At 39.4% G+C, this 57,396-nt stretch overlaps 2 protein-coding genes across 2 annotated transcripts in view; both read right to left on the bottom strand.

Annotated features, from left to right (window-relative positions):
- SAMD9 (sterile alpha motif domain containing 9) overlaps positions 1–4,499 on the bottom strand; it is a 15,054-nt gene extending 10,555 nt beyond the window's left edge. The window contains 1 exon segment of the mRNA XM_017870301.1: positions 4,363–4,499. The gene's annotated coding sequence lies outside the window, so the exon portion shown is untranslated.
- Positions 4,500–17,944: 13,445 nt separating this feature from the next.
- SAMD9L (sterile alpha motif domain containing 9 like) lies at positions 17,945–35,740 on the bottom strand. Its single transcript, XM_017870302.1, is given in 6 exon segments — positions 17,945–20,781; positions 20,784–20,816; positions 20,819–23,035; positions 32,063–32,168; positions 34,284–34,488; positions 35,524–35,740. Coding segments are annotated over 3 exon segments (4,752 nt in total). The 5' UTR covers positions 23,016–23,035; positions 32,063–32,168; positions 34,284–34,488; positions 35,524–35,740; the 3' UTR covers positions 17,945–18,259.
- Positions 35,741–57,396: the final 21,656 nt, after the last annotated feature.

Below are 57,396 nucleotides of genomic sequence, written 5' to 3'. Positions count from 1 at the left end.
AAATTTACAAGAAAAAATCAAACAACCCCATCAAAAAGTGGGCAAAGGATATGAACAGACACTTCTCAAAAGAGGACATTTATGCAGCCAACAGACACATGAAAAAATGCTCATCATCACTGGCCATCAGAGAAATGCAAATCTAAACCACAATGAGATACCATCTCACACCAGTTAGAATGGCGATCATTAAAAAGTCAGGAAACAACAGGTGCTGGAGAGGATGTGGAGAAATAGCAACACTTTTACATGGTTGGTGGGACTGTAAACTAGTTCAACCATTGTGGAAGACAGTGTGGCGATTCCTCAAAGATCTAGACCTAAAAATACCATTTGTCTGAGCTATCCCTTTACTGGGTATATATCCAAAGGATTATAAATCATTTTGCTATAAAGACACATGCACACGTATGTTTATTGCGGCACTATTCCCAATAGCAAAGACTTGGAACCAACCCAAATGTCCATCAATGATAGACTGGATTAAGTAAATGTGGCACATATATACCATGGAATACTATGCAGCCATAAAAAAGGATTAGTTCATGTCCTTTGTAGGGACATGGATGAAGCTGGAAACTCATTCTGAGCAAACTATTGCAAAGACAGAAAACCAAACACCACGTGTTCACACTCACAGGTGGGAAGTGAACAGTGAGAATACTAGGACACAGGATGGTGAACATCACACACTGGGGCCTGTTGTGAGGTGGGGGGAGGGGGGAGGGATAGCATTAGGAGATATACCTAATGTAAATGATGAGTTAATGGGTGCAGCACACCAACATGGCACATGTGTACATACGTAACAAACATGCATGTTGTGCATATGTACCCTAGAACTTAAAGTATAATTTTAAAAAAGGAAGAATGACTGAAAAGTATGAACTAAATGCCAATTTAATAAATTCAAAGAAGAACAATAGAATAAACCTGAAATAAGAAGAAAGAAAAAAACAAAGATAAAAGTAGAAATTTATAAAATGGAAAACAAAATGACAAGAGAAACTCAATGATGTCCAAGAGATAAAAAGTAATAAAATTGACACATCCATGGAATGATTAACTGAAAAATAAAATAAGCAATATTAATTAAATTAGCAATTTAATTAATTAAATAATTCAATTAATAATTCAATTAATAAAATAAGCAATATTAGATACTTTAAAAATGAAAGGGTTTGGATGTTATTCCAACCAACTTTAACTGAATAAATTGAAAACTGAGATTAATTAGCAAATTCTTAAAAAATATAGCTTACCAAACTGACTCTAGAAGAAACCGAAGGAGTCTCAGTTTCAGGATGTAGGAGATCACAAAAGGCCACCTACTCACCCACTGCAACAATGAGAACAAAATCCGAAAAATTGCAAAACTCATATTTTTAAGTAATCACAAAGTCATCAATAGACCAGATGACAAGGACAGGATGAACTAAAATTCCAGAGAGGAAAAGATTCCTGTCTAGGTAAGCTTTGGGGGCATTTGTTGATTTGGGGTTGGGTTTAAGGATTAGACTTGGCCTACTGGGAGGAGGAGAAACCAGTGGGGATTTTGGTAGTCACAGAGGCGGGTGTAATGAAGTGCAATTAGAAGTGTTCCAAAATCTTTACTATAATGGGTATGCAAAGTAAAATTACAACAAGATAATATTACATGCCTACCAGAATGGCTAAAATTAAAGACTGGTAATGCCAAATGTTGGTGAAGATGTGGAGTCAATGGAGCTCTCATACATTGCCTGTTGGAATGTACATTGTTTCAGCCACTTTAAGAAGCTATCAGTTTTTGTGAAGTTAAATATATACCTACCCTTTGGATCTGCAATTCTCATGAAAACGATCAAAGTACTGATACAGGCAACAACATGAAAGAATGTGAGCATCACACTGTGTGAAATAAGCCAGTTACAACAGAAAACATATTGTAGAATTCTACTTATATAGTTTAAGAATAGGCAAAAGTAATCTGTCATAGAAGTCAGAATGATGTTGGGGGTAGATCTTTTCTAGGAAGGAACACAAGGAAAACTTCTGGGGTGATGGAAATATTTTATAACTTGATATGGGTAGTGGTTGCACAGGTAAGTACATATAAAAGTTTCATAGAGGCTTACCCTGAAGTTTGTTCATTGTATATAAGTTATACCGTATTTAAAAAGCCAATAATGCCTCCAAAATACATTAGAAAATAAATAAACGGATGAATAAAATAAAAGAGACACTTGCATAAAAAAGATGATAGTGTGTTACGAACCAAGGATAATTGTAAATTCAATGGTATGTGAGGTCCTAAAGTTTTGCTAGGTGTTTATTATTGCAGCCTCAGATTATGAACTTTTGACTTCTGCATCCCACTCAGGGTTGATTCATACTGGTTTTAGAGTTGTCTAAAAGCTGACTACACCCTCATCTAGTGACCGTTCTATCTAAGTTACTTTCTTGTATCCATTTGCTGAGTCACATCTACTCCACCCTGTGAAAGTATGCTCCTTTTTGTTACACCCACACTATTTAACATAAAGCAGGGGTCCCTGATTATTCTGCTGCTAGTGTGCCCTGGCTCCTGAGGCCTCATACCCATGACTCTCATCCCCCATCTTGCCCCATCCCACCAGTACCCTTTTCCTGGGGTCTCCCTGACTTCCTTCATCAACTTGAAACTTTCACAGTTTTACAGACACAGTCACAGTCCTTACTCTCTGGGTGATATGTCATAAACTAGATTATGAGAACGAGTGGTGAATTAGATGGATTATTTGATTTATGCAAGAACTGCATACCATTATATGTAAAAACATAAAGTCAGGTTCTCATATAAGAATGTGGGAGATGGAGAACTGGGCCTGAGCATTTGGTTGGGAAAGTAAGCAAATAATAAAGAAGTGACTTTTGACTGTTTTCTCTACTAGAGAGATTATGAATATTTCAAATGTCATTGAACAGGTTACACTTTCACGCTTCTTCCCCTAAAGCTTTTGTCAGATTATTGATAGCTGTGCCTTTCAATAGTTATTTTTTAAAAATTGTTGATGATGTCACTCTTGGAGAAAATAATATGCCACCATTCATAGGTATTTATGCTACTGTTCATAGATATTTTACAAATTTATGATTTCTTTATATCCTCTCTTATTCCAAAATGTTTTTTAGGTGAAATATTTAGAAGGTAATACAGGATCACACGTATATTAAAACCATTAGGTAAAGAAATCATGGGGAAGGCTAAATAATGGTAGGGGGAAAAAAAGGTGAAATCATGGAGTAAAATTAGTGCCTAAAATTACTGGTTTTTATACCGTATACTTTCAAAACTGACCTGAAAATTTGGTTCTGAGAATCTTAGCAGGAAACACTATTTGTTACCAATTGAACCCACATACATTTTTTTAACTCTGGTTGGTGTTAAACTGTAGGGTTTGTTAACTTTTCTAAAGGGAGCTGAAGGTCAGGCCTTCATTCAGAAATGTGATCCCCCAACCCTCTTGCATTATCTTAGTGTTTCCTTCGGGGAGAAATTAGACATAAGCCTAGTATTTTTGCCAGGCACATAAAGCTGCCATAATTCCAAAGACTTCCCATAGTAGTCTATCTGTCTGTCTGTCTTCCTCTGTATGTCATCCAACAACAGTATTTGAGAAATTCTCAGAGAGCTTTGTTTTCTGGAAGCTACTTATTTCTTAGAGTAGATGGTAGAAGGTATATTTGATTAAAGTAAAGTACTTTTAGGTTTTCATTACCTGTTTTTTATCTATTTTCCTTTTCTTTCTTTCTTTTCTTTTTTTTTTTCTTGAGACACGGTCTCACTGTTGCCTATGCTGGAGTGCAGTGGTGCAATTATAGCTCACTGTAACCTTAAATTCTCGGGCTCAAGCAATCCTTCTGCCTCAGCCTCCAAAGCAGCTAGGACTACAGCTGCGTGCCACCACATCCAGCTATTTTTTTTTTTTTTTGGTAGGAATCTTGCTAGGTAGGGTTTTGCTATGTTGCCCAAGCTAATTTTGAATTCCTGGCCTTAAACTATTCTCATGTCCTTGCCTTCCAAAGTGCTCAAATTACAGGCTACCACACCTGGCCTGTTTGTTCTTTCTGAAGATGCTGTTATGCCTTGGGAGATTTCATCAATAAAAGTGTCTGTAGTTTTCAACTGCATCTTTTATGAAATGTTATGACTAATTTTTCAACTAATACAAAGCAGGCTCCTGTCAGAGCAACAAATAGTCTAGAATTTCTAGGCTTAGAATACTATTTTTTGTTTCGAGGTATATTTAAATCTTCTAATTGAAAAGTATATTTCTTTCTATTCAATAAAATGCTGCTATAGATAGTAAGAACAATATTAATAATAGATATTATACTTACTCAGATAGTCTTGCAAATTTCTTTTACATATATGTGGGGAAAACCATCTCTTTTGGTGCTGAAAATATCTGATGTGTTTGTTTTCTTCCTCCTATGATGCTAGAGAAAAGTATTTTCCTCATTCTGGTTTTAATGGAAGTCTATGTGTTCTCTGCTTCTATCTCATAGCAAGCTCTAATTGGCTCAGAAACAACAGGGCGTGCTTAACAACTGGGAGGTTGGGGGAAGGAAGAATGTAGGTTCGGTTTCAGTTTCATTTCTCAGATCTGAAATTATGGCATGGCCTTTTCTATCTGAAATGCTTTTTTATAAGCTGTGGCTCTATACCACCTTCTGGTCTGCTTGGTTAAAATCTGAAGGCTTAACAATTTTTCCTCACTTGAGAGTTTTAAGGGCTGCAAAAAGCCTCATTGTCTTGTTACAGACAAACTGTGGGATATTCTGGCTTAACTGATCCTTTGGGAATATGAGTTTACGTTGCAGTCCCAGCCTTGTGGAGCACCGGGTTGGAGATACTCTAGGTCAGTATTTCACTGGCCTTTAAGGGTGGAGTTACGGTCCATTTTTGTTTTCCTAAAGTGTAAAGAATGTCTTTCAGGGATGGGACTTCTTTGAGCACCCCAATAAATGCTAAATGCCTCTGGCTTAGTTCTGCAGAGCAGACCAGGGCTGCAGCAGACCTGATGGTCACATTGTAGAGATTTATCTTTTCTAAGGTCAGTGTCAGGGCCAGGTAGAAAACTGCCTGGGTGAGAGCAACAAAAATAGCTGATATTTTAAAAACTAACAGCAAGTACTAATATTTATTGTATATGCTCAATTAGCTTTTGGTTTCCACATCCCATAATTGATTCACACTGGTTTTAGATGAAAATATTTAAAAACATTTATTTTAAAATATTTATTGGGCACTTACCATGTACCAGGCATTGTTCTAAGTGTTTCATATTAACTTAATTACTCTTCACAACAATCTCCTGAGGTAGAGATTATTTTTATCTCAATTTTAAAGGTGAAGAAACTGAGGCATAGAGATATTAAATAATATCTAAATAATATCTAAAGTTTGCACAACTAATACATGGCAGAGATTTGAACCCAGGTTTCAGGCCAGTGTGCTTAAATCCTGAGATTTAGGAAGAAAGAAAGTGGCTTTGAAGGACAGCCTAGCTATAGTCATTACACTCATAACCCTTGGGAGCCCTCCTCGTAAGGGGACCCTAGGCCTGAGCTCTGAAACCTGGGTTCCACTTTGCATGGGGACCAGTGTGATGGTTAATTTAATGTGTCAACTTGACTGGGCCACAAAGTGCCTAGATATTTGGTCAAACATTATTCTCCTGTTTCTGTGAGGGTGAGGAGGCAGGACTAGCTTGCAGCTCCCACTGAGACAGACAGGACAGCATGTGGAGACTCACATTGTGAGGTTTTGCTTCAAGAATTACTGCAGCAACATACCAGGAAAGCCAAAGCCAAGAGAATCCACAGACCCTGTGAAGAAACTGTATCGCCACCGCAGATTCCCTGAGATGCAAAAGAAAAGAAAAAAAAAAAAAAAAAAAAGCCATGAGTCTGCTTGCTTTCTCAGTGGGGAGGCTGATAGTCAGGGGCAAGTTCTCAGCCCTGGTCACTGGCTGCCTGGAAATAGACTCTGTGTTGTTGGCAGGGGCACAGTGGGAGTGAGACTGGCCTTTAGAACTGCAGGTTGTATGGAAGCGGGGTGATGCCTGTGACTGCTGGCTTTTCCCCACTTCCCTGGTGTCCTGTGTCACTCAGTGGAGACAACCATAATCCTCCTGAGAACGTAACTCCATTGGCCTGGGAACCACACCCCCGCCCTCACAGCAACTGCAGCAAGCCCCACCCAATAAGAGTCTGAGCTCAAACACACCTGTCTCTGCCCCAACCTGGTGGTCTTTCTTTACCTGCTCTGGTTGCCAAAGACAAAGAACATAATCTCTTGGGAGCTCTATGGCTCTGCCCACTGCCTCAGAAACATGAATATATAACTAGATGACCCTAGGTCAAGTTTGCTTCCTTCCTATAGTACCACAGCTAATGCACTCTTGAAAATGCCACCTTCTGGCTGGAGGCCAACCAACACATAACCAGTGCACTTAACAAAAATACAACCAAGGACCCTTACAGAGTCCACTTCACTCCCCTGCTACCTCCACTGGAGCAGGTGTTGGTATCCACAGCCGAAAGACCTGAAGATGTATTATATCACAGGACTCTTTGCTGACACTTCCCAGTACCAGTTTGGAGTCCAGTAGCTCTGCTGGATGACTAGGCCCAGAAGAGAAAAAAATCATCACTGCAGTTTGGCTCTCAGGAAGCCCCATCCCTAGAGGAAGTGGGAGAACACCACATCAAGAGAGCACCCTGTGGGACAAAAGAATCTGAATAGTAGCCCTTGAGTCCCAGATCTTCCCTCTGACACAGTCACCCAAATGAGAAGGAACCAGAAAAACAATTCTGGTAATATGACAAAACAAGGTTCTTCAGTACCCCCAAAATACCATACCAGCTCACCAACAATAGATCCAGACCAAGACAAAATCTCTGAATTGCCAGGAAAATAATTCAGAAGGTTGATTATTAAGCTAATCAAAAAGGCACTAGAGAAAGGTGAATTCCAACTTAAAGAAACAACAAACATGATACAGGATGTGAAAGGAAAATTCCTCAGTGAAATAGATAGCATACATAAAAAACAATCACAGCTTCTGAAAATGAAGGACACAATTAGAGAAATAAAATATGCACTGGAAGTGGTTGGCAAGATGGCTAAATAGGAACAGCTCCAATCTGCATCTCCCAGTGGGATCAATGCAAAAGGCAGGTGATTTCTGCATTTCCAACTGAGGTACCCAGCTCATCTCACTGGGACTGGTTAGATAGTGGGTGCAGCCCACAGAGGGTGAGCTGAAGCAGGGTGGGGCATCTCCTCACCTAGGAAGTGCAAGAGGTTGGGGAACTCCCTCCTGTAGCCAAGAGAAGTTGTGAGGGACTGTGCCACAAGGAATGGTGCGTTCTGGCCCAGATACTACGCTTTTCCCATGGTCTTCACAAGCTGCAGACCAAGAGATTCCTTTGGAGGCCTATACCACACAAGCCCAGGGTTTCAAGCACAAAACTGGGTGGCCATTTGGGCAGACACTGAGCTAGCTGCAGGAGTTTTTTTTTTTATACCCCAGTGGTACCTAGAACACCAGCAAGACAGAACTGTTCACTCCCATGAAAAGGAGGCTGAAGCCAGGGAGCCAAGTGGTCTAACTCAGTGGATCCTACCCCCACATGCCAGGTCTGTCCTGCAGACCCTGGCTGAGCAATGGATGAAAGAGGTACTCAGACACAGGTATGCAGTGTAAGCAGCTAGGGGTCTGCCTGGCTGTAGTGGCCAAAGTGCAGCAGCCCTGAGAAGCTGGAGCTGCTTGCTTTTATTCAATGCAGGCACAATGCTGAAAACCTGGAGCAAACAACCTGTAGGTGATTAACACTTATTGTTCCCCTTTCAGAAAACGTCATACGCATGGATAATAAAAGGTCAGTTCCTGGTCAAAATAAGTAACAAGCCTATTTAAGATAAATTCCCCTACACTCACTTGTACCTACTCCTTGCCCTCTGCTTCAGAATTATAGAACAGCTGCCTTCAGCTATTCTGCCCTGGAGCTTTGCAGAGCCTTCTGACCTTTCAGAAGTCCTGCTCCTTTCCCTGTCATTTCTCCCACCACTCTGACGGATCTCCTACACCCATGGAGTCCAGCAAGCTAAGATCCACTGGCTTGAAATTCTTGCTCCAAGAACAGTAGTCTGAAGTCGATCTGTGATGCTACAGCATGATGGGGAGAGGGGTGTCCACCATTACTGAGGCTTGAGTAGGCTGTTTTCCCCTCATGTTGTAAACAAAGCCTCCAAGAAGTTCAAATTGGATGGAGCCCACCACAGCTCGACAAAGCCACTGTAGCCACACTGCCTCTCTAGATTTCTCCTTTCTGGGCAGGACATCTCTGAAAGAAAGATAGCAGCCCCAGTCAGGGTCTTATAGATAAAACTCCCATCTGCCTGGGACAGAGCACCTGGGGGAAAGGGTGGCTGGGGGCACAGCTTCAGCAGACTTAAGTGTTCCTGCCTGCTGTCTCTGAAGTGAGCAGCGGATCTCCCAGAATAGCACTAGAGCTCTGTTAAGGGACAGACTGCAGACTGCCTCCTCAAGTGGGTCCCTGACCCCTGTGCTTCCTGACTGGGAGACACCTCCCAGCAGTGGCTGACAGATACCTCATACAGAAGAGCTCCAGCTGGCATCTGGCAGGTGCCCCTCTGGGGCAAAGCTTCCAGAGGAAGGAACAGCCAGCAGTCTTTGCTGTTCTGTAGCCTCCACTGGTGATATCCAGGCAAACATAGTCTGGAGTGGACCTTCAGCAAACTCCAGCAGACCTACAGCAGAGGGGCCTGACTGTCAGGAGGAAAACTAACAGACAGATAGGAATAGCATCAACATCAACAAAAAGGACTTCCACACAAAAACCCTATCCAAAGGTCACGAACGTCAAAGATCAAAGGTAGATAAATCCATGAAGATGGGGAGAAACCAGCACAAAATGCTGAAAATTACAAAACCAGAATGCCTCTTCTCTGCCAAAGGATCACAAGTCCTTAACAGCAAGGGAAGAAAATGGGAGGGAGAATGAGTTTGATGAATTGACAGAAGTAGGTTTCAGAAGGTGGGTAATAACAAACTCCTCTGAGCTAAAGGGGCATGTTCTAATCCAATGCAAGGAAGCTAAGAACCTTGCAAAAAGGTTAGAGGAATTGCTAACTAGAATAATCAGAGTAGAGAAGAACACAAGTGACCTGATGGAGCTGAAAAAGACACCATGAGAACTTTGTGAAGCACACACAAGTATTAATAGCTGAATCAACCAAGTGGAAGAAAGGATATCAGAGATTGAAGATCAACTTAATGAAATAAAGCATGAAGACAAGATTAGAGAAAAAAGAATTAAATGGAAGGAACAAAGCCTCCAAGAAATAAGGGATTATGTGAAAGCACCAAACCTACATTTTATTGGTGTACCTAAAAGTAACAGGGAGAATGGAACCAAGTTGGAAAACACTCTTCAGGCTATTATCCGAACTTCCCCAAACTAGCAAGACAAGCCAACATTCAAATTCAGGAAATACAGAGAACATCACAAAGATACTCCTTGAGAAGAGCAACCCCAAGACACATCAAATTCACCAGGTTGAAATGAAGGAAAAAATGTTGAGGGCAGCCAGAGAGAAAGGTCAGGTTACCCACAAAGGGAAGCCAATCAGACTAAAAGCAGAACTCTCTGCAGGATCCCTACAAGCCAGAAAAGAGTAGGGGCCAATATTTAACATTCTTAAAGAAAAGAATTTTCAACCCAGAATTTCATATCCAGCCAAACTAAGCTTCATAAGCAAAGGAGAAATACAATCCTTTACATACAAGCAAATGCTGAAAGATTTTATCAACACCAGGCCTGCCTTACAAGAGCTCCTGAAGGAAGCACTAAATACGGAAAGGAAAAACCGGTACCAGTCACTGCAAAAACATACCAAATTGTAAAGACCATCGACAGTAAGAAGAAACTGTATCAACTAAAAGGCAAAATAACCATCTAGCATCATAATGACAGTATCAAATTCACACATAATGATATTAGCCTTAAATGTAAATGGACTAAAAGCCCCAATTAGAAGACACAGATGGGCAAATTGGATAAAGAGTCAAGACATATAGGTGTGCTGCATTGAGGAGACCCATCTCACATGCAAAGACACACATAGGCCCAAAATAAAGGATTGGAGGAATATTTACCAAGCAAATGGAAAGAAAAAAAAAGCGGAGGTTGCAATCCCAGTCTCTGATAAAACAGACTTTAAACCAACAAAGATCAAAAAAGACAAAGAAGGGCAATACATAATGGTAAAGGGATCAATTCAACAAGAAGAGCTAACTATCCTAACTATATATGCACCCAGTGCAGGAATACCCAGATTCATAAAGCAAGTTCTTAGAGACCTACAAATAGACTAAGACTCCCACACAATAATAATGGGAGACTTTAACACCACTCTCAGTATTAGACAGATCAATGAGACAGAAAATTAACAAGGATATTCAGGGCTTGAACTCAGCTCTGGGCCAAGCAGACCTAATAGACATCTACAGAACTCTCCAACCCAAATCAACAGCCATTCTTCTCAGCACCACATCACACTTATTTTAAAATTGACCACATAATTGGGAGTAAAACACTCCTCAGCAAATGCAAAAGAACAGAGATCATAACAAACACTCTCTCAGACCAGAGTGCAATTAAATTAGAACTCAAGATTAAGAAACTGACTCAAAACCACACAACTACATGGAAATTAAACAACCTGCTTCTGAATGACTACTGGGTAAATAACAAAATAGAGGCCAAAATAAATAACTTCTCTGAAACCAATGAGAACAAAGACACAACACACCAGAAACTCTGAGACACAGCTAAAGCAGTGTTCAAAAGGAAATTTATAGCACTAAATGTCCACAGGGGAAAGTGGGAAAATCTAAAATTGACACCCAACATCACAATTAAAGAACTAGAGTAGCAAGAGCAACAAATTCAAGAGCTAGCAGAAGACAAGAAATAATTAAGATGAGAGCAGAACTGAAGGAGATAGAGACATAAAACCCTTTAAAGAATCAATGAATCCAGGAGCTGGTTTTTTGAAAAGTTTAACAAAATAGACCACTAGCCAGACTAAAGAGAATAAAAGAGAGAATAATCAAATAGACACAATAAAAAAGAGATAAACGGGATACCACCACTGATCCCACAGAAATGCAAACTACCATCAGAGAATACTATAAACACCTCTACGCAAATAAACTAGAAAATCTAGAAGAAATGGATAAATTCCTGGACACATACACCTTCCCAAGACTAAACCAGGAAGAAGTTGAATCCCTGAATAGACTGATAACAATTTCTGAAATTGAGGCAGTAATTAATAGCCTACAAACCAAAAAAAAAAAGCCCNTGTTCAAAAGGAAATTTATAGCACTAAATGTCCACAGGGGAAAGTGGGAAAATCTAAAATTGACACCCAACATCACAATTAAAGAACTAGAGTAGCAAGAGCAACAAATTCAAGAGCTAGCAGAAGACAAGAAATAATTAAGATGAGAGCAGAACTGAAGGAGATAGAGACATAAAAACCCTTTAAAGAATCAATGAATCCAGGAGCTGGTTTTTTGAAAAGTTTAACAAAATAGACCACTAGCCAGACTAAAGAGAATAAAAGAGAGAATAATCAAATAGACACAATAAAAAAGAGATAAACGGGATACCACCACTGATCCCACAGAAATGCAAACTACCATCAGAGAATACTATAAACACCTCTACGCAAATAAACTAGAAAATCTAGAAGAAATGGATAAATTCCTGGACACATACACCTTCCCAAGACTAAACCAGGAAGAAGTTGAATCCCTGAATAGACTGATAACAATTTCTGAAATTGAGGCAGTAATTAATAGCCTACAAACCAAAAAAAAAAAGCCCAGGACCAGACAGATTTATAGCCAAATTCTACCAGAGGTACAAAGAAGAGCAGGTACCATTCCTTCTGAAACTATTCCAATCAATAGAAAAAGAGGGACTCCTCTCTAACTCATTTTATGAGGTCAGCATCATCCTGATACCAAAACCTGGCAGAGACACAACAAAAAAAGAAAACTTCAGGCCAATATCCCTGATGAACATTGATGGGAAAATCCTCAATAAAATGCAAACCAAATCCAGCAGCACATCAAAAAGCTTATCCACCATGATCGAGTTAGCTTCATCCCTGGGATGCAAGGCTAGTTCAATATATGCAAATAAATAAGTGTAATCCATCACATAAACAGAAGCCATGACAAAAACCTGTATCTCAATAGATACAGAAAAGGCCTTTGATAAAATTCAACACCCCTTCATGCTAAAAACTTCCAATAAGCTAGGTATTGATGGAATGTATCTCAAAATAATAAGAGCTATTTGTGACAAATGCTGGAAGCATTTGCTTTGAAAACTGGCATAAGACAAGGATGCCCTCTCTCACCACTCCTATTTAACATAGTATTGGAAGTTCTGGCCAGGGCAATCAGGCAAGAGAAAGAAATAAAGCGTATTCAGTTAGGAAAAGAGGAAGTCGAATTGTCTCTGTTTGCAGATGACATGATTGTATATTTAGACAACCCCATCATTTCAGCCCCAAATTTCCTTAAACTGGTAAGCAACTTCAGCAAAGTCTCAGTATACAAAGTCAATGTGCAAAAATCACAAGCATTCCTATACACCAATAACAGACAGAGAGCCAAATCATGAGTGAACTCCCATTCACAATTGCTACAAAAAGAATAAAATACCTGGAATACAACTTATAAGGGATGTGAAAGACCTCTTCAAGGAGAACTACAAACCACTGTTCAAGGAAATAAGAGAGGACACAAACAAATAGAAAAATATTCCATGCTCATGGATAGGATGGATAGGAAGAATCAGTATTGTGAAAATGGCCATACTGCTCAAAGTAATGTATAGATTCAATGATATCCCCATCAAGCTACCGTTGACTTTCTTCACAGAATTACTAAAAACTACATTAAATTTCATATGGAACCAAAAAAGGGCCCATATAGCCAAGAGAATCCTAAGCAAAAAGGACAAACCTGGAGGCATCACACTACCTGACTTCAAACTATACTACAGTATAGGCTATAGTAACCAAAACAGCATGGTACTGGTACCAGAACAGATATATAGACCAACGGAACAGAACAGAGGACTCAGAAATAACACCACACATCTACAACCATCTGATCTTTGACAAACCTGACACAATCAAAAACAAGCAATGAGGAAAGGATTCCCTATGTAATAAATGGTGTTGGGAAAACTTGCTAGCCATATGCAGAAAACTGAAACTGGATCCTTTCCTTACACCTTATACAAAAATTAATTGAAGATGGATTAAAGACTTAAACATAAGACCTAAAATCATAAAATCCCTAGAAGACAACCTAGGGAATACCATTCAGGACATAGGCATGGGCAAAGATTTCATGTCTTAAACACCAAAAGCAATGGCAACAAAAGCCAAAATTGACAAATGGGATCTAATTAAACTAAAGAGTTTCTGCAAAGAAAAAGAAACTGTCATCAGAGTGAACAGGCAACCTACAGAATGGGAGAAAAGTTTTGCAATCTATCCATCTGACAAAGGGCTAATATCCAGAATCTACAAGGAACTTAAACAAATTTACAAGAAAAACAAAACAAAACAAAACAAAACAGCCCAGTCAAAAAGTGGGTGAAGTATATGAACAGACATTTCTCAAAAGAAGACATTTATGTGGCCAATAAACATGAATAAAAGCTCATCATCAGTGGTCATCAAAGAAATGCAGATCAAAACCACAATGACATACCATCTCACACCAGTTAGAATGGCAGTCATTAAAAAGACAGGAAACAACAGATGCTGGAGAGGATGTGGATAAATAGGAACACTTTTACACTATTGGTGGAGTGTAAATTAGTTCGACCATTGTGGAAGACAATGTGGTGATTCCTCAAGGATCTAGAACCAGAAATACAATTTGACCCTGCAATCCCATTACTGGGTATATACCCAAAGGATTATAAATCATTCTACCATAAAGACACATGCACACGTACGTTTATTGCAGCATTGTTCACAATTGCAAAGACTTGGAATCAACCCAAATGCCCATCAATGATAGACTGGATTAAAAACTGTGGCACATATACACCATGGAATACTTTGGAGTCATAAAAAGGATGAGTTCATGTCCTTTGCAGGGACATGGATGAAGCTGGAAACCATCATTCTCAGCAAACTAACACAGGAACAGAAAACCAAATACCGCATATTCTCACTCATAAGTAGGAGCTGAACAATGAGAACTTATGGACACAGGGAAGGGAACACCACACATCAGGGCCTGTTGAGGTGTGGAGGGCTAGGGGAGGGATAGCATAGGAGAAATACCTAATGTAGATGACAGGTTGATGAGTGCAGCAAACCACCAGAGCATGTGTATACCTATACAACAAACCTGCACATTCTATACATGTATCCAGAACTTAAAGTATTATAAAGAAAAAAATAAAAAATTTTAAAAATGTTGCTGATCCTTTGTTTTGTTTTTCAGAGGCAAGGAAACTTTTCTTTTGAGCTATTGACAGCTTTTTACAAATAAGTATACTCCCATGAACAAAATTTGGAGCCTATTTGTTTCTCTCTAACTTATTTCTCCAGAATTTGGAAACTATTTGTGAGTATTCTTAATTTATGGAAATACAGTTATTTATGTAAGTGCAGTAAGAATTTGTTTTCGTTTGTAACAGGACACAATTGGAGAAACTGGTTATTTTACCAAGGGTTTGACTGGAATGACGTGCTTTCCTTTAAAGAATCAAACTTGCCCTATAGAACCAGTAAAAGATTTTTGGGAAAACTGGGCTTATACCTTGTCTACACAGTCCCTGTACAGGGTTCCTGAACTGTGGTAAATAAAGAATGTCACTTTATGACAGGCCCAGGGCCCCAAGTTATCTTGGGACTGCAAGGGGAGAAGAATTCACCCAACTCATAGGTATTTGATGGTACAAAACATGGCTGGGTAGCTTGAGGCAGGAGAATCATTTGAATCTAGAAGGCAGAGGTTGCAGTGAGCCAAGACTGCACCATTTGACTCTAGCCTGGGTGACAGAGTGAGACTCTGTCTCAAAAAATACCCAAAAAACAAAAAACAAAGGCTGGTTTGAGATGGCTTCTATGGAATATAGTTCCATCAAAGCCAATTTAAAAAGCCTATGTGAAAAATAATTATTCTTGCTGCACTTTATACAAATAATCTGGCTAAGTACAATAAAGCAAATCAGTTCTACCATGATGTGTCTTTAGTAAAAACGGGAAACTAGAGAGAGAAAATTATGTTTCAAAACTATTGTTGGATTCTAGTCTTGCCTAATATTTTTCAATTTTTATTATTTTCTACAATTTGGACTGCATTCTAATGTTTCTTGGCTAAAAGTCTTCAAAATAATGTTTTCATTTTTTCCCCTTCTTTTTCTCTCTATTTTTCCTCATTTGGAGTCACTGAAAACTAAGCTGTGCTTTTGTAAAGCCCTGTGAACTGATGCTAGATAACTTAAACTTCAGAAGAAAATAACAGCAACCTATTTACTATTGAAAGTAAGTCACTTTCAAACCTGCCTACTGATGTATGGGCTTCAGAGTAATGTGGACTATATCGATTTACCGGGATTGTTCTTTTATTTCTTGCTGTTTTCTCTCTCCCCTGTTTTCTCTGCATAGGATGTGAGACTTCTCAACTTGCTAAAAATGAGCTTTCCTAATAACTTGGGACCTAACTGTCTAGGAATAAACCATATTAGCCATGAGAGGCCAGATGAAACCTGAGACCAGAGACTGGTTTTCTTCTAAAATGCTTTCTCCAAAGATTTTAAAAAAGAAAAGGGGGGAAATGTGAAAGGAAAGTAAATCTTGAAAATCTTGGGGCCCCCAAAATCACTAACCTAAAGGGAAAAGTCAAGCTGGGAACTGCTTAGGGCAAACCTGCTTTCCATTCTATTCAAAGTCATCCCTCTGCTCACTGAGGAAAATGCATATCTCATTGCCTTCTTTGGAAAGGTTAATCAGAAACTGAAAAGAATGCAATAGTTTGTCTCTCACCTACCTGTGACCTGGAAGCCCCCTCCTTTCTTGAGTTGTCCCTCCTTTCTGGATGGAATCAATGTACATCTTATATATATTGATTGATATCTCATGTCTCCCTAAAATATATAAAACCAAGCTATGCACCTTGGGAAAATGTTATCAGGACCTTCTGAGGCTGTGTAACAGGTGCACATCCTCCACCTTGGCAAAATAAACTTTCTAAATTAACTGAAACCTGTCTGAGATTTTTGAGGTTCATAAACTTCTCTGCAGAGTAATGTAAGACCTTCTCCTCATTGAGGGTAGGGTGACATTCTGCATATTACATAATATTTCTTTTCAGGAAGAATGAATTTTTTTCTGGGGGTGTCAAAGGGTTTGCATCCTACTTTCTGAGTCAAGCATTCATGTTTAGAGATTGCTTCATTCAGGAGAATGAGAAAAGATCACTCTATAGCATGGATGCTGAAATGGGGGCTAAGGAGAAAGAAGCTCTCTAAGATACCTCATCGTGGGGCCAGAATTATTAACTGTAAAGATGGTTATGGTTAGCAGGAATATTTAGTAATTTTTTCTCCTTTCATTATAACTTTTTTCTCTACATCAACCCTTTAGTTATGTCTTACTAAATGTTATAGTACAGTAGGGAAGTTTAAAAGAAATAAGGGTCAGGCCTATGTTCACAGGCCGATGAACACCTTGGGGAGTATAGCCACTTGGGAGATCCTGTTACTGTATGGACTGGTGGACTGCAGAAGAAGGAGGAAACTGTTTGGAGCAGGACCAGCAGCAGACAGAGCTTTCAGAAAGAGGGACATGTTCTGGACTGTGTGAGCATTGCCCAGATTCATAGAAATATAGGCCAGAAGAACTCTGTTGGAGCATAGACTTCTTGATGATAAGAAGAATTGGGTTTGGAGTCCAGAATATCTAAGTTACATTACAAAGAGATACAAATATGTGGATAAGTAAACATATTTGTTATTTCAATATTCAATTTAATCTATATTAGTCTATGTTTCACTTTATAGGCAATTCATAGGTCTTAAATTCCAAGCTATCGAATGCTGCTTGAGACTTTTCTGGCTGTTGTGCATCTGAGAATGAGTGTCTGGAATGGCATTCCTTAACACTGAAAACTTGAGAACACATATTACCATGAGGAAGCCCTCTAATCAGTCAGGAATGATGGTAGTCTTGGAAGACTTCCTGGTGGACATGACTCTTGAACTCAGTTGTGAATGACAAATCAGAATAGCAGGAGAGAGAATGTTAGATGGAAATAAGGCAATCTCAACAGAGATAACAGCATGTGTATAGCACAGGTTGAGAAGCAAAGGGAACAAAGAGGGTAATGAATGGAAAAAAGAAGCCAGGGGAGATAGGATCTAAGGAACAGGTGGAGATAAGGCTGTATTCACAGGAGACAAAAATGGCTTAAAGGAAGAGATTCACCTGTAAATGGGAAGAAGAGAATGGAGAGAGTTCAAGTTTATGATTACTTTATTTTTTGAACTCTTCTCTCTCCTGAAGCCATGAGCTAGGAGAAGGGCAAGGGGTACAAGGAGTGTGTGTGTGTGTGTGTGTGTGTGTGTGTGTGTGGTGTGTTGGAGAAAGTGTTATATGGAGGATGGGGAACAACATATTTACCTTCCACATGAGTTTTTATTGATACCAAGATGAGCTAAGTGGAACTCTGGTGTCCATCTGTGGGTTTGAGTCCAATAAGCTTTTTCTTTTACATTCATCTTATTTAAATCTTTGCTGTCACAGTGAAGAAATAATTCAGATAACGTATAAAGGCAATTGAATTTAACACAGATTTTATTGCCCTATAACCAGTTATGATGTGACCAGTGGATACCAATGAAACTTCTTCATTATTTGAGTCTGAAAATGCATATTTAAAACATTAAATGATTGACTCTACTGTGTGCCAAGCTCTGCGTGTAGGCATATTTCATATCTTAAAAAGGCTTACAATTCTTTCAGGGAGGCAAAAGCAAAATCTATGATTAGAGGTTAGCCAATAATGTCATGAAAATGCCATGAGAATAGAGAGAGGGAATAAAATCATAAAGATATAAATAAACATATTTGAACTACAGTTGATGTATTTTCTTAAGCTACTTCTATATCATATGCCAGAGGGCCTTCAATGGAAAATCCTAGGTAGAAAGACACTCTTTCTATGTTCCTACCACTTCTGAGTGGACCTGAATAAACAGATATTACTGGTATTTTAATTTTTTCCTCTGTTCCGTATTCTATAGAGATCAGCTTGCCTTCAGCCTGACCACTTAGACGACACAGGAGGTGTTTGACTTCCTTTTTTTTCCACACATCCCCACTGTGCCAGAGGGAATTTGTATTTTGTACTTTATCAAAGTACTGCTCTATTTCGGCCTTGTGAACAATACTGTTGAGACCCTTCCTTTGGCCCAGATAGAAAAGTGTGCTTGCCTGCTTGGACCTGCACATGCGCTTGTACTGTCCCCTGAAGGATCTATTTAAGGATGAAACATACTTTTCTATTAGTTTGGAATCTTGATCTAGCTCTTGATTTTCTGGCCAGAACAGGAGGCAGGCCAAGAAATAAGGGCCTGGATATTGATGACTTGGTCCTACAAATCGCAAGACCTCTCGGAGTTGCTTTTTTAGTGTGGTAAGTGGTTGAATGAATTTGGAGCTGGGCTTTAGACAATTGAGAATAATGTTGGCCAAAATGGAATTTTGTTTCTCATTTGTCATGTGCCTATTTGGGTTTTGCTTCAGTAGGAAGGCATATTCATTCACTATAATTTCCATGGTAGTTGCAGCATCTTTGAAGTTTGGATTAAGATATTCCAAGAGTCCAGCAAACCTATCTGCTCTCAGAGCTTCTAGCTTTTTCCTGCAATTCTCCTCCTGGAGTAATTGACTCTCTTTACTTTGTGGTAGACATGGATCCAAATGACAGAAAAGTTCTGTGTATTTCCTGAAACAACGACTGACTTTCTTGCTTAATGTGATTTCCACGATTTCTTTTTGGGTATACCTCATTTTCAGAAGAACCATATAATCAATAAAAAAGTCAAAGCACCTTTTCAGATCTGATTGTAAATTTTGTAGGTGGGATGTGAACTTGCTAAGAGCCAAATAATATTCGTTTCTGGGATCAGGAGGAATGGTCCATTTTCCTGATAAAAATTCCACCATAGTTTTTTTGGATAATTCATTTTCTTTGTGGAAAAAGGGGGTGAGCTGAAGAATCTGGATAGTGTAAAGACCAACTTCTATTTCACCCAAGAAACAAGCTGTATTGTACATGTCATATCGTCTCTGGGACTTCTGTGGTGACCATTCCTCGGTTTCATAGTTTTTACTATCAGTTTGCCTTTGGGATTCTTTGAAAGCTCTTGAGGCTTTTTCGGCAGCTTCTAGGAGATGTGTTAGGTCATTAACAGTAATGCTCCTACAGTTTTTGTTCCCATCCAACCACCATTTGATTTCACTTTTGTAGACTTGACCAAGGGTATCTGAAATATAGGAATTTTTAGGTGCTTTCATTTTGGCCTGAAGTGCCCAGTCCAGAGCCGTGTTAAAGTCCTTCTCTTTAATGTAGAAATGTCTTGCTAAGGCTTGACAAATGAATGCATTTTGTGGGAATCGTCTGCTTCCTACACTCAAGACCTTTTCAATGTCTTTATTCTGTAAAGCTTCCATTAATGGGGAAAACAAAGTGTCTGTTTCATCTCCATACTCCTTGCGCTGTCTTGTAAGCAGAAGAGTTTGAACGTCATGTTGAAATTTGTCTCTTCCTATTCCAGAATCATAGAATAAATTCTCTTCTAATATATTCAATGCAATTTGACATTTATCCAAGTGATAGCTTCTTTCCAGTTCTTTTAGACAGTACAGGGCAATCAGGGGGTGAATGACACGCACACCTGTGTATCTCCCATATTCTGCAACTTCTGTTTTTATTAGAAGTGTAGAATAAGTTCCCATCTTGTCTTCTAAACTTTCAGGTTCCCAGGGTGTATTAGTGTATATGATTCCCAAAAATATTTCACACTGTGAAACTGAAATTGTAGAATCAGTGACATAAGAGTTGAGTAAAGCCAAGAAGGAAATGAGTTGTGCTTCCTTGCTGTCAACATCCTGTCCTTTTAGGATATTCCTGACTACATTTTCTATATATGTTTCATCAAAATTGCTTTTCATGATCATGAAGGAATAAAAGTTTTCACAGTTCTTGTGCTGCTTTTCAATTTCCTTCAGTTTGGCCCCAAAAGCTCTTTGTTCCTTGGAAGAAAGTTGGTAATTTAGTGCAATACTGTCTGCCAATTTTGCACTTTCATCTGGATTCCGGGATCTCATGCAGTTTAAGATGATTACCAATGTTTTTTCATATCGCAAATCCTTCTCTGCTAAAACGGAATGGATGGCATTTTGTAGAAAGCAGACATTTTCTTGTTCTTCAAAATCATCCACAAGGAGGAGCACAGGAATGTAATCCTCATGGCTCTTTGCCTTATAGGTGACCAGATTGATCACTTGCTCTCCAATTTCTGCAAAACCAGTTGTTTTGTTTTTTAACACAGCACATCTGAAGTTTTTCTTTAAGTCCCAGAGAACATGCATAGCCAGTGTGGTACCCCACAGCCTGGATGATGATAAAGATTGATGATTTTGCAAATATTGGTTTAGGAGACTCTGCCCAGCACTGTATTAAATCTTTAAGCTTTTCATAACTGTCCCTTTTAACAAAATCTGAAGAATGGTTTTCAGAAGAAAAATAGAAGTTCCACCAGGATACTTTGCCACCTCGATAAAAGTGTTCTTCTTTTGATTTCTTAAACTCCAGGAATTTAGATTCATCTTTCTCGATGTCTGTTTCTCCACACTCATTTTCACAGAGGATTTCTAGTGCAGTCAAGACATCCTCTTTCTTTTTCTCTAGGATAACTGAAGAAGATCCACGGGCGGGCAAAAACCTTCTTGATGACTGAGTCACCGATTTTAGTTTAAGGATAGTGCTGTTTACCAGTTCTATATTTAATGTGGAAATACTGTGGTTTGTTAATTCATCTTCCATCTTCATTCTTGTTTGTAGTAGATCTTTCCATCGTTGGTAAATATTTGAATTTACAGAGATACACAACATATTTTCCATTCCTTTGAGAGCTTGATAGAAAGCCCAGAAAGTTTCAATGAGTGGATCTCCTGGGCTTTCCACTGAAGAGAGTAATAGAAACACTACCAAAAATTTTCCTCTTGTCATTATATTTTCATCTGTGAGAAATAAAATTAGTTTCCTGACTTCTGAAGCTCTTTCTCTCTGCCATAAATGTGGTTCTAGAGGTTTATATGTCTCACTTTTCAGGTCTGATCTGCCATTGCAGAAAATCCAGCTGGGCTGTTGGTAAAGATTAAGAGCAGAAATCTTCTCCCTCATGTTAGTTGTCTTGTCTTCATACTGATTTGGAAAGTGTAGGTTTGCCACTCGGCTTTCTTTGTAAGCTTTGACCACTCCATTGATCACAGATTCAGGATCAAACTCCAACACAGCAAACCATTTAATTTCCTTTAAAAAATCGAAGTGCTTTATTTGGTTCTGATGGCATTTATTTGTTACAAGAATGTACCAGTCATAGTATGAATTATCCAGTGAGTCTCGGTTTCCTATGAGAAGTTTAACCAGCTTTAGTCCTTCACTCTCCTTCTTCATTGCCTTCATTCCATACTCTTCTTCAGCCTCTTTTCTGGATGCCACCAGTGACTTTAAATTTTGTAAAAATGCTTTGAAATCTACATCCCGTTGCTTGGAATTGGCCAGGATATCCCTAGAGCTAGCCCCTTCTCTTACAAACAGTGAAGGATTTTGGTTTTGTTTCCATACTTTATCTTTACAAATTTGCATGTGAATGTAGAAATACTTATCTTTACATATAGAGTGTTTTGAAATAATATCGACTTCAATGACAAATCTGTCAGATGGCATATTGTTCTGCAGAAGGACTTCCACAAACCTTGGCTCCCGTATACACTTCTTGGCTTCATTGATCTCACTTTCTTCAAAATACTTTTTGATCATTAGATTGAAGTGGTCAATGAAGGCATCCTTACTGGTGATTTTCACACCAACAATTTCTCCATGGGGTTTGTCCTTGACTCCAAAATGGATGGTGCCATTGGTGCGTGAATTCATACAAGCTGATGCAAATCGGAAGACTTCATTGCTGAATTTCATCTTAATGTCCACTTCTGTGGCTGTTTCTGTGTTTGTGAGAGCTTTGAACTCATGTATTGGATCAATGAGATTGAGTGCTCCTGTTTCAGGTTGTAGAGTATAATGTTCTATATAGCGATGGCTGTCATGGAACTTATCAAAAGGATATGGCATACAAGTCAATTGTTCAGGTTTTAGCTCACCATTTTTCTTGTCTTTAGCATTTGCTATTTCTTCTAACACATTTTCTTTCACAAGAATTGATTCCCGTTCTTTGATATCTCTGACCTCTCTGGGATCATAATCAACATTGGATGACATTGAATTTTCTTCTTCCTTTTTGGTCTGTTTTGGATTTTTTTGGTGTTCTCTTTTGGATGGTTTTGAATGATCTAATTGTCCAGGATCATGATCGTCACTTTCAGGGGACTTACTATTCAATTTGTTATATGAACGTTTTATCAAAAGTGCTGGACCCCGTGGTAGCCCCATTTCTATAAGGTCCTTCTCAGTTAATTCCTGCAGGACTAATCCTGTCACTTCTTCTCTGAGCAGAATTTGTCCATATTGCTCATTAATCTTAAGGTCGTCAGTTACCCATTTTTTCACATGCTCTTTGGTCCAGTCTTTAATAATTTCAGGTATAGATACTTGTTTACTCATATCAAAGTTTCAACTTCTTCCTGAGAAAAAGCAATATAATACTATTTTAGAATTATACCGTATTATTAAGATCATATAGTCAATTATATATACATTATCATACAGAAGATACATATGTATATGTATAATATTGCTCAAGGCTGACTCTTAAAACTGCTTGATACTTACTTTAGCTGTTTTACCACCCTAATTCATACCCTTGTTTCTTAGGTGACTCTAATTGTAATTATGAAATAAGCTGTAGCTGCTAACTAGGTGACATGCCGTTTAGCCTTATGATAATTCTCCCTTTTAGCTTAACTTGGTGAAAGCTGGGTTTTCGTAACTTAAAACCAGAATCTTAAGTAACATAGAAATTGGTTCCCATAGCATATAGGAATATTGCAAATATACTTTAAAATAATGAAACTGGATAGGTAGAGGTGGGTTGAGGAACAGAAATCCACAGCTGGCTATCTTTGTTACATAGTAATGGAGGAGTTGGTTAAATAATCATCTGTTTTCTTTTGGAACTCAAGCTGTTAGGCCACAAGGTTAGGGTTTGGAGGAACTTGGTAGCAAAATCTCAGGATAATTGATTTGATTGGCTAATTCTTGTGCTCTCAGGAGGTACCAGAAGAGACTAGCTGTAATTCAAGCTGGGCTTCCTGAAACTAAATAGGGAACATAGTATGAGTTTTTAATTTTGTTAGAGCCATTTTCTCCCAAAATATTGATATGGGGTTAATGAAGATCCTACAATTATGTACTTTGATGAATGGCAAGAGCTGCCTATTTTGGACTCCTAGAACAGGGGTTCTCAACCTCAGTTAAACATTAGAATCACTTGGCATTCCACATCTCAGACTGCATTAGTTGGTGGAGGGAGTGAGGGTGGTGTTTTCAGGCATTAGTACTTTTAAAAATTTGCCTTGGTGCATCTATTGTGCAGATAAGACCAAGAGCAGTGGTTCTCAAGGTATGGTCTCCTGACCAGCAGCATCAGCATCACTTAGAAGCTGGCTAGAAATGTAAATTCTCAGGCCCCTACTTAGACCTACTGAATCAGAATTTAAAAGGTAAATCAATTAATTAGTTTAAGTAAACAGAAAACCCAGAAAATGGGAATATTTTAAGGATAGACAAAACAACATTAAAGATCAAATGAAACAAAAATACTACACTGAACTATAAAAAGAGAAAATAAAACATTTTAAACCAGGGATCCCCAAATCTGGTGACCTGGACCAGTACGTCTCTAACCTGTTAGAAACTGGGCTGCACAGCAAGAGGTGACTGGCTGGCGGGTGAGCTGGCAAAGCTTCATCTGTATTTACAGCCTCTCCCCATAGCTTGCATTACTGCCTGAGCTCCACATCCCATCAGATCAGTGGTGGCATTAGTTTCTTATAGGAGTGAAAACCCTGTTGTGAACTGTGCATGTGAGGGATCCAGGCTGCACACTCATTATGAGAATCTGGTGCCTGATGATCGGTCACTCTGTCCCATCATCCCAGATGGGGCCATCTAGTTGCAGGAAAACACACTTAGGGCTCCCACTGAGTCTACATTATGGTGAGTTGTATAATAATTTCATTATATGTTACAGTGTAATAATAATAGAAATAAAATGCACACAAAATGTAATGCCCTTGAATCAACTCAAAACCATCCCTCACTACCCCATGGAAAAATTGTCTCCTGGCCGGGCGCATAATCCCAGCACTTTGGGAGGCCGAGACGGGCGGATCACGAGGTCAGGAGATCGAGACCATCCTGGCTAACACGGTGAAACCCCGTCTCTACTAAAAAATACAAAAAACTAGCCGGGGAGGTGGCGGGCGCCTGTAGTCCCAGCTACTTGGGAGGCTGAGGCAGGAGAATGGCGTGAACCCAGGAGGCGGAGCTTGCAGTGAGCTGAGGTCTGGCCACTGCACTCCAGCCTGGGTGACAGAGCGAGACTCCGTCTTAAAAAAAAAAAAAAAAAAAAAAAAAAAAAATTGTCTCCCATGAAGTCAGTTCCTGGTTCCGAAAAGGCTGGGGACTGCTGTTTTAAATGATTTGTAATTTTTAGATTCCTTAGGTCTTAGTGCCTTGAATTCTCTTACTTACTCTGGCTTCAGTCTGTGGATCACAACTAGTCCTGGGGCAATTAGCAGAACCATGAGCAACTGGCACAATGAATGCTATAAACATATTTTAGATAATCAATTCAGTTCATCTGCAGTGTAGACAGAAGTCACTTGTGGGTCTTATGAGGTCCCACAAAAATTAGCCCATATATTGTAACTAGAGATAAGTGTTATTTATCTTAAATAGTGTATTCTGTTCATTCATTCAACACATATTTAATGAGCACCTATTATGTACCAGGCATCATGCTCAGGAAAAACAGTGATAATCAAAACAGATGTGAAGCTCTTTCATGATATTTATTGTCCATTGGAGAAGATAAAAAAATGAAATAAGTCACACACACACACGCACACACACTCAAAAAAGTTTATACTGACAGTGTGGTAGTGCTTTTTGTCAGACACAAGAAGGAGTCTAGGCCTGGGATATGTGAGGAGGAAGAGGGTGGGAACACTGGGCAGGTGAAGTTAAGGGAACTGCTGGAGTCATGTGGGAGGCAAGTGAGGGAGAAAGCCTGGAGGACAGAGTTAGGAAATAAGAAATAGTCTACCTGGTGGACCTACCAAAGGCTCCTTTAGTGGGTCTAAGGGGTATGACATAGTGTTTCAGCAGTGGGCAGTTCGTACTCCTGCACCCAGAGCCAGGGCACTGGGCCTGCCATAGAGTACTCCTGGGCAAATGGAGCCTCGGAGCCTGGTAAGCTCATCCCTGATCTTCCCATCTGCCCTGCAGTGGCCCTAAGTGTCATCTCAGGTAAGACTGACAGAGGGGCCCTGCCTCACCTGTTTACAAGCATTATATAAAACCAATAGTATAAGCAGTTATTAATAAATATCCTTAATGAAAACTTTTTTGAAGTCATTACATATGAGATAACTACCATAGTATTTTAAACCTTAGTCTTAAGATATTTCATACTTTGAAAGTTTGCTGAATACTTATTTTTTATACATTTTATACATTTTTAGACATTTTAATACATTTTGTATTAAAATGTAGGAAGCTGAAAGGAAGAGGACACTTGTGTCCTCAGATACCATTTCTGTCATAATTATTGGTGGCTCAATAGACATGTCATTGATTCTTCCAGTACAATGGCCTCTCACCCGATTGGCTTTTATCTTGACATCAACCCACCTCTATTCCCATGGTCATATCCTTGACCTTACCATTACTATTACGGATTGAATTATATCATGCCAAAATTCGTGCACTGAAGTCCTAACCTTCAGCACCTTAGAATGTGACTTTATTTGGAGACAGGATTGCTGTATATGTAATTAATTGACATGAAGTTATTATAGTGGACCCTAATCCAATATGACTGAGGTTTTTGTAAAAAGGGGAAACTTGGGCACAGAGGCTTGCTTACACACAGGGAGAACAGTATATGAAGACGAAGGCAGAGGTCAGTGTGATGTTTCTACAAGCCAAGAATCACCAAAGATTGCCAGCATGCTACTGTGAGAGGCATGGAAGAAATTCTCCCTGGTAGCCCTCAGAAGGAACCCACCCTGCCAATACCTTGATCTTGGACTTCTAGTCGCAAGGATTCTGAGATAATACATTTCTGTTGTTGAAGTGACTCTGTGCTACTTTGTTATGGCAGCTCTAGCCAACAAATACAGTTACTGAGAACTACAAGCCCTCCGTCCTCTCTGTTTCAAACACTTCCCTGTCCCCACCATCTCTTGCCCCTCAGGCCCACTGCCTTTAGTGCTCAAACACTAGTAAGTATTTCTTTAACACCAACACCTTTGATCTATGGATTCTACTACCATCTCACTTTTCCTCACTCCATTCATGTTTCACTTTTCCTCTTTTACTGGCTTAATTTTTTTTGATTATTCATCATCATGCACTTATTTTTTCGGTTTCTCCTCTCTGGTGACACTCTCACGGTTAAACTAGCATGTATTACATCTAACGGCAACTCCAGTTGCCAACAGCTTGTCAGAGGCATGGCTGGAGATAGGCCTCCACACCTGACTGGAACATCGGCTGGTCAATGGCCCTCCACAGCCCTGAGCGCGGTAACATGGTTTGGACAATTAGCCCAACACTTGACTCTTGAGCATGCTGAACAGTGGCCCTTCACACTCTGACTGGAGCATGCTGGACAATGGCCCTCCACACCCTGACTGGAACATGACTGGACAATGGTCCTCCACACCCTGACTGGAACATGGTTGGACAATGGGCCTCCACACTGACTGGAGCATGCTGAACAGTGGCCCTTCACACTCTGACTTGAGCATGCTGGACAGTGGTCCTTCACACCCTGACTGGAGCACGCTGGAAAATGGCCCTCCACACCCTGACTGGAACATGGCCGTACAATGGCCCTCCATACCATGACTGGTCTCACCTTAATGCTCTCAACTACCATGCTTTATTTCTTTCTCTGCTTTAGTCAACCTCTCCATTTGCAGTAGTCACTCTCTTATTCTCCTAAATGATCATTTCATCGTTTCTCCTCTCTCATCAAACCTACAACACCTCCTCACCATGGTCACCTTGCTTCCTGTTTAAACTGGCAGAATTGAAGGAATCCAAAGAGAGCTTCTCCAAACTCCTGAAACCACATCTACCCATCAGCCTGCTTCTTCACTTTTCTTCTGTTACTACATCATATGTTAGTTTCTGTTCTCTGCATGTTCTGCCCATATGCCTAGTGAGGTCAAGCTCTCCACTTGCAGTAGCCCTTGCATCCCTCTCACCTATTCAGGAAGTTGCTCCAGAAAGTATCCCCTCTCTATTTGGCTTCTTCAGCCTTTCCTCATCTACTAGATCTCCTTCAGCAATCAAGCACGTTTATGTTTTTCGTGTTAAGCAAGACTCTTTGGAACTACTCTTACCCACATTTCTGCTTTTCTTCACAGTAGAGCTGTCTACACTTTCCGTTTCCTGTTTCTCTTCTCCCACTCACTTTAGAAGTCACTCCAATCAGGTTTTGCCCTCACTCCTCCACTGAAATTGCACTTGGCATTGCTACAGACAGTTCTTGGCAGAGCAATAGCACTTGAAACAAGTGATTGCTCTCTTTTCCTTGGATTACTCTCCTTGCAGGCTTTTGGGACACCACCTTTCCTGATTTTTCCTCCTCCTTTTCTGGCTAGTCCTTCTCAGTTTCCTCTGCGGTTCTTCCTTAACTCTCCACCTCTAAATGTTGAAGTGCCTCTCAGACCTAGCCTCTTTTCTATCTAGAGTTCTATCTAGAGTTTCTCCTTATGAATCTCATCTATCTTGCATTTAAATGCAATCTGTATGCCTGTGACTTCCAAATTAACATGATCGGCCCTGGCTTCTGCCATGATGTCCATATATCTGCCTTCTCTATGTTCACCTAGATATCTGACAGTCCTTCTAAAACTAACATGGCCAAAATGGGTCTCCTGATATCTGCCCCTCCCACTCCAAACTTGCTCCTCTCACAGTCTTATAAGTTAATGGAACTTGTCAATTGTTCAAGGCAAAAACCATGGCAGCATTTTTGACTGCTTTTTTTTTTTTTCACTCATTGTATTAGCAAATACTTTCAACCACACCTTCACAGTATATCCAGAATTCCACCCTTTCCCACTATCCCTACTGCTACCACTCTGTTCTAGGCCATCATCTCTTTCCTGGATTGTTTTTGTTACCTGGTCTGACTCTGGCTTTGCCCCACCCCCATGCCATTCACTCTATTTTCAACACAACAGCCAACCTGATCCTGTTCAAACATGCAAGTGTGATCATGTCACTGACTCTTAGTCAGTGTCTTCTGCTCAAAACTTTTATCTGACTTCTCATCTCACATGGAGGAAAAGCCAAAGTCCTTAAATAAAGTCTGACATGATATGTCCACCCCACTGTCTTTTTGACCTCATTACTTCCGCTCACTTCCCTCCAGCTGCCCAGTTGTCTTGCTGTTCCTCAAACATGCCAGCCTTGCAGCTGCACGAGGCCTTTACACTACCTGTTCCCTCTGCTTGGAATGCTCTTCCTCCAGATGCCAACATGGCTCACACCCTCACCTTTTTAGCTCTTTACTCAAATTCAATAAGGACTTTCTTGCTCATCTTTCTTAAAATTTCAGTCCTTACTCCAGCACTTTCCATTGCTCTTCCCTGCTTCAAGTTTTCACTTTAGATTTATGTACTATACATTTTACTTAATTATATTTCTCATTCTGTGTCAGCAACTGGAATGTAACTTCCATGAGAAGAGGCATTTTTGCCTGTCATTCATGCATGAATCACTAGGGCCTGACATAAAATAAGTACTCAATAAATATTTGTTGAATGAGGAAATTAATGTTTTTAGATTAGTGAAACAATTGAATTGTATTTGGGAAATATCTTCATGTTGTCATCGATGAGACCAAAACCAACTCCAGCATCTGGGTTAGCCAGTCATAATTAGTAAGAAAAGAGTTTACTTTTCAAAAAGAAAAGTCAGTAAACATTTTATTCTTCACCTAACGGGCAAATTACAGAGACTTGATGTCCTATTGTAAGCTCCAGTTTCCTGACACTTCTCCTCAGGTTTTGGTGTCTCACTTATAGTCCCTGAGTGAGCATTTTTCTCACATAGGGTTTTCCCCAGAGGAGATCTCTTTCTACCCTAGGTCCTCAGTGAGCCAGAACCCCAAGGCTTCAGGGTCACCCTCCACTGTTTTAACTGCTGTTGCTGCTCTGGGCAACAAACCCTCCTCTGGAGATGCTCTTACCGTGCACCATAGACTGGCTCTGTTTAGGTGTGAGGCAGCATCTTCTCCTAGCCAGTGTCCTCTCTCAGTAATTCAAGCTACCCATCCTTTCTTTGGGTCACCCCAAATACTGTAAGGAAGAACTTTAGACTTTTCTCTTCTGTGACTACAGCAATTCTGATAGACCCCAGCACTCTACAAGAAGCAGCATTTTAAGAATTTCCTGCTTAGCAACCATTACATGCCCAGAGACACTGTGTGTGCCGGGTGGTGGCGTGGGAGATAGCAGAGGGCTTGTCTTTGTGTCTTTGTGTTACCTGACAGCATGACAGTTTCCCTTCACTTTCTTCTTTATAGATTGACTTCTGTCAGGAACTACCAGGGAGATGGAAACACCCTTCTTAAACAGGGTGACTGGCATCTGTGCTTCTTAAGCCTTGAGTCTTTTTATCTTTACCTTGTCTTAGAGGTTTCCCAATGGTTCAAAGATAAAAACTCCACACCCTAACTGGAACATGGCTGGACAATGGCCCTTCACACCCTGACTGGAGCATGACTGGACAATGGCCCTCCATACCATAACTGGTCTCACCTTAATGCTCTCATCTACCATACTCTATTTCTCTGCTTTAGTCACCCTCTTATTCTCCTAAATGATCATTTCATTGTTTCTCCTCTCTCATCAAACCTACAACACCTCCTCACCACAGTCACCTTGCTTCCTGTTTAAACCAGCAGAATTGAAGGAATCCTAAGAGAGCTTCTCCAAACTCCTGAAACCACATCTACCCACAGACCTGCTTCTTCACTTTTCTTCTGTTACTACATCATATGTTGGTATGATAACATATCACATAAAAATATTTCTCAGCCAGAATTCCACAATTTCCCACCCCTATGTTGGTAGCTGAGAAGATACACAACAACTTGAAGGTATTATGTATTCAATATTACTTTCTTTTTTTTTTTGAGACGGAGTCTTGCTCTGTCGCCCAGGCTGGAGTGCAGTGGCTGGATCTCAGCTCACTGCAAGCTCCGCCTCCCGGGTTTACGTCATTCTCCTGCCTCAGCCTCCGGAATAGCTGGGACTACAGGCGCCCGCCACCTCGCCCGGCTAGTTTTTTGTATTTTAGTAGAGACGGGGTTTCACCATGTTAGCCGGGATGATCTCGATCTCCTGACCTCGTGATCCGCCCGTCTCGGCCTCCCAAAGTGCTGGGATTACAGGCTTGAGCCACCGCGCCTGGCCTCAATATTACTTTCATGTGAATTTTGCCCTCTGTCAATTATAAGTATCTTACATGGTCTACGATCCATATGTAGTTGGAGCTGTTATTTAATTCAGGTGACAATGATTTGGGCAAAAGGTTTTCATAATGCTTTGACATAACTCTTTGGCTCTTTCTGTGACTTCAACCTTACACCCTAGACTGCAGGCATAGTTCTAAACATGAGGGCTTTCATGTTTAGCAAGAAGCTACATAGTGTGTAGAAAGGTGGAGGAGTTGTGATCAGAAAAACGATGTCATGATTAAATTATGTCTCCTCTCAGTGAGCCTGTTTTCCCACTTATAATATATGAAAATCGGACCAGAACTAATGTTGTCTTAGTTGTTGCTTGTTTTTGTTCTGCTTCTTCAAAAGAAACGCATCTGAAACCGCTGTATCTAACATGGGTAAAGGTGTAGCTGCTCTGGTTGGAGCTGGGGAGAAGACCTTCACTTTAACTCTGTTCTGTTCTGGGAAAATTTTGAAACACAAAGTTCTCTTTATTTGTACACTGGGCCCTCCCTATCAGTGGGTACCACATCGTGGATTCAACCAACCACAGATTGAAAATATTTGAAAAAAAAAATTGCTTCTGTACTGAAAATGTACAGACTTGTTTTTGTTGTCACTATTCCCTAAACAATATGGTATAACAACCATATAATATGACATTGTACTAGGTATTATAAATAATCTAGAGATGACTCAAAGTACACAGGAGGATGTGTATAGGTTATACACAAATACCTTGCCATTTTACACTAGGGATTTGAGCATGTACAGGTTTTGGTATCTGTGCAGGTCCTGGAATGGATCCCCTACAGACAATAAATTTCAGGATCTACTGCCTAAGGACTATTATTTTTCTCTCTTTAGAGACTAAGCAGGAAGGATCAAACTGGCCTGCCCTTGGCAAGCTCTGGTGCTCACCCTCATGTTTAGGAGGCTGGGCCTCACTGGGCTCACTCACCTCACTGGACTCACTCACTCACTCACTTTCCGTGCCTCCAGGAAAGGATGCTCAGAATCCCAGCTGCAGCCCAGCAGGCCCACCTCTGCTCTGATGCTCTGTATAACTGAAACCGCAAAGCAAAAGTTAGTTTTATTTTCTTGAAGTGTATGTTCAAATTATATATTTCTTCCCATAGTCTCTATACAAGCTATTGTGCATAAAAGTCTTACATAAAATGAAGGCTAAACCTTGGAGGATTTTATTCTTTAATTAAATGTAACTTATAGGACAGAGTATGGCATAGCTGCACATGGCTACAATTTTCGATACACGGTTTTGTATGCTCAGATTCCTGATCTTCTGGTCTACGTTTTACCCAGGTTTTAGCCTCACCCCCAGAGCTTTCCACCTGTAGAAATATGCTGCACCCTCGCCATGCTTGCTGGAAAGTTTCTTTTTTAAAAATTCTGCAATCAGCACAAGTTACATCTATTGATTCTTATATAAAAGTAGTGATATTTCTCATTCCTTTTATAAGAAATAGCTTATGCTCACTTGCAAATATGTTCATTTTCAAAGTTCTGTTTTACTTTTTAGAATTAGCTTTTAAAGACAGCTTTTAAGGAGAGTTGATTAAACAAACCTTTAATGATTAGAAACTTACTAGGGCTTTTCTGAAAACTTCTATCTTTGTATTAGAAACATAAAATAAGTCTTCATGAGGCTGTTTGATCTGGATTCCTCAGATTAGTTCCCCTTTCTTGATGATTTGCCAAAGTCACGTTCTGGAAGGCAGCTATGAGGAAGCAGAGCTGTAGGCAGAACAGACTTGGTCCTTGTTCAGTTTGCCGGAGGATATACTTGTTGAGAACGTATTGCATAAAACAATGATATCACAACCAATTAAAATGCAATAGACTGGACTGCTGCTTAGGAAATGTTTATGAAACTGATTTCCCCCCCTAACTTTCTACTATGAAAATGTTCAAACACACAGAAAATTTGAAAGAATAGTGAAAAGAATACCCTTCTCCTAGGTAGCATCCCTTTGTATACTTAAATACTTCTAAGAAAATAAATAAACCTCAAAAAGTATGTGGCAGGCACACTTTATCTCTCTTCCAGCATTCCACATTCAATGTAGAGCAAATCCTATGGGGTGTATCTTCAAAATATACCCAGAATTTGACTACCTATCACCACTACCACCTGGTCCAAACTCTCCTCTTCTCTCTCTTGGATTATAGGAATAGCTTCCTTGCCATGTTCCCTCTTGCTGTTATTGATCCCTTCAGGAACTTCTCAAAAAAGCAGCCAGAGTGACCATGTTAACATGAAAATAACATCATATCAATGTTGTGTCCAACCCTGTCTGTGGCTTTCCATCTGACTAGGCCTCACACAGTCTGGTACCCTGTTAACCCTCTGATATTAGGTCTTTTATTTTTCCCTCTAAATCTGGCCCAGTCACCTGACCTCATCGTTGCTTCCTGAAGGAAGCACCTGCCCCTGTTTCCAGCCACTACAATTGTTTTCCCTTCCTGGAATGTCCTTGGATACCAGCAGGGTTCACTGTCTCACTTTGTTGAGATCTTTTGTCAAATGTCACCTTGTCAGCAAGGCACTGTTTGGCCAGCCTACTGCAAACTTTATCCCATCTCCCAACATTTCCTATCCCTTTTCTGGCTTCATTTTTTATCTACTTAAGACTTACAAGCAGCAAATATTTTATATATTTTGACCTATTTACTTTATTTCTTTTCTGTCCCACCCATTATTCTATGCACTCCATAAGGACAAATTTCTTTACATTTTGTTCATTATCTGGCATTGCCTAGCACATAATAGCTTCTTAACAAAAATCTGTTAAATGAGTAACACATTTTCTTAGAGTAGTTAAAAGTAATGAGTATTTGAAAGGCCTTGAGCTACCAATGTCTGTGGGTCAAAGGACTTCCTCATTTTCCTAGGGAAATTATTTCACTTGGCTGGAACTCCAGATAGAAATCTGGGGAAATCGCTTTACTGTGCTACCCGTTAGGCCAGAACTAACTCCAGCTTCTATCATCTGGTCACAAAGAATGAAAAGGAAGTTTTTTTTCAAAAGGAAAGCAAAATGAATGAATATATCTTCTCCTGCAGTTTTTGTAGATACCCTAGTTACAGAATACACCTTACCAACTTTCTGCTGTGTCACTTGCAGTCACCGAATGAGGCCATTTCTCACACTGCGTTTTACCTGGAGGAGGTCCCTTTTGACTCCAGGTCCCCAGTGTCTTAAGACCTCTGCTGTTTTCACCCACTGCCTTTGCTGGGAAGCTGCTCTTCTGGCAAGGGGCTTCCGTTTTCCACAGACACAATCCGCTCAGGTGAGATGCAATACCTTCTTTTAGCCAGTGTCCTCTTTCAGAAATTTAACCAGTCACTCTCTCTCTCTGGAAATCCTAAAGATGGAAAAAGCAGACTGCAGAATTTTTCTTTTGTTTTAGCCAGGACAATTTTAAGAGCATCTGGATATATGCTGTTGGAACTAAGTAACAATCAAAATTACCATGATTAGTGTGGACAAATTTTGTGATTGCCTTGACATAAGTCTTGGCTTTCTAGGGGCTCTCAGTGTCCTGTTTTGAAACAATGGTGAGCACAAATCTTATCTTTTGCAACGTTGGTTACTGAGAAAGGATTTGCAGGTTGCCATCCTCAACACTCGTTTTCTCTCTTTATGTTCAGCAAGAAGTACCAAGTCAGCAAACTCGCAGGAACAAGCACAGCTGCCCACCCCATCTTTGAAAGACCCTCATGCCCTGGGGAGGTGTTCTGCTCTGTAGGATTCTTAGAACTGATGTAGGGGAAAAACACTTCAGAATCTGGCTGTAGCCCAGATTGGCTCTACCCACACCCTCCTCGCATAGTCTGGCAGTCGGAAGTCACACAAGCAAGTTAGTTTCATTTTCCTGAAGAACACTTTGCATTTTTTTTCTTAGTTTTCAACCAGATTGCTGTATAAGATTATATGTGAATGAAGTACTTTAATAGAATAATATTTAGCCTCTGCAGAGTATTACCTTTGATAAAATGTAAAACTTTTAATGTCTTACATTGTGAAGACAGAATTTTGTGTAATTACACAAGATCACAGGTTTTCCTTTAGAATCTTCAGTGCTTAAATTCCTGACCCTGTTTGCTTCGTTTCTCTGTCCTCTTTTCCAAAGCCTGCCTGCCACAATCAGAAACCCTCCCACCATTCTAATTACACTTAATGGTACGTTTCTTTTTAGAAGAGCACTTATAAAGTTATTATCAGTTAAATATACTGACATGTATTTAATCCATTGATTCTTCTAGTTACTTTAGTATTTTTATAAGTAATGGTTTATGGACAAACCTATAGTTATATAAAAAGTACAGCTGAAGTTTTAAAAAATAGCTGTCGCCTCAAAGGCATAACAAATAAAGGTTTAATGGTTCAGTTTACTTACCGGGATTTTCTGAAAAAGTCATTGTTTTATATCAGAAACTTGAAACAGGCCATTTGAACTTTTGCTGTCTCATTCTTCATCTGATGGCTAGGAGATATGAGTGTAAGGATTCTTTTTTAAAAATCAAGGCATTAAATTGTGAAGTCTTCTGTTCTCCCAGTGCTCTGACTTTCTGAGGGTGTGTCAGAGTGCCAGTACAGAAGCAGGAGGAAGTTGAAGTATAGAGAGTTTCAGTTTCACTTTAGAACGTTCTTTTTTCTTGGGTTTAGAAGGATCTAAAATATTTTAAATCAATAACATTACCAAAATATCAATAAATTTGAACCACTGCTTAGAAACTGTTTACCAGGCAGGTTTTTAAGTCATAAGAGTTAAGAAATAAGGAAACAACAAACAAACAAACAAAAAAACCCAACTACTCAAAAAACTACCTACAGGACAAAGAGAATGGAAATACCAGGGAGAAAATCAATATGTCAGTGCAATCTAAGTTCCTGTTACCGGTTGAATTGTGTCCCTCAAACATTCATAAGTTAAAGTCCTAATCCTCAGTACCTCCGAATGTTACTGTATTTGGAGATAAGGTCTTTCAGGAAGTAATTAAATTAAAATGAGGTCATTAGAGTGACTGTAATTCTATCTGACTGTGTCCTTATAAGAAGAGGAGATTGGGACACAGACACATATAGAGGGAAGATCATATGAAGACACAAAGAAAAGATGGCCATCTACAAGCCAAGGAGAGAGATATCAGAAGAAACCAACCCTGATAGTGTCAGAGATGTTCTAACCAGAGCAACTCCATTTTGAATGAGGGCTACGAAAATGAGGCTGAGACTTGTTGGGCTGCATTCTCAGAAAGGTAGGCATTCCTAGCCTCTAGATGTTTATTATTAAGGGAACAAATTAATCATATTTACTAAACAGACCCTGACTTGGGAGTGTCCAGATATCCTGATATCTGGAGAACAAAGGCATTCCTAATTTTGCTTTAAAGAAAATAATATCGATTCTTGCAAAGTATATTAATTAAGAAAATTAATTCTTTATCAGAAACTCTTGTAGCAAAACACATCTCTCCATATATATAAGCATTGTATGGATGGATGTGTTCCTCCTCTTACTTTCGGGAACGTCCTACTCTGTAGCCAGACAACTAGCTATTATCTCTGGAGAAGCCTTGGGTAACCCTTGACATGGCAGGTAAGAACATTAATTCCTTCTGGATTGCTTATTCTGTTCTGACACATTATGATGGGTCTCTGTCACCCCAGAACTGTATGGTCATGGGGATAGATGGACAAGCCCATAGATGCCATTTTACCTATCCTTTAAGCTGCTCTTCAGGGACCTTGATTTTCTCCTGAATGCACCACCCCTTGTTGGGGAGGGATTTATTAACTCAGCTGTGAATAGTAGTATCTTTTGGAAATCACAAGGCAGACTAAAATTGCTCCTTCTTCTTTCCTGTGAATAACTATCAGGCTTTGTTGCTAAACATCCTGATATAACACTTAAAGTACACCATATGTTGAATCCAACTACCTATTTGCCTGAACCCACAGGCACCCTACATTATTCTTTTACCACTGTACTTTCTTAATAAACTTGCTTTTACTTTGCACTGTGGACTTGCCTTGAATTCTTTCTTGCACGAGATCCAAGAACCCTCTCTAGGGGTCTGAATTGGGACCCCGGTCCTGTAATATTTCTAGCAACCATGAGGGACCGATACTGAAGAACCTCCCCACCAACCCAAAGGAAATAGACTACAGCACTGATTGAATGACTTTGGGTAACTGGGTAAAGAATGGGATTGGGTTAGAGGCTTAACTTAAGAGAATTAGAGTCTCTCTGAAGACAGGGTGGGTTAGAGGCCCCTCTTAATAGAAAGCAAAGATGCTTGACTGACCTCGGGTTAGAGGACCAACTTAAAAGGATTAGAGTTCCTTCTAAGATTTAGGGGGTTAGAGGCCTCTCTCAGTAAAGTCCCTCTCTGCTAAAAACGGGTTTGGCACCACAGGCTATGCTCTTTGTATTAATCTGCCTTGTCCTCCTTGCTGCATAAATCAATTTCTTGATTGCTCTCTGTGTTTCACTGTCATTTTCAGAAGACTTTATCTAAATGGTCTTAGGGATCTTAACTTACTCTTTTCCTAGGCGCTTCCTGATTTCCATGTGTCTGCTCGTGAAACATTGGGAACAAAAAGCATTGAAGGCTCCATCTTTAAAATTGCTGATTGAGATTTGGTATTCAACAGCTATGAGCAATAAAATTAGACAGATGTGGTTATGTTTTGTTGCTGCTATGCTGACTAGGTGTGATCGAGAAGCACTAGGGTGGAAATCAGGGGACTCTTCTCCTTGCTGTTTTGTTTCATTTTGCACACTAAAAACACTTCTTTCCTTTCTTGCATTCAAGCAAACTGGCTTTGCTTGTTCATTCCACACTGTCACTATTGCCCAGGACCTGCTTGCTCTGGTCATTCCCATCTAAATCCTCTTCATTTCCTTTGCCTTATTCAACATTTTTGTCAAAGTCCATGTTGTGGTTTATCTGAGATTCATGACTCAGCTCACTTATGTTATCTGGATAATGTGAATCATGTTTGATGAGAGGAAAAGAGGAAAAAGAGCCAGACATACTAGATGATCCTTTAATGCAAGTAGCCTTGGTTCAGCAGGCAGTTTTGGGTGGAGCAGAACCTCTTTCTGTCAGCTCTGAAGGTTCAGATGTGTCTGTCCTTTCTCCCTCTAATCCCCCTTGAGAACCCTTCGTCCCCTCCTCCTTACCCGTCTAGCCCCACTCTATACCCACCTCTCCCTGAGGAACTTAGCCTGGTGAGTACTACCCCTAGTGGAGCCTCCTGTCAACCTCTAAAGGGAAACCTTTGTCCACTTAGAGAGGTGGTAAATAGGGAAGGAGGCACTGTGAGAGTACATGTTCCCTTTTCTATGTCTGATTTGGCTCTGTGTAAAGAGAAGTTTGGTGATTTCTCTGAAGACCCAGGAAGATTCATAGATGAGTTTGAGAAATTAATTCTGACCTATAGTTAACTTGGCAGGATCTGCATGTTTTGTTGTCTCTGTGTTGTACAGTGGAAGAGAAACAATGCATTTTGGGTACAGCTAGGGCCCATGCAGATGAGGCATTGGCTCACAACCCAAACCATAATACATATCAGGCAGGAGGTAGAGCAGTTCCAGATCAAGATCCAGAGTGGAACTATCAAAGGGGCAGTGACAACTTGGGGAGGAGAGATCATATGGTCATTTGTTTGTTGGAAGGGATGAAGAAATGTATGAAAAAGCCTGTTAACTGTGAAAAGGTTAAGGAAGTTTCCAGGACAAAGATGAGAATCCAGCTTTGTTTCAAGGGCGTTTAGTTGAGGCACTTAGGAAATATGCTAACACTGATCCTGCCTCAAGGGACGGACAAACCCTTTTGGGAGTACATTTTATAAGCCAGTTTGCCCCTGATATCCAAAGGAAACTAGAAAAAGCAGCTATGGGTCCCCAGACTCCCATATGGGACAGCTTTTGTATAGGGTATTTTTAGTTTTTAATAACAGGGACAAAGCAGAGGAAGCAGAAAGAGTAGGAAGGACCTCCCACAAGGTGCAGTTCTTGGCTGCAGCCTTAAGCTTACCTCCAACATGGGGTTGCCCTCCTGGTTCTTGGCCTGAACAAGGGAAGCTGAAAGGTGAGAAGTCAGAGTCACTGTGCCTTGGGCATGAATCAGTGTACACACTGTAAGAAAGCTGGCCTTTGGAAGAGGGATTGCCCAGCACTCCCAAACACTCGGGAGCCATTGGCACCCGAACCAGTGATGGCCAAAATAGCCAGGCAAGCCCAAGAGTGACTGGGTCTGAGATCTCCCAGCACAGCTCCCATCAGACAACTAGCTATTATCTCTGGAGAAGCCTTGGGTAACCCTTGACATGGCAGGTAAGAACATTAATTCCTTCTGGATTGCTTATTCTGTTCTGACCCATTATGATGGGCCTCTGTCACTCCAGAACTGTATGGTCATGGGGATAGATGGACAAGCCCATAGATGCCATTTTACCTATCCTTTAAGCTGCTCTTCAGGGACCTTGATTTTCTCCTGAATGCCCCACCCCTTGCTGGGGAGGGATTTGTTAACTCAGCTGCGAAGAGTAGTATCTTTTGGAAATCACAAGGCAGACTAAAATTGCTCCTTCTTCTTTCCTGTGAATAACTATCAGGCTTTGTTGCTAAACATCCTGATATAACACTTAAAGTACGCCATATGTTGAATCCAACTACCTATTTGCCTGAACCCACAGGCATCCTACATTATTCTTGTATACATGTTTATGGAGCAAGTTTATTCCAGCTGTCCAGATTTAAAGGATGAGCCTCTAGATAATCTTGAGGTAGAATGGCTTACAGATGGAAGTAGCTTTGTGCACCATGGAGATGGGAAAGCTGGGTATGCCGTTGTCAGTCAACAGGAGGTAATTGGATCTCAGGCCTTTCCAGCTTCTACCTCAGCTCAAAAGGCAGAATTAATAGCTCTTATTAGAGTTCTGCAATTGGGAACAGACTTAAGAATTAACATTTACACTGATTCTGAGTATGCCTTTCTGATACTTCATGCTCATGCTGCTATCTGGAAGGAATAGGGACTCTTAACTGCTAAGGGTTCCCCTATAAAACATCACTTAGAAATTCTGGGTCAGGCACGGTGGCTCATGCCTGTAATCCCAGCACTTTGGGAGGCTTGGGGGGAGTGGATCACTTGAGGTCAGGAGTTCAAGACCAGCCTGGCCAACATGGTGAAACCCTGTCTCTACTAAAAAATACAAAAAAATTAGCCGGGCATGGTGGTAGGTGCCTGTAATCCCAGCTCCTCAGGAGGCTGAGGCAGAAGAATTGCTTAAGCTTGGGAGGTAGAGGTTGCAGTGAGCTGCGAAAAGAGGCTCTTCCCTTACTGTGACTAAGAGAAACTCCTTTGCAGATGCAGCTGCTAAGGCTGCAGCGTTAAAGGAGCCCCCAGCCATGATGATAACAGAACCAAGATATACTAAAGAGGAACAAGAATGGACTGAAGGTCTATTGAAAGTCAGAGTCAAATTGAAGATCCTTCTGGCTGGCTTATCAATGACAACAAACTGTTGATACCAGGTGCTAATCACTGGAAAATAAGCATTTGCATGACTCTACTCATTTGGGAGGAGATTCCCTATTTCAATCATTGTTGCAGCTTTTTGTAGGAAAATAATTACTTAAAACAGCAAAGCAGGTAACTCAGACCTGTGAACTATGTGCCCAGAATAACCCAAATAACCAATCTTTACCTCCTCCTCTAGTAAGGCCTGTTCAGCATACGGGAATGTACCTTGGTAAAGATTGGCAAATAGACTGTACTCAGATTCTCCCATCTAAAGGGTTTAAATATTTATTAATATTCATTGACACCTTTACTGGTTGGATTGAGGCTTTTTCTACCTGGTCTGAAAGGCAATTGAGGTTTCTAAGTTCCTACTAAAGGAAATAATTCCTAGATTTGTGCTGCCTGAGAGCTTACAGAGTGATAATGGCCCATCTTTCACAGCAACAATTACCCAAAACATATCTTCAGCTCTATGAATTCTTTAGTACCCCAACTACAGCTAAACTCCTGGGAACAAACAGCTGGGTCCACTTACCTCCAATTAAACCTGTCTCTTACGAAGTCACACAGACCTACGGAACACGAGAGACTGATCCTGTTTATTCCTGTGAGTGAATCAGTGACCTCTGACTCCTGTTTGGAAGAAATGAAAGGGAGGGGTTACATAAAAATATAGATTGACAATCTACTTTTGGGTATAAGTTGGAATCATGCAGAAAGTAACTTATTTACTCAGTGGGCACAGACTTTAGCCTCTACATAATCAGACAAACTGTTGGGTATGTGGAGAACTGCCACTTTCCTCCACTTCTGGGTTGCTCTGACATATTCAATCTGCCAACTTAAGTTTGTGGGGGACTTTATTATGTTTCAGACTATTACCTAGACTATGAAAACTTTAAACACTTATATCTCTGCTACTGATGTACTATCAGTCGACCCTATATTGACTTGATTCCAACAACTTCCCAGTTCTTGGAAAGCCTTTCTGTTTAGTTTGCTTGGAATGATTTTACTTGTTTTGCTTTGCTGTTGTGGAATATATTGCAGTTGTACTTTCTGTGTAGGAATGCAAGACAAGCTCACTCAGTGCTTTCTTAAATTGAACACTTACTAATCTCCACTTAATCTTCTGTGGCTTAAGCTACTCAGTCTGTTGTACATTTTTATGGCAGCCTTGGCAAATTAATACAGTGCCATTAAATTTCTGCTTGCTTATTCACCATTGATTTCATTTTCTTTTGAAAACTAAAACTTCTTTCTTTTTTTTTTTTTGGAGGTTGTAGGTTTTTTTTTTTTTTGGGAGGTTATTATCACCTTTTGTCAGAACTCGGAGTTATGAACGACCTTCACCATATCAACACTCTCTGACTGAGTTTCTCTCTACCCTGAATGTGAGACACCCTAATAGTCGGGAATATCATTGCCCCATTCAGGCTGAAGAAGTTACAGAAGATGGATTTTCATCCCTCTGCAACCCTTAGGATTAAGGGTCCTCTTGTAAAGAGAGCCGGGAGATATGTCAGAAATGTTTGAACCAAAGCAACTCCATTTTGAGTGAGGGCTAGGAAATTGAGGCTGGGACTTGCTGGGCTGCATTCTCAGAAAGGTGGGCATTCCTAGCCTCTAGATGTTTACAGTGAAGGGAACAAATTAATGATGTTTACTAAGCAGACCCAGATTTGGGAGTGTCCAGATATCCCAATATCTGGAGAACAAAGTCATTCCTAATTTTGCTTTAAAGATAATAATATTGATCATTGCAAAATAAACTAATTAAGAAAATTAATTCTTTATCAGAAACCTTTGTAGCAAAACACATCTTCCCATATGTACAAGCCTTGTACTTAGGGTGGATGCGTTTCTCCTCTTACTTTTGAGAACGTCCTACATTTGTCTATGGAGTAGCTGTCCTTTTACCACTGTACTGTCTTAATAAACTTGCTTTTACTTTGCACTGCAGACTCACCCTGAATTCTTTCTTGCACAAGTTCCAAGAACTCTGTCTTGGGGTCTAGATCCGGATCCATGTCCTGTTACAATGACACTTTGATCTTCGATTTCTAGCATCCAGAATTGTGAGAAAACAAATTTCTGTGGCTTAAGCTACTCAATCTGTGGTACTTTGTTATGGCAGCCCTGGCAAACTAATACAGTGCCATTAAATTTCTGCTTGCTGATTCACCATTGATTTCATTTTCTTTTGAAAACTGAAACTTTTTTTGGAGGTTATAGATATCAGGATGCGTATATTTAATGTGTACAATGTTTTTCTGCATCAATTATACTTTGGTAAAGCTAAATATCATTATTTCTTCAATTGTGACTATAATACAAGTTTATTTTCAAACTTAAAAAATACAGAATATTCAAAGAAGGGAGAAAACCTATGTTATCCAAATACAATATCTATTTCCTATTGTTTACTGCCTTTCTTTTTTTCTATAGGTATTTTAAAATATATAAATTTAATATCTGAGAAACTTTACCAGGCCCGAAAGCATATAACTTCAAATAGGCAATGTACAATGCCCAGTAATCTAGGTTTTATTTAGCTTTGTCTTTCTCTCTCAATAAGCATATTTTGGAGATTCTCAACTGTGCATCCCCTGTCAGTTTTGACCTCCATCACTCTCATGTGATGACATGTCTTCCTATGTAATGGACAAAATTGAAGCCATCAGATGGGTTTTCTCACATGCTCCAGTCTCAAGATCTTCAAACTCATTTTTTCCCACAATAGAGCAGTGATTCTTAAACCACATTGCACATTGACCCCTGGGGAACTCTCAAAAAAGCAGGTGCTCAGGAACTCTATTGGACGATCAATTATCTCTAGGGATAGGGGCAAGCATCAATAATCTTTAAAAGCTCCTCAAGTAGTTCTAGTGTACAACCAGGGCAAGAATGTCTGGAATAAAATGAATGACTTTTTCTCTTTCTTTTCCAAACTTCTCTTCCATTTTCACACAATTCAGTCCTAAAAGCCAAGAACCAATTCAGAAAACTTATCCTCAAAATTCTATTCCTCTAGAACTACTCTCAGTACCAAAATCTTTATTACTTCAGGCTCTCCAGAGAAACAGAACCAATAGGATGTATCTATATCTGTATCTATATCTATATCTAGCTATATTGTATATATCTATATATGAAATCTTATATATATATTTTTTCTATCTCTTATCTCTCTATCTATCTATCCATCTATCTATCTATAAGGAGATTTATTATATTGGCTCATGTGATTATGAAGGCTGAGAAATCCCACAGTCTGCTGTCTGTAAGCTGGAGACCCAGGAAAGTTAGTGGTGTAATTCAGTGCAAGTCTGAAGGCCTGAGAACCAGAGACCAACAGTGAGGAAGGAAAAAAGGTGTGAATTCCTCTTTCTGCTCCTTTTAGTTCTATTCATTATCTCAACAGGCTGGATGATATCCAGCCCTTTTGGGGAGGGCAATCAACTTTACTTAGTCCACCTATTCTGGATGCTAAAATACCATCACAGACACATCTAGAAATAATGTTTAATGTGGACACTGTATGCCCCACTCAAATTGACACAAAAAATTTAAGAATCACACAGTTACATATAGCAGTGCAGCTAAATATTTTATGACTATATATCATAGGAGAACAGAAACTGGGAGACAATTAGCCATTTCTTCTACAGATGTCTATTTGCAATTCGAAGACTCCTAAAAAGCATAGGTTCTCTTAAGTGAAATTGGAATCTGTGAAAATTAACTTCTTAATGTCTTAAAGTTTTCTGGCTCAGTATACTTTTCTGGCATAGTAAAAGCAAGAAGAGAAAGGAGGAAAAAGTGACACCGAAGAAATTGATGCTTATACCATGAAACTTCTTAAAATATGGGAAAATGTAGGAAAGTAAATATGCTGATGACTTCTGGGAAGAGGGAAGTTTAGATAGAATATCTTTAAGTCTGATATTATCATGGACCAAACTCACACCAAATAATACAGTAACACTAGGAAATTGTATTATTTTATTTTATTTTTTGAGGCAGTCTTGTTCTCTTGCCCAGGCTGGAGTGCAATGGCATGATCTGGTCTCACTGCAACCTCTGCTTCCTGGGTTCAAGCAATTCTCTTCCCTCAGCCTTCTGAGTAGCTGGGATTACAGGTGTGTGCCATCATGCCCTGCTAATTTTTGTATTTTTAGTAGAGATGGAGTTTTACCATGTTGGCCAGGCTGGTATGGTGCTGACCTCAAGTGATTTGCCCGCCTCGGCCTCCCAAAGTGCTGGGATTACAGGTGTGAGCCACAGTGCCTGGCCGGAAATTGTAAAAATATGTCATTAGCTAGCTGAATAAACAAAAGTATAGATTATCTAGAGCTTCCAATGCAAGCGTCCAATTTATTGTCTTGGGACCATGTTGGAAATATGGGTTGTGTGTGGCAGAAATCAGCAATTATAATATAAACCACAGTCAGAAAGATATTGAATATTCAGATGAAGGACCAGGTATGGAAAAATATTTCTCAATATTCACATCATATGTATCAGAGACATTTCATGCCCCACTTTACCTTCTTTTGGTCTATCTTTTATCATAAACATTGCTGTGACAACCAGTTTTGTGCAAATGTGACCTGACAGTACCTTACTTTAGTGACCGTGTACATCTCACTTTATGTTCCAGGCTTCTCGGGCACCAGGAATGATAGGTGACAACTGCTGGAACCCTGTGGTATTCATGTATGAACATTTGGGAAATGTGAGGAGCATAAAAAGTCACAGGGGTAACCAACAGTTGACTAATAGAGGACAGAAGCTGGTGGAAATTTTTTCTCCTTTTCACAGCTCAGAAAAATTCTTAGTTGCATTCTGTCCACCTCCTGAGTAGGTCCTGGCAAGATTGAGCCCAGAGCAATAACACATTTCTTGTATTGGTTTTCCAACATTCCCTGTTTCACTTTCCCCAGGGCCCTACTACTTTTCCTTGGGCTCAAATCCAAAATAAACTATCTGCATACAAGCTCCGTTTCCTGGAGTATAGGGAGGGGTTGGGGAGGAAACTGAGGCTAATACAGTTGGCACCAAAATGGGCCCAGAAAGCAGATTCACAGCATGGGATTCTGGAACTGGTCAGATAGTGATAAGGACTCTATTAGTGATGGTAGGTTTGTTGGTGAAAATTCCTGGCATGCAATCAGGATGAGGCACAGAAAGAAAGTGAAACATTGGCTTATGCTGTAATTTCAGCATTTAGATGGTGTTGAGAAAGCAGTGTAAGAATTCTAAATTGGACTGGATTATAGCAGCCTTGAAAAAGCAAATGACAGGTTTATATTAGCTAACTATAAACTCAAGACTGTCTCTGAAATCAGAAGGCCTACATGGTAGTATTAAAAAAAAAAATTCTGAAGCTCCTGGACAAGACTGTACTGAAAATCAGGCACAGAATCTAATTTTAATGGTAGAAGGGCTACATAGTCAACTTTATATGAGTGTACCACCTCTATAAGTATTTGATGTCAATCAGGGCTCTGATAGGAAAACAGTGGAACCCCAGAACCTGGGTGGAGATATATGACTAGAAAGGTCTGAATCTGGACTACCTGTACTCCCCTGAATCCTATGGACTGGTAGAATAAGCTTCTTCCCATATCAGAAGATGGTGGCCTCTCCTTGCAAGGAGAACTGGTACAGATTTCACTTGGAACAAGACAATACTTATTTTTTTGTGAGATTTGCCTCAATCTTCTCTCGTTGCCTTCAGACCAATAAGACTGGGGCCAGCTTTCAGTATAGATTCAGCAGGAAAATAGAGTTTGAGAAAACATACCCCACAAAGTGCAAGACCTGTCTTATATTTACCGTCAGAAACCAGGGTAACAAATGTGATAGTGGATAGTGATGTGAAAACGGGCAGAATATATGAATAGGGAAATTTATTGCTAAGTGGAGACTTTTTCATGACTCTGGATTTAATATCCTGGCCCTGATATAATATCTTAAAATAAAATAAATGCTTGAACTGCCTTGGAAGAATGTCACAGAGTTCAGGAAAGAGAGTAATTTAGAATAAATTTGTTACATGATCCCAGATAACCCACTATTTCCATATTTTTCCCAGAAATAAGACACTTCTTAGTTTAAGGATCAGAGGGCACTCCTTTCTTTAAGGCTATATGGAATGTACTGATGCAGAGGGTCCTGGACTCTTTGACAAGCTCAGTGCTGGCTATCTGCTGAAGGCCAAGCTTGAGAGTAGGAAGTATGGCCGGATGAAGTAGCTCATGCCTGTAATCCTAGCACTTTGGGAGGCTGAGGCAGGAGGATTGCTTTAGGCCAAGAGTTTGAGATAAGCCTGGACAACACAGCAAGACCACATCTCTAAAAAAGTTAGAAATAATAAAATAAAAAAGAGAGTAGGAGATACACCCAAGAACTGTGCTCCATACAAATGGATATTTGCATTAGAGAATGCATTCTGGAAATGCAATGTCCCAAGGGAAGCATTTAAATAAAGAAGCAAGATGGAAACAATAATAGTGAACAGCAAGACCAGAATGATGACCAGGGGTCTGTGGTTATTTTTAAGAGGTCACAGTTCGTTTCTAGGAATACGATGCACAGGCAGCCAAAGCAATATGACAAGTAGAGTCAAACTTGCCTAATCAAAAAGACAAAGAGCTGGAGAGCAGACTTCAGCCAACATGTTAGAAAATTATGATACTGCAGTCAGTTTGAAGATCTCAGCCAGTTTATAGATCTAGAGTCCATTGATTGAAGAGAGCTTTCTCTTGAGGAAGGCCTCTGCAGTGTCACAGCAAGTAAATATAATAAATAATTTCCCAATCTTTCCCCACAGGGGCATGCACTCATTTGCCTCAGTGTGCAAAAGTACAGGATTACCTATACCTTTTGAGGGCTGTTATATATAGGTCACAAGCTGCCTCTGATGCCTAAGATCTAAAACACCACTGTAGTCCTCTGGTTAGAGTAGTAGGGTGCTTCGAGGAGGAAGATAAATAGAATTCTAACACAAGTCTATCTCACAAGTGGGTCCAATGCATTTGCAAACTCACAATGGTTATTTCTCTAGTCCTCAAGTACATAATTGTGAAATTCTTATCAGCTTGCCAACTCTCACATTGATTCCACGATGTATAGCATGAGAACCATTACACTAGAAAGGGCCAAGTAGAAGTTCCTGAATTGCCCCCATATCCTCCTGTCGAGACAGAAAATCAGATGCAATGCTTCATCCTGAGAATTTCAGAAATGAAAATTACTATCAAAAGCTAAAGAATGAAAAAGTCCTTGTAATAAATCTCCACTCAAATCATCTGTATTCCCCCAATGAAAGTAGATGAATCAAGCATATTGACAGTGGGCTACCATATACTTAACCAAGTAGTAGTCCCAATCATAGATGCTTTGCTAGATTTGGTGTCTTCACTGCAATAGATCAACACAATCACTGAATTATATAGCTATTGATGTAGTTAATGGACTTATTTTAATCTCTATGAGTAATGACAATCAAAAACAGTTTGCATCTACATTGGAAGGAGAGCAGTCTACGTTCATACAGACACTCCATGGCTACATTAAGTCTGTTAATACAGTCTTCAAGGACTTTGATCATGTTGATATTCCACTGAACATCTTATCTGTCCTCTATGTTGATGACATCATGCTAATTAGACTAGAGGACAGGAAGTGGCAAGTACTTGGAATTCTTTAGTAAGATAAACACATGCGAAAGGGTTAGAAGATGTACCAAACAAGTCTGGGAATTTATCACAGCAATGAAGTTTTTAGGGATCTTATGGTCTGTGGAGTCCAGAAAAATAAAGAGGTTTGTAGAAGATTCAAATTGTGATGTAAGCTGCTCTGCTATTTAGACCATGTGGCACAGCAGATCCCATGATGCTCAAAGTATTTATTGTGGATTAAAATGCTGTTCAGAGTCCCTAGGAAGGCCTGATGTGAGAAATACATTGCAGATTCTCCAGGATTCTGGAGCAATAGCAGGGTTTTTGTGCAGAAAACAAGTTGATGTTTGAAAAAGAGCTGTAAAAGAGACTGAGTGCCTGACCATGAGATAACAAGTGATATGGTTTGGCTGTGTCCCCATCCAAATCTCATCTTGGATTGTAGTTCTCATAATCCCCATGTGTTGTGGGAGGGACCCAGTGGAAGGTAATTTAATCACGGGGCCAGTTACCCTCATGCTGTTCTTGTGATAGTGAGTGAGTTCTCATGAGAGCTGATGGTTTTATAAGGGGCTTTTTCCCCTTTTGCTCAGCACTTCACCTTCCTGCCACCATGAGAAGAAGGACGTGTTTGCTCCCCCTCCCACCATGATTGTAAGTTTTCTGATTGTAAGTTTCTCAGCCATGCTGAACTTTGAGTCAATTAAACCTCTTTCCTTCATAAATTACCCAGTCTCTGGTATGTCTTTATTAGCAGTGTGAGAACAAACTAACACAAATGATTATGTGACTAGAGTTTTCCAACATGAGTTGGATATTATCAGATCTTAGGAGCCATGATGTCAAGCAAATGCAACAGCCATCTGTCAAATGGTGGAATGATACATTCAGATCATATCTGAGCAGGTCCAGGGGTCACAAGTAATACAAAAAAATGTGACACAGAACTCCACATCACCCATCTCAGTTGTACTATTGCCTCTTCTTCAAATTATATTTGCGGTGTAATAGAAATTCCTCATGACTAACTGAGAGAAGTAGAAACTAAAGGCTTGGTTCACGGATAGGTCAGTTTGATATGTTGGTGCTAACAAAAAATGGACAGTTGCCATGTCACAGTGACACTCATCAGATACCCTGACAACAAATGGTGAGAGGCAATCCTTCCTGCAGGCAGAGCTACAAGCAGTGCAGCTGGTCATTGATTTTTATGGAAGGGGAAATAATCTGAAGTATGGATATAAATAAAACCTTGAGCAGAGGAGACATGGAGGGAGTAAATGTAATATTGGAAACAAGTAAGTCTGGGGAAGAGGCATGTGAATGGACCTCTGGAAGTGACTACACACTTTTTGTATCCTTTTGCCTTATGTTATGTGCACCAGAGAGCATCTACTGAAGAGAAGACACTAGATGATCACAGAGAGAAACTCATCACACAGATGTTAACAGCTTCTCTCTTTAGCTACTGCAGTGTCTGCACAATGAACCTTGGAATGGATGACCATGGTAATAGATTTGGAGGTTATTTATGTGACCAATATCAGGGACTCTCTCTCACAAAATTGGCTTATTGGCTCTGCCACTGTCACTGTTAATTGGCCCACCTGCATAGCATAGACCAGAGCTGAGCCTCCATATGACACCATTCTTCAGGGATAATAGCCAGGCACTTAATGGTAGGTTGATTATATCAGACCTCTTCCACCCTGGACTAATTTATCCTTACTAGAACAGACACTCTCTCTGCATATGTGTTTGTCTTCCCTGCCTCGACCATCTTCAGAGCTCATACCATCTGAGTGATTATAGAATGTGTGATTTACTGATATGGCATTCCACACAAAAATGCATCAGATCCATTTCAAGATAAAGAAAGATTTATTATCCTGGAAGAGAAGCAAGATATCTCCCTGATTCCTTTGCTGGTGGGAACTAGAGTACACAGGCACTGTCGAGGGCTAACTCCACTCACTAGCTGCTTCACCCCTTGTGGGAGCGGGAGAGCAGGTGAGCAGGTGCTGGAGCCAGCAAGAGCAAACTCCATACTGGCCCCAAAGCAGCATCTAGGGGAGGGTGTCCAAAACCCCCGAAGCCCCAGAGGAAGTGTTACAATGCCCTTTTAGCTTTGCCATTCATGGATGGCTCAAGTTTTAACAGCTCAGTGGAGAGTCAGTGTGACAGCTTTTTGCATCCACATTTGAGTCCTTGTCCAGCATCCAAGAGGAATGAGGTGACACAAATGACTTGAAGATAGTAAATGCAGGGGATTTTATTGCCAATGAAAGTGGCTTTCAGAGGGAAAGGAAGCTGAAAAGTGGACAGAGTGGGAAGGTAATCTTTCCCTGAAGTCTAACCATCCCCAGTCAGAATCCTCTCTGAAGCTATGCCGTCAAGCTGTCCTTCTGAAGTCAAGCTGCTTCTCTCTGACATCCCATCATAGTTTCTGATGTCCAACTGCAGCTCTTCCTCCTGCTGGCTGAGCCTGGGGTTTTATGGGCACTGGATGGGGCAGAGCAGGCCATGGGTAGTTTTAGAAAAGGCAACATTTGAGTGGGAAAACAGGAATGCAAGTTCTCACTTTGGGCCACAGTTCCAGGCTTGAGGGTGGGGCCCTTGCTGGGGACTCACCCTCTTCTGCCCAAAATTTCCCTACCTCCTTTCCCTATGAGAAGGACTGGAAAGTCCTGACTCATCAATATAAATCCTAGTCTTGTGATCTTGGCCAAGTCATTTAACCACTCTTTTTCTCAGTTTCTCCATCTACTCAGATGAGGATGACAGGGGTCCTACTAAGATCATATAAGACAAGGCTATGTGTAAAAAGGTCCTTTAGAAACCACCAGGCATAATGTTAGGGATGAATTTGGTATGTAGAGCTGTGGTTTTTAGGCATATCTTGTGAGAGAAGAGGTATTACATGTCACAGGATTTCACATCAGGTAAGGGAGGGGAATACACCTATCACAGCTCCTATAACCCCAAGACCTGTGGTTTACTCTCAGTGTCTGAGAGCAGATTTTAGCTAGAAGAAGCTTTTTGCTTTGATTTATCAGGTAACTAATATATGTAGTAATCATTCCAAGTTGGTGTGCCCCTTTTGTTTTCTCTGAGTATCTGGATTGTGTCCAGTTTTCCATAAGATAACTTTCTGGGAATGATTTCTCTTTCTGTTTTAGATACAAACTTCCTCAGGAAATCAAAGCATTTTGGAACTTGAAGTTAATTGACTAAGTCAGGAGCCTGTAATAATCCATGTTCATATTGAAGCTCTGCCTCATTCAGGGTACACTGCTCAGTGGGACCCCTGGGAGATCTGACCCATGTGTTCCAAAGAACAGAGTCTGTGAGCACCAGAGGCTCCTGAAGAGCCACACCCCTTAGTTCTTCAGCTCTTTAAATATTAATACTTTGCCTCATTCTTCCTGAACTATCCTGAACATGTTGAGCAGAAAAGTGCTTGGTTAGGCATATATTAAACTTTTTTTCTCATGTGGGCATCTGTGCATATTTTATTTATATGGGCGAGAACAGATATACAGAAATAAATGACTAGAAAATAAAATGGTCTGTTTTATTTTTCTTCCTTGCATCATCCCAGCCAAATCATGATCTGTGGAGCAAAAGAAATCCATGGTCATCATTTTTTCCAGGGCGTATGTTGGGGATCAGTGTGGTTATCAGGACCCAGCAATAAAAATGTATAGCTTACTTTAGCTTCAATATTCAAAGAGGCTTAATTTTCCTGTGCCAGACCTTGAAGGATAGTGCAGACCACTGAGAAATTTGCAATGAAATGGGATCAGGTCAAACCACTTAAAAAGTTACTATGCCCTGGGATCAAGGATGCCTAGGAGCTGGGTGGGAGAAGATAGCAAAAGAGTGAGAGGAAAGATTCTGAGATACTCAGAAGAGTGAGTGAGGGGCAGTGGGAAGCTTTCTCCCATTTTCTGGGATAATAGAAATGGAACACAGACATGGGGGCTGATAGCCAGGCAGGGATTGGCCCTGGTCCCCAATGAATAATGATTTCAACAGTCATGGAAGTGAGTTGGCCAAGAGTTCCACCATGCCAGTACCAAGAGGTGACTTGGTAAACAAGAAATGGTGCTGGGTGATGGGTTTATACTACCCACTGAGAGCAAGTAAGGCATTGCTGTTACACTTCAAGACCATGCTCATCAGGGATCTTGGAAGGATCGCAAAGGCAAAATAGAGATTTATCTGTACAGAGACAACAGGCCACAAGGTAATCGCTGGACAGCCACAGCACAGTAGGTAGGGATGGCATCAGTCTTTATGTGAAGTTGGGACTCTTCAGGAAGTTGGGAGAACACAGACATCATTCCACAATCAGGAATCAACCAGGAACTGAACCAACACACCAGAGACTCCATCAGTGATGACTTCAGTATCACCACAATGGACATCTGGGATGCCAGGTAGAGGCAACTGCAAATCTGCCAAATTGGGATCGGTAAACTGGCCAAGAAAGAAAGAGAGATTGAAAAAAAAAAAAGACAGAGAATCCACTTAAGAGTTCACAAATAAAATTCAAAACACACAAAGCAACTACGACCAAAAGGACAGACAAAATTAACTATCAATTCATTCCAAATAAAATAAATTTACATTTTAATAAGCATGTTTAGGATTGTCAAAGAAATAAATGTAGGGATATTAATAAAATAGAATAACAAATTATTTTAAAAGTTGAAATTAAATAAAGAGAAGAAAAAGTTAATTGAAAATCTTGGAAATTATATATATAAATTGTGTATCTACATTACACCTGTATTATATATAATATATGCATAATGTTGTATATGTACTTTATATATGATATACACATTCATACCTCTTATATGTAGTTTATATGTATGTGTGTATATTCAATAGGTTTGATAACTTCCAGTTATAGTAAAAAAAATTAAAATTTGTGTATTGAAAGATGCTTCTGAGGAATTTACCCAAATGAAGCACAGAGAAAAAAAGAAATAAAAATATGTGAAAGGACAGTTAAAATATATGGTGAAGAGTTTGAGCGACTTCAACAAATGTCTGGTTGTTGTTTCAGAAAAAGTGAAAAAGGAAAATAATGGCAAAGTGACATACATTGCTTCTGATATTTCCCAGAATTGAAGAGAGACATGAACTTTTAGGCTGGAGATTTTAAAAATTACAAATAAAATAAAATAAATAAAAAATTCATAGCTGGACATTGCATAATGCAACTGAAAACATTTAGTATAAAATGAAAATTTCAAACTCTCAAAGGAAAAAATTCCCAAATAATCTATGCAAAACTGAGTACAGAACTTTCATCAGAAACAACTGATGAAAAAAGACAATGAAGTAATACATTCAATATTTTGAGAGAAAATATTCATCAGCCTGGAAACTTAAACTCAGGTAAACCAATCCCAAGGTCAAAATTAAGACATTTCAGACATACACATTTCTTTAGAATTTACCACTAACTGATTTGCAATGAGAACTGATTACTTGATATACTTTAATAGGAAGAGAAGTAGACTTAGAGGGATGACATATGACTTGAAAAATTGGAGTCACACACAACATTAAGAAAAATAGAGGCACACAAATTGATTAAACAGTTGAATGTGTGTGCTTTGATAAAGGGATATTAAAGCATTATAGTGTTCAAGGAGGACTATAAAGATATGGATTAATTCCAGATTGTAAAATAAAACCATACATGTATTAAGAATATAGGATGCCAACTAAGGGGAGAAAAATATAATCTAGAGTTTCCATGAGAGTAGGAGATAAAAAAAAAAGTAGAAAACTTTATTAATCTACCAGAAGGGAGGAACAGAAATAAAAAAGAAATAGGGAAGAAAGATGGTAAACAGAAAACAAGAAGTACGAAGGAAAAAGAATATAAACATATAGTTATCGCAGTGAATGTAAATAAGTTAAATTTACTTATTGAAGTACAGTCTATCATGCTGACTATATGTTGTTTATAAAAGGTATGTTGTTTATAAAAGATCCAACTAAAACAAAAACTACACAGAGATTTGAAAGGAAGTATTGAAAAATATACTAGGTGAATAATAACCAGACAAAGGATATATCAATATTAAAATAAAATAAAATGTAAGATTTAAACTTTGATAGGGATAAAAAACTTCTACCAAGAGAATATAATAATAATGAATTTGTGAGTGTGTAACAACATAGCCTTGAAATATATGAAGTGAAAACTGTATTACATGGTGAAATTGACAAAACAAAATTTAGTTGAATTGAAAACCTAAATATGAAATGAAAAAATTTCGGAAGAAAACATTTAAAACATGAGAATTGAAAATAATTTTGCCACAAGACACAAAATACAAACCATAAAGGAAAATACCAATACATTTTATACATTAAAACACTTTTGTATCAGAAGATACCATATAAGGGAGAAAAAGTAAGTCGCATAATCAACACAGGATTATAAAATCAACAAAGAATTAATAGTCAGCATAGAAAGAGTTCCTACAAATCAATACAAAATGACAGCCTGATAGAAAAATGGTCAAAATATGTAAAAAATCAATTTATAGAGGAGAGAAACTGAATGGCCAATAAATATAAAAAAAATCTCAGCCTCACTAGTAATCAGGGAGATACTTGTCAAAATGACAAAAAGGTAATATTTCACATTCATTATGTAGGAAAAAGTAGGTAAAACAGAACTCTCAGATTCTTGTTGGAAATACAAGTTGTTAAAGTAGAGTAATTAGTATTTAGAGAAATTGATATTCCTGTCTCTAATCTAGATTTTCGGTTTCTATGTTTATGCCATAAAGAAACTCACACAAGTTCATAAAAAAGAATATTTATTGTTCTAATGAAGAAGGAGAAAAAGTTCAAATCCAACAGTTGAAGGAAAGATAAATATGTATGTATATATATACATATAATATGCACATATGTGTAACATAGATATTTTGAATTTAAAAACTTGCGTTACAAAATTAATGAGAGGCCATTAGGCCTTAGGTCCTACATAAGCAAACTGAAACCCAACTCATTGTAAATAGTGAAATGAAACTTTTAGCTTAACCAATCAGAAACTTCCAACTGTATGACCAAACTGAAACCCAATTCATTGTAAATAGCGAAATGAAACTTTTAGCTTAACTGATCAGATACTGCCAATTAATCCCTAACTAAGGACTTTCCACTTTAATGAATCAAATATTTTCTTTATCTTGCTTCCAAGAGCACCTTATAAAAGTTTTGCCCTGACACCCTCTTTCTAAAGTGTTAAACTGCTTGCAATTCATGAATTGTTAAATGTTCAAAAAACTCATTAAAATTTTAATATGTCTAAGTTTTGGTTACAATTACAAAAACATGTGGCATAGAAAGAATTTTAGATGCTAAGTCGTGTGTTTTTAAAAAAATTCTCCTGGTAGTATGGGAGCAGAAAAGAAAATAAATAATAAAATAAAAAAATAAATTTAACTTCTGCTTTCAGCTCTGACACATAGAGGGCTTGGAAATAGCCGCTCCCATCTTTACAAGAAAAATCTTCAACAAAATGAAAATCAATTGCTTTTCTTGAACCCTTCAGAAAATTAAGGTCAGAAAATAAACTGTCATCCTGAAATCTGGAGACACTGGCAAATACAGAGAATCATAGCTGAGATCAGCTTACCTGGACCAGAAGCCATATGAACAATAAACTGATAATGACACTTAAATGGTAATTTTGACATGCTGAACTAAAGGAAGAAGCTGAGGAACAAAGTACAATTTTAAAGAGTTTACTTAAGCCAAGATGAGGACGGCTGCCCAGAAAACTCAGACCTCAGTAAATTTGGATATAAGCTCCCGTTTGGCCTTTGTTACAATTGAGAGAAAAAGTTGGATAAACATGGAGAAGAAAAGAGATGATGAGTGGTGTAAAGTTCTTGAAGTAAGTAATGGGGTAAAATCCAGAGCAGAGGTAGAGAGATTATTCTCCTCTCTGGTAGTCAGAGAGATGCAGACCAGGATAGAAGTACAGGGAGGTAAGTATGTTTTATTTCAAAAAGATGAAGGAGTTTCAATCGGGTAACTTCTGTTTTCTCCGCAAAGGTTTTGTATCATTTATCTTGAATGGTGTATATGTAAAATTTAACACTCTGTTCTAGCATATTTGTGAATTCTATTTGCTAGGCACATAGCTGTTTAGTTTTGTGGGTTATGGATTGTATTTTGGTGTGATGCTGCATGCTGTAGCATTATGGATCTCTTCAGATTTTTGATAGTTTATGAAAGACTTGAAATCTTTCTATAGGGAGAAAAAATTACAGAGATTGCAACTGAAGGTGATTTTTTTTTCTTTTGACACATTTTGAAAAATGGATGCATCATATTCCATCATATAGATGTATTATAATCATTTGCACATTTAGTTTTTTAAACAATACTGTAATTAATATACTTATACATGTATGTTTCTCCCTTGATATTTCCTAGACATGGAGTCATGGAGTTAAGGAGTTTAAACATTTTTAAATCTCATAATACATATTGCCAAATTGCCTTTCAGAAAGATATCCAGTTCATTTAGTCAAACCCAAAAAGACAAAATATAATTGAGAGATAAATATGCTAATTTTAAACTAGGAGACTTCACAGTATCTAGAATTGGTTTTAAACTGACACTTTCTAAATTCAGACCATAGATGGCACTAAAGGATTAAGGATGGTATCCATGTTTGTAATTCTCTGTTGGAAGGGATCGTGAATGGACATCCCAGCCACCGTCTTTCATAGCAGATAAACTATAAACAGTTCTAGAAAAACAGTCCTTTCTGTCTTTAACATATATAAATCATCTTGGTCACCCATTCTAAACTTATACTTTTAGTTTTAATGGACTGTTATACTCATAATTCTGTAACAATGTAAGCTTATTGGAATTTATCTTGTCCTCTATGCCAGTGGTCCCCAACCGTTTTGGCACCAGGGACCAGTTTCATGGAAGACAATTTTTCCACAAACCAGGGAGTGGGATGCGGGGTTGGGTGGGGCGGG

The sequence above is a fragment of the Rhinopithecus bieti genome, unplaced genomic scaffold, assembly GCF_001698545.2.
Source record: "Rhinopithecus bieti isolate Rb0 unplaced genomic scaffold, ASM169854v2 scaffold_5191, whole genome shotgun sequence".
In the NCBI taxonomy this organism is placed as follows: Eukaryota; Metazoa; Chordata; class Mammalia; order Primates; family Cercopithecidae; genus Rhinopithecus; species Rhinopithecus bieti.
This window is presented reverse-complemented; position numbering and strand designations above follow the sequence as displayed.